This window comes from Ceratotherium simum, chromosome 8 (genome assembly GCF_057802395.1).
Source record: "Ceratotherium simum simum isolate JZ-2026a chromosome 8, ASM5780239v1, whole genome shotgun sequence".
NCBI classification, from domain to species: Eukaryota; Metazoa; Chordata; class Mammalia; order Perissodactyla; family Rhinocerotidae; genus Ceratotherium; species Ceratotherium simum.
The window spans coordinates 54,445,686-54,517,774 of NC_141907.1; the positions used below are offsets into that span (position 1 = coordinate 54,445,686).

The window sequence follows — 72,089 nt, forward strand, 5'->3', positions numbered from 1 at the left end:
CTAAATGAGATCATCAAGAAGAGTAACAAGGTCTTAGCCCTGGAATAACCCAACATTAGGAGGTCGAGGACAAGGTTAACAACAAGAAACTGACACTAGCCTGTGAGTAAAAAGCCTGAGAGTAGCAGGAAATCAGGAGTATGTTGTGCCCTGGAAGACAAAGAAGAAGGTTTATGAAGGCAGAGGGAGAAATCAACTGTGCCGATGCTATTGATAAGACATATAAGATGAGCATTCACCATTAGGATTAGCAACATGGAGACTATAAATGTCCTTGCAAAGACCAGTTTTAGTGAAATTATGGGGCCACAGTTTGATTGAAATATGCTTAAGGAATAATGGAAGAAGAGTTGTAGGAGACAGTAAATACAGATCAAGTTTTCAAGTTTTTCAAGAAGTTTTCCTGCAAAATCTTGGGGCAGCAACTGGTAGAGAAAGTGGGGTCAAGACAATTTTTTTGGCGTTTGTTCATTTGTTTTAAGATCGAGGAAATAAGAAAAAGAAAAGTTGAAGTTGACCATATAGGAGAGGGAGGGAAGAGTTGCTGGAGGGAATTCCTTAAGCAGGTGAGAAGATAGTATCTAGTGTGCACGTGGAGGGATTGGCTTTTGATGGGAGCACCTGGACAACAGGTAGGGAGGCCAAGTGTGCAGGGGCAGCTGCTGGTGAGTGAGTAGAGGTGGTGTGAGTTTTCTTCAGATGCTTCAATTTTCACTGAAGGATGTAAGAAGCAAGATCATCAGTGGAGAATGGGGTTGGATAAGGAGGTGCAGGGGAGTTGAGGAGAGGAATAGACGTGAAATATACATCTAGGAGAGTGAGAGAGTGAACAGAGAAGCATAATATGATGGTGTGGAAGTATCTGGAGGTTTGTGATCATGAATTTGAAGGTAGACCAGTCAGTATGGTTGCATATTTTTCTCCAAATATGTTGGTATAGGAAAAGAGTAGGTGGAGATTTGGATTTTATCAGCGTTGTGGTAAAAAGCAAGTGTCACAGAGTGATGAAGTAAGAAATAAGTGCAGGAGTCAGGATATATGCAAGACAGTGATTACAGTGACTGATTGTGGAATTTATTTATGCTGGATACAGCTCTGCAAAGCGGTATTGATTAATGGATCAACATTAACTAAAGCAGACCTTCTAACTGCATTTCACAGGCCTCTGTCTTTCACTCCACCTTGAGAACTGTATAATAAAAATTATATTAGGACAAACAAATTAGAGTCATGGTTGTAAAAATTATGACCAACAAATACTTATTGAGTATATCCCTATACTGGAATCCATTCCACAAGTACAGTGTAGAAACTGATACAGATGTGTCAGAAAACCGTTAAATATACTATGTATTGGGAAATAAATTCAGGCATGAAGACAGGATCATCACATAGACCATGTCTTTAGTGTGTGTTTGATTGTGTACCATGTGGGAAAGTGGAAACCAAGATTTTATATGAACCAACATGAGATAGTTGCAGGTACTGTGATAAAGTCCAAAACTATAGAAATGAGGACATAATACACTCTTGAAGGTAATATTCTTAATTTTTTTCTACCCAAAGTAATTTCTTTTTTTTCATTTTATATATATTGTTATGTTTGCTTGATTTTATTACTATCTTCACTCAGTATTTAATAAATCTTTATTGAGCATGTGCCATAAGTAATATATTTTCCTATGACCTCTGAAGGTTATAAAAATGAATCAGTCATGGTCCCTACTGCCATGAAGCTTATACTCTAGTTGTTGAAATCAGATCTATTCATACACGTCTAAAAAAACATGGGGAGAGAGTGTAAGTATAGAAAGGTTAAAAAATGGTAAGAAGCTATCTGAAAAGGGTATGGAATTTTCTTAAAAAACTAAATTTGTGCTTACCATACCATTAATACACTCTAGGCCGTTAATCCCAGAGAAACAAACACTTATGTTCACACAAAAACCTATGCACCTACACACAAATGTTATAGTGGCTTTATCCATAATAGCCAAAAACTGTAAACAACTCAAATGCCCTTCAATGAATGAATGGTTAAACAAACTGTGGTGCATCCGTACCATGGAATGCTATGCAGCAATGAAAAAAAAGAATGAACTATTGACACATACAACTTGGATTGATCACAATGAAATAAGCTGAGTGAAAAAGCCAACCTCTGAAGGTTACATACTGTGTGATTCCATTTATATACCATTCTTGAACTGACAAAATAATAGAGATATAGAACATATTAGTGGTTACCAGGGGTCAGAGACTGGAAACAGAGATTGGGAGGGAGCCAGGGCTGTGGGTAGCATGAGGGATGCTTGTAATCAATCTATTCCGTATCTTGACTGTATAGGTGGTCACACAAATCCACACATGATCAAATTACATGGAACTAAATACATACACACATAATTGCATGTTTTTAAACTGAAGAAATCTGAATAAGGTTGATGGATGGTCTCAATGTCAACTTCTTGGTAGCGATATTGTACCATAGTTAAGCAAGATGTTACCACTGCGGGAAACTAGATAAAGGATACATGGGACCTCTCTGTATTATATTTTACAACTGTATGTAAATCTATGATTATCTGAAAATAAAAAAGTTTTTTTTTAATTGTTAAGGAATTTCAGAAAAGAGGATGCTATGTCCCCTTAAGGGATTGAAGGAAGGCTTCATGGAGGAGGCATCATTTGAACTAGACTGTAGATCTTGATATAATCCAGCCACTTTATGGTTAAAAAAGTTTATCATTTTTAGAAGTTGAAATGAAAAAATAGAATAACAGAGAACAACTTGACAATATGTTTTAAAATGATCCCAATAAAACTTCTCGTGTAGAATCAGAATTAAACAAGGAACCAGCCCATTCTGTTGGTCTAATTATCTCTTTATTTCAAAAATATTTATTCAACCTCTTATGATGAAGTACCAATTGTTTCAAACAAGACCGTAGTTTAATTACAACAGTTATAAAAGCTACCATTTCTAGCACCTACTATGTTCTATGAACTGTGCTAAGTAAGCACTTTCAATCATTATCTCATTTTAATCCCTACAACAATCATTTGAGGTAAGTATTATTAGCCCTGTGTTATAAATGAGTATATTGAAGCTTAGAGTGTTTAAATAACTGGCTTAAGTCACACAGTTAGTGTAAATTCTGGGATTACTTCTTAAAATCAATATGTAAACAATAATAAAGCTATGTTTTCTGCATAATACAAAAATAAAAGAATAGTTCAACAACATTTATTGAAAGACTATTATATACAGAGCATTTTACTAGAGAGTCATAAAAGATATAGAAGAGGAAGTGCCTGTCCTCTTGTAAAATTAATAAATATTCTTTCAGTTATGACTTCTTAACTTTCTCCAATGAAATGGTTAAAACAGACATGTCCAAGAATGTTGAAACCTTTTAAACGTTATCTTTCAAAAGAAGTTGTCATTTAAAAAATATGATACTGTATGATCTGTTTCTCTGTGCACATCAAGTCTGAAATATTGCTTGTATTTTCACTGTGACCCAACCTCTATTTCTCAAATCTTTTGTCAAAGAAAATATAAAAAATACTCCTATGAGAAATGTATGCCATTGTGAAATTAAACTTCTAAAACTTCTCCTTCATTTAAATCTCTCCAAGTTTGTTTGCAGAGGAAATTCCTCTTATCATATGTTATAAATTTTATTTTAGTTTGGAAACTCACCTCTAGAAATCTGGAAAACACTAATAATGATGTCATTTTATATGTATTAATTATTAAATGCCTTCACAGAGATTAATTGTATTCTTTTGGTTTTACAAGACCCCAATAAAGAATTTCTACTATAGTTTTCATTATTACTTGAAGATCCAGACGTTTGTCTTCTCTATATCGTCCTACAGCTTGCGGGTGCCACCTAGAGGCCAACTGCAGAATATACTGAAACAGGGGAATCAATTTTTTGTTGAACACAGAGTAATTTAGTTTGAAAAGTACTTAAATCTCTGTTTAAAATTGATCACTTGCCTCAATTTTTTTCCAGAAGCTTTCATTAAATGGAACAAAAATAGTTTATGTAAACTATTTAACACTATCAATTCATGTCAGTTTTCATATCTCATTTTAGCCAAGCATCGAAATTTTATCAGTTCATATGGCAATATTATTTGGGTCAATAAAAGTCAAATTTTTCCCAATAATGTTGATTGTCAAGGTGGTTATGGTGCAATACAGAACTTGCATGAGTAGCTGTATACAATGAAGAAAGGGGAAGGGCAAGATTCAGTCAAATCTCGCCATTAACATGGCATATGTCGTGGCACCTGTCCTACCTTCATAATGGCCTGGATCACTTGCATGTTGTGTCTCTAACAAACAACTCAAAAGTAATTTACCAACACTAAAATTATGAAGGTGGCTGATATTAGGCTTTTACTCTTCAGTTTTATATCCAAGCGGTTAGCAATTCAGTGCCATACTAGACCTAGCAGGAAGGCAGCTTCCAGAATAAATTCCCTATAAAGCCTTCCCATCTGAGCCCAGAGGAGTCTAAGAGACCCAGGGGGTAGGGGTAGAGGGGGTGGGGAGGGATCTGCAATCATCTCAAAATGGAGGTCTGAGGTCTAGGTTCATTTGCGTGACTACAGCTACACACTAACACCTGGACCTTATTCCACCAAGGCTTTGCAGTTTGGGAAAGCTTAAAATACAAACATGCAAGCACTTAGTGATAATCCCATTTCATTCATAGTTTGGACTGATTCTCTCTTCATTCCCTCTCATTCAACCACACAAAAATCCTACCACGTAAGGTATGCTGGTTGTTCTTAAATGAATTGTCATTCTAGCCTCAGATTTTAAAAGAATTTGCAATAAATTAATTAGTGACATTTTCCCCATCTTCCCCTTCTTCATGGATTGTCATATTATAATGTCAAGCAAATAGGTGATTTATTCATTTTTTATTATTATATGTTGATATCCTCAACAGTGCAATGCTAAATAAATATTATTTGCCTTAATTTAGAACAAGTACATTATATAAAGTTCATATAACTATTGTAGGCCACAAGAAAACAGAATCTTCCCCACATTTATCTCTCTAGTTGTTCTCTGGAAGTGAAAATAAAGCTATTTCTTGGTTTCTCTGTATTTCCTTAACTTATTTCCCATTCTTTCTCCATCATGAAGTATTTGGTATTTTACTGTCTGTTTACTTGGCCTTTCATAATAAATATGATCATTTTCCTCATTCCATTAAAACAAAAAACACACCAAATACTTTCCTGTACATCAAAATGTAGTTCTTTCATTTTTAGATTTCCTTTCACTCTTTGTCCTGTACCTTGAAAATAGAAATCTACTGAGATGAGAGAAGCTGGGGAAACGAAGAAGGGGTCACTTCAAATTGTATTTATGCATGAGAAATTTACGTCAACAAGCCAAAATTTTGATGACAGAAAACTTCTATAAAACAAAGAAATGCAAATTGGGACAGAATCCATCTGGCAGCAGCAGGATACTCAGTGTGAAGCAGAGCTAGAAAGGAAGTATATGCATCAAGTAGACAGTTTAGTTAGATCGGTCAGATCCAGGTGACCTGCAAGGCTTCTGCTGTAATTCTATCTCTAAGAATGGCCTATGCACAAAAATGCATTCCATTCTACTGGATTTTTCTCTCTTAGACACCAGTTTTGGAAGCGATCCAGTCCCGGAAAGCAGTCACTCTGGTATAAACACCGGGCTTATTGGGTTGCCCGCATTCATCTCCCCAGCTCACTATTCCAGCAAGGTACCAGATATCTCTAGCATCTGGACTAACCAGTGGTCCTCCAGAGTCACCCTAAAGGAGAAGGGAGAGATTAGTAATTAATAATTCAGTTCATTACAGAGGAATTTGCTACTTTTCTAACTTGAGTTTAATGAAAGGGGGCGCTTCAAAAGTCTTCAGTGTGCTCAAATGCAGAAGTGATCCCTCTGTCTAAGTCAGTAATTCACATAAAGGAGGACCTCCACCACCCAGAAAATTGGCTTAGCTTCAGGGTTCAGTACATTGAGATTAAAGGCTCCATGTCTTTGGAGAAGAATACTCTTAACTTATCCAGTGCATCTGACAAAATAACTCCCCGTACTCTATGAGTGTGACATAGCTCCCCAAAGAAGGGTGAAGAGTCTATTACTGATAAAAAGCACAAACATTAGAGTCAGACACCGAGGTTTAAATCTCAAGTCTGTCCCTTCCAAGCTGGCTGAGACCTTTAATTTACTTATTTGTAATGTTCTTAATAATACCTACCTTTGATAATAATTTTGAAGATTATGGAAGACAGTGAATGTAAAGTGCTTAGCATAGAGCCTGGTGCAAAACAGAACTTATTAAATACATACATAAAACTACAAATTCCAATTCTTTATGACTTGTATACTCCAAATGTACTGGCTGATCTTTCCTCAAAATCTTGGGGTCCACCCATTAAGTGTTCAGCACTCTATGAAGCTCTTAATTAGTTAACATATTATCTCCTTAACTCTTGTAATTCTGGCAACAAAACATGGAGTTGGGTTTCATTTTTTCCATTTTAGCAATAAGGAAACCAAAACCCATAGAAATTAAATAATTTGCCTGATGTCACGTGCTATTCAGTGGCAGAATTGAATTTGAATCCAGAGTGATGAGACTCAGAAGCTCATGCTTTTTTCCCTTAATGTTATACTAACTTCCCTGTGAATTTTCTTTTGTCCCTATAAAAATATTAACTAATACTAATAATAACTGACTTTGAGATAATGTGTTTGTAATTTTTAAATCAATTAACTGATAAGTATTTACTTATACCTTCATATGTGATAGGAGATGTAAAAAGAGTGTAAACACACAGGCCTTGCCCTCAAGGAGCGTACAGTCTGCTTATAGACATAAGATGTACCATATGAAGCTATTTGAATGATTAAAGCATTTTGATAATTGAAACCCAAGCCTATATGAAGGCAGGGCAGATTAGGATGAAGAAATAGAAGATGCCAGAGACAACGAAGCTTAAATCTGTTTGAGAGACAGGAGTAAAAGAGTCGAAGAATAAAGCAATTAAAGCAAAAAGATAGCAGTGGATCTAACAGCATTACAAGCTGAAAAGTAAGGTGAGTCCAGTAAATATTAAATAGAGAAAGATCTAGACTGTTCTGCTAACACTAGTTAGCTCACATGCAATTGGTGAATAGGGAAACTATGTCAGTATCAAGTGGAAGTTACGATGGTTTATATGTGCTTTGTCTTAGGCAAGGGAGCCAGAGTAATGGGAATAGAATTATAATCTTCAGAAGAAAAGAGAAAAGCTCTCAACTTAGCTAATGCGCAGGCAGGAGCCTCTGGGGATCTATTTTAAGAAAATGTTAAAAGAGTGCTTGTGCCCAGGACGCCCCCACCAGAGAGGCACACTGCAGCCTCACTTAGTTCTGGGGTTCTGGCACGTTGTACTTCCTCCTCTGCTCATTGTCTCAGCCTTGGCAAGCCAGTATTTCCACTCTATTGTTTCTGTGCATTTTTAACATCCCCTAAATCAGCCACCAGCCCCCTGTGCATTCTGCCTGCCTACACTGTCCAAGTCATTTTTCAAGGTACAATTATTTTTTTTTGTTGGTTCTCTAGTTACAACATTGCATAGCCTTTGAGGGGTCTGTTGATCTGTTTCTACCCTATTTTTCCCATAAATCCTGTTATTTTTAGTGAGTGATTTGGTGAGAAACAGAATAGACATTTTATTCAGGAATGCATGTAACAGAATCTTTTAAAATTAGAAGAAACCAAACCAGAAAGCAATTGTAGTGATCAAGATATGAAGTAATGAAGGAATAGATTAAGATGTTAACAGAAGGAATAGAGACAAAAGAGATAAATCTGGAAGATATGGTAAAAGGGGAAGATATCTTAGAATTGAGTTGATTACATGTGAAGGAGATATAAGAGTAAAAGAAGACTCCAAGGCTAGTGAAACCCAATCACATAAATGAGAAATGTAAAAATGGAAAATTAGTTAACAATTCATGATGACTGTTGAGTTTGAGATGGCACATATACAACTTTTAGTCTTATACTAAGACCTTAAGACATGTGAATGGAAATGGTTTTAAAATAGGTAAAAATGTGAGACTAAATTTGGACAAGATGTTAATTTTGGAGAGGTAGATTTGGAAGTCATTCAAGTGACAGCTGAGTTCAGAGAAAAGACAGCTTCTCTGAATGAGTATATAGAGAGCAGAGAAAAATTTCATGTAAGACCTGAGTCTTGAGGGATAGTCAGGCTTAAGGAGAGGAAGAGAAAAAGGAGAAGGAAACAGAACTGAGTACTTGGAGAAGGAGAGGAGGAAATCATCATATTTCAGGACCATAGAATTCAAAGAAGGATCATATTTTAAGAAACAATAGGTGGCCAAATGCCATTGAGATGGGAAAGAGTAGGAGATCTAAGTGAAGATTTTTACATATGAGGTTATTGATGATTTCTGAGATATAAAAAAATATATGAAGCCAGTCAAGTGGCAAAAATTGTGGATGCTAGACATAAAAGAGAAAAAAAGAACAGGTTCTGGGTCCCTCCAGAGATGGGAAAGTAGGGTATTATAATGACAGGGCTAGATTTGATTCCTCTTCTTTATTTCTGCAAATTTGTAATGGCCATTCACCTCTAATACCCTCATCGAAACGGCATTGTAATAAGGGATATATTTTCAGATGAAATTGCATGACATCTGGGATTTATTTCAAAACAGATCTGCAATTTAGGGTGGGAAGGGGAGGGTAAAGGGGATTGTATTAGGGTATATAGGGATGAAATAAGATTGATCAGGAGTTGACAATTGTTTCAAGTTGAGTGATGAGTACATAGGGGTTCATTATACAGTGCTCTCTACTTTGGCATACATTGGAAATTTTCTATAATAAAAACTTAAAAGTAAAAGACTAAAGAGGCATACAGCTGTAGCTCTGAAACTTTTAGGAAAGAAATTACTATAAATAGAGGCCAAGATACGAGAATGAAAATCATAAAGGATGATCACAAATATGAAAGCACAAGATGTTTCCAATAGTTTTAGTAAAATTGGAGGCAAGTAGGATGAAAGAGTTTAACATGAGAGAAGATCTAGAACGATATCTAAACAATGATTCTATGACTGTCAAAGAAGATAAAATACAGTTGATTCTCATTATTCACGGTAGTTATATTCTAAGAAGTTGCTGCAAACGCTTAGAGAATACTGAATCATTGTGCCTAGGGGAAACAGGGGTAGATTTCCATGAGCCTCTGGTCAGATTTTCATCAACTGACCAACACATAACCATGTTTTATGTGTGTTTCTGTTTAAAGACACCTTATTTAATATGTATTATTGATTCATTAACATTAAACTCACTGTCAACAGCACTGTAACTCATGCCTGAATGAAGCTTATCTAACACACGTATTTTCTCCATAAGGCACATCACAGCCTTCTTGCACTTCGCTTCAACACTACACTTAGTGACTACTTGAAACAGCAAAATCACCACCAAAACCACAAAAATGTGAAAAATGTGGCATTAAATAGACCACAAAAAGGACACAAGTTTAGGGTATAAAAGCTGAAACAAGAAGGCACAGCATCACCTTTTTCAACCTCAGGTGACAGTGTATGCATTTGAGTGACTCATTTTTTTGCCATTCTGCTCATGTTCAAGGATGATCAGGAAAGTGTCTCGTGTATTGATTTTGGGTTTACAAGCAAATTTTAGCAAGTATGTAATTTTCCAAGTACAGAATCTGCAAATAACAAGGATCCAATGAAATCTTTTACTAAGTTGGTTTTGTTTTGGTAGATTTATTTACAGAATTGACTTGAATTTTCTGTAAAATTTTGTAATGGGACCAATCTATGTTGTTCCATATCTTCCTCCACAAACAATCAGGGCCTCAGAGCAGAAAAAGAAACACAGCAAAGTGAGTACAATCTTGAGCATTTGCCAGAAGTATGAAGAAAGGTCAATTGGGTGAAAGAGTTCAATGTAGCCTACAGAACAGTGCTCAAGTGACCAATCCAGAGATAAAAGTTGGGAAAGGACCTTGGTGAAGTCAGTCGCAGATTAAGGGTAGTGGACCCAATGAAAGCAAAAAAACAGGTGCAATGTATATGTGAGAGAAAAAACATGGAAAGTTCTAAAAACAATCTTAGAAATGAATGATATACCACTCTATGGATCCAGATTGGAAGCATACAGAGTAACATGAAATTTTAAAGACTAATATGGGGCTAACAGAGCACATTAAACAAAAAGTCTGTCAAATCACAAAATAAAAATTATAGGGGTGTTTAGCGAGATACCCAAGAAATCAGTTATTGGCCTCCTCCAAGATTTTATCAGCAATGTGGATGAAGACATAGAGGTCATAGTTGTCATATTTGGCAAAGGCACAAAGTTGACAGTGCTAGCCTACATACTGGAAAGCAAAATCAGGGCTCAAAAAGATGTCTATGCTCTGCCTGAGATGGAATAAACTTACTTATTCCTTTTGCTCAAGCCAAATACAGCTTTAAATAAAAGAGAGAAAAAGAAAAAGAAAAACCCTGGACATTAGAAATAAAATAAATATAAAAAGATTCTAAAAGGTACCCTGGACTTGGACCTGAAGAAACCAGCAACCTGGCAACCTGCCAACAGGTGCAGATGAAAAGCATCAAGAGTAGCCTTCTTGGGCCTGCCTGGTGGCATAGTGGTTAGGTCCGGTGTGTTCCGCTTCAGTGGCCTGGGTTTGCGGGTTCAGATCCCACGTGCAGACTTACATGGCTCATCAAGCCATGCTGTGACAACGACCCACATACAAAATAGAGGAAGCTTGGCACAGCTGCTGGCTCAGGGCCACTCTTCCTCAAGCAAAAAAAAGAGGAGGATTGACAACGGATGTTAGCTCAGGGCCAATCCTCCTCACCAAAAAAAGCCCCCAAAACAAAAAAAGAATAGCCTTTTCTTTCTAGCCAAAGAACCAGAAAGATGGCAACATAGGAAAACAGAAGACTTTTAGACAACATCTTCTCTACTCCAGCCAGACAGAAAAAACTGTGGCCCCACCCCAACTCCCACCAGCAAAGGGCAGGTGGGAAGCTTAGACTTCCACCATTACCAGGCTGTCTTGAGGCCCAATCCACCAGACTGGTGTCAGAGAAGGCTGAGTGGGAAGCCAAACCTTCGTCCCTGCCAGGTGATAATGAAGCTCTCCTCTTTCTCCCCTGTAGTGACCAACTGGGGAGCATGGACTACCACCCATTGGCAACAAGGCATAACTCTCTCTCCCACTAGGGTGATGTCAAAGGAGATCTAGTGGAGAGTCAGGACTTTCACCACTGCCAAGCAGTAATGAGGCCATTACCCCAAGATGTCAGTGGTGGCCACAAGGGGAGCAGTAATGTGTTCCCAGCAGTAACTCTAGTTCCCAGAGTGGTATCAGAGGAGGCCCAGTGGGGAACCTGAAATTCCACCTCTATCCAACCATAATGAGGCCCTACTCCTCTACCCAGCTGTCAAAAGAGGATGAGTGGGGAAGGAGACAGCACCTCCCTACCTTCTCCAGTGTCATGTCAGAGGAGGCCTGCTAAAGCAGAAGATTTAAATAAGATCCAGAGTCTCATAACATAATACTCAAAACGTCCAGGATACATCTGAAAATCACTCATCATACCAAGAACCAGGAAAATTTCGACTTGAATGAGAAAGGTAATCAACAGACACTGACACTGAGATGACACAGATGTTGGTGTTACCTGACAAAGATTTTAAAGCAGCCATCACAAAAATATCTTAATGAGCAATTACCACCATGCTTGAAACAAATGAAAAAAATAAGAAGTTTCAGCAGAGAAATAGCAGATATAAATAAGAATCAAAAGGAAATCTTAGAACTGAAAAATACAATGATAAAAAAAAAATTGAAAAAACTCACTGGATAGGCTTAACAGAAGAATGAAGATGACAGAATTAAAAATCAGTGAACTTGAAAATTGAATGATAGAAATTACCCAGTCTGAACAACAGAGAGAAAGGAATGGAAAAGAAAAAATGTTCAGAACCTCAGGGACCTCTGAAAATTTTTCTACAAAGAGATAGTCTAGTCAAAAACACTAACAGATAAATCAAAATGGAATTATAAAAAAAATGTTATCATATGATTCTATTTATATAACACTTTAGAAATTACAAAATTATAGAGATGGAGAACAGATTAGTGATTGCCAGGTGTTAGTGATGAGACAGTGATGGGAGAAGGAAGTGGGTGTTACTATAAAGGTACATCTTTGTGTTGATGAAATAGTTCTCAGCTGCAGTGATGGTGACATAAATCTGCACGTGTGAAAAAATGCCATAGAACCAGAAGCACACATTGTACCAATGTCAATTTCCTAGCTTTTATATTGTACTATAGTTATGTGAGATGTAACCACTGGGGAACATTGGGTGAAGGGTACATGAGACCCCTCTGTAATATCTTTGCAACTTTCTGCAAATCTATAATTATTTCAAAATAAAAGGTGAAAAAAAATTATGCAGCATACTAGTCAGTCAAATCACTTACCTGGCATGCATCTCTTTTTCCTTGCAAGGAGCCAGCACATAGCATTCTAGGAGTTATGGCATTATTGTAAGCTTGAGGTTTGTTACAGGTTTTAGTGTCTATAAGATCCACCTGTACTTGCTGAAGATGATTTTGAGTGTTACCTAGTGAAAAAATATTCTTTATATTTGTAGATATACATATATTCTATAAACCTGAAGATAAGATGGTGATAAAGAATCTTAGGATATATATTTTTTCAGATACAGTAATATCTGGGAAGAGAATTCTTTCCTATTTTAAATGAAAAATTAGGTGCCTCGGAAAGAACCTCAAGTTGTTTAAGTAATTTCCATTCCATTGTTAAGCTTAGAAGGTAATTTTAGTAGCAGAGAATGGTGGCTTTATAATTATCTAGTATTCACAGTTGAGTATATTAATAATCCCTAATCTCTTACGTGGGTAATTCCCTAGTAAAAATTTCAGACATATTTACTCTTTCAGACACCTTACCAAGCACCATTACTACAGTAGTAGTGATGCATTTGATAGTAACCTACAGCATGAAGGAATTTATGTGTCTTCTAAATGACTTGGTTCACAAGTAAGGCCTGACTTGGCCCAGGTCCATATGACCAACCCACCAACATATTCTGGCATAATGACATCCATTCTTTAAATGCCTTAGAATACCAAACTAGATCACTATGATTTGAGTTTTTCTTAAGATGCTTACCATCACTTTGCAGTGCTCCAAATCCTGTCACAAACATCTCATCACCTGGTTTGAACTCATGGGACGCATCAGGGAGACAAATTCTGTGTACTGCATTTGTGTAGGGAACAGGGCTAGAAAGCTCTGCAACTGCAATGTCATAGTCGTGTGATGGATATTTGTATTTTTCATGGACAATTATCCTCCGGAGGCCTCGTTGCATTTTTGGAGGCTTTATTGTAACTCCAAAGGAAGCAGTCCATCTGGCTGGGTCCTTATAGCTGGGGGGAAAGTGTGAAGAATAAATTCCACTTCACCGTGCTACCAATATAATGATTTATATTAAACAATTTAGTCTGCAGGTATCAATACAAGTTTTCTTTTCTAAGTTATAGTTTTTATGTATAGAAACAAACTTTCCAATCTGAGAATCAGGCTCAGGGGTCAGATGCGATGGAAATGACACAGTGGCATGTTTCTTAGGATATACATGCCATTCTGCATGCCAAGTCACTCACTCCAAATCCTAGGGCCTTTTGATATGTTAGGGCATCAGTAACTCCAAGGGATATATGGAAAGCATATCCTATACAGAATGAGAGAACTAAATGTATTATGTGCACCATGTCACCTACCCAAAAACATACACATTTCTCTGAAAACCAAAAAGGCTACACAATAATTTAACAAAGCATTTCTATCCTGTATGTTGTAGGCATTTTGCATAAGGTTAAAAAGTCTGCATTCCTTGGAATATAACTAGTCAATCTTTTCAGTTGTATACCAACTTTTCAGTTGTACTACCAAATTTCCTTGTATTTAATGCTTTCTTACGATGTGGAATTTCCCTGTTGGAGTCAAACCTACAATCCATCTAGCCTCTATCTCCGATAAAGATGCAGCAGAGAGATACGGGTCTTCTCTTTGATATCAAGCTCAAAATCCAAAGACGACTTTAAAATTCCTGCTTCCTTTGACAAATTATTGTGTGTCTATCAATGGATAACTTAGCTACATGTACATTGATGCCATTTCCAGACTATAAAACCTCTTATTAAGGTTTATGAGTTTCCCACTCTCTTTGTGTTGTATACGTTATCTTTAATTTATGCTAAACTCATCTCTCTCAAGGTTCATGAGGTATTTCCTTCCTGCCAAGCCCCAGTGCACTTTGCTTATCCCTAATCATTCTCAAGGTTCAGGACTTACGTTCTAAAGCAGTGAGCAGCACCCGTAAGCCATGTGTCATTAATTAAAGTTGCTCCACAGCGATGGATCCCATCCCATTGCAGGCTAGCTTGCCACGGCCATTCACCCTCTTCAACCTCTGTCCCACCAACGATCCTGAGACCCTGTCCTGTAGTTTTACTCCTTCGTGTCCCACAGCCTGCCAAAGAGAAGTGATGTATTAGCAGCTGTGTTTAAGTATAAAATTGTGTTACTATGTCCCAAATTTCTTGTATGTTGTGCTCCAATAGCATCAAACATTTTCTCCCGTTCTTACCTTAAACTGCTTTGTCTCATTTATTTAACTCCTACTCATCTTGTAAGATTTGAATCAGTCATTACCTCCTCTAGGATGCCTTCTCTAACAATTCTCCTACGCCCAAACTGGATTAGTTAGGACTTTCTTGATGTTTCCATGAAAAATAATAATAATATTAATATAAATAATAATAACAATATTTATCTATATATGTGCATGTATGTATATACATATGTATCTCTTTCTCTCTCTGTGTATGTGTGTGTGTGTGTGTGTATATATATATATATATATTCTTCAACATTGTTTATTACAGGGTTTCTCAACCTTGGCACTACTGACATGTTGGTATGGATAATTCTTTTTGTGGGGGGCTGTCCTGTGCATCATAGGATGTTTAGAAAGATCCCTGGCCTGTACATACCAGGTGCCAATAGCAGCCCCCTCCTCAACAATGATGATAACCAAAATGCCACAGTGGGGCATAATCCCTTGGGGGTCAAAATTGCTCGTGTTTGAGAACTGTTGTTTTAGAGTGATATGTTCATGCATTAGTCTCATACATCTAGTCCCATTTTAATATAAGCTGCTTTAGGCAGGGGTTACATCTCATCCGTTTTATATCCCTGTTGCCTAACACAGCACTAGCATATAGTAGGTTCCCAGTAAATATTGATGGCAAGAATATATGCCATTGAAATAATGGGATTATCCTTTGGTCTCATGTTTAGTTAAGTTTGTGAATTAACCAACATTCTGAGCTGGTCAGCTGCACATTTCCTTCCATCTTTTAAGAGAAATGTATTCTGTACTAATTCCATAACCATCAAATGTGTTCTCTAAATCATGGTGGGATACTCTGCTACAGGGGAAGGGAAATACTAGACTTTTAAAATATGGACACTTTTAAAATATGGGTGAAGATATTATTTGGCTCTTCAGTAATTTCATCAACATATACCCCAACTCCGTAATTGACTGCAATTTCCATAACGAGATTAATAACATCAAGAAGAGTTTATTTACTATAGAGTAACAAAAAGTCTCTGCCTCTAGCTAAAAAATACCAACAGACAGATTATTTTTATGTAACTTTTAGAAAACTTCTGTGAGAGTATACAACAGATATCTGCAATCAGAAGATTGAGAAGTGAGTGTTTTTTGCCTCTTTAACAACTGCACAACTCACTTCCACTCCACGTCTGCCACAGGCACCCATACATCCACTCCAAAGTTCTCCCAATGTTGTTACTCTTAAGCAATAAAGTGTGCCTCGGAGATAAGATAAGTCACCATAAGCTGTGTACAGGTCAATCAAACTTTACTCTGACCCTGTAATACCACACAAAGTAAGCCTAAATGACCTAGTGCTAACTTTTTACATTCAGGCGATGCGATTTTAATAAATATATTAAACTTACAATTGTTCAGAAAGTTGTCTGTTTCTGTCTTGTTGATTTCTGAAATACACAGAAAAGGTGAATAGAACAAGGTCAGCACATCAGAACTGCATCATGCCTCAAGTACTTCAAATACTAAAGGCTGCTGAATTCGGTTATAAGATAGTATCTTTAGGTTGTAAAGAAAGCAACACAGTTAGTTTATCATAGACATTGTGTGTTCGTTGCCTTGGGGAGAAGGGAGATCTGAACAATGTTTCTTAAACTTTAGTATGGATCAGAGTCACATAGGGAGTATCTTTGTATTGTAAATTCCTGTTTCTTTTCCCAGTAATTTTGATTTAGTAGTTTTGTGTTGAAGCCCAGTAATCTGAGCTCTATACCAAGAAATAAGATGCAAGTTGTCCACAGTCTCTTTTGGGGAAATACTGGTCTAAGCCGTAGTATTGATTCCCCAAATGCAATAATATTTTTATTGACCATTATTTCAGATTATTTTACTAAACTCATAGGCATATGTATATGCCATTTGTATAATATATCCAAATGGCATCTCCAGAAATTAGTCTTCACTCCCATTTAAAAACAATATTATCTCTTTCTAGGTTTTCTTGTTGCTGAAGTTTCAGCAAGACAATTTGCCCTCAACTTGTCATTCAACTCTAGCCAATGGCTCCTTGGCTTGTTGACTTCTCACCAATCGGTGCCTAACCCTATGCAAACACTAAGTCAACCAACAGATACGTAAAACTCCAAGCACTCAAATTTCCTGACTCAGTAGATTTCCAAAGACCAAAACTATTCTCTTTGAATATGGCAGGATGAGAGTTCTAAATGCAAAAATTTTATTGTTAATTTTTCTTTTAGTGTTTAATAGTAATGATTTACTAGAAATTTGTATTCTAGAAAGGCTTCTTTCTGACTTTCTCCATTCAGGCTATTTTTGGGGAAAATGGCATAAATAAGGAAGAAAGACCATTTATTCTCAGTAAATATTAAAAAGCACCAGCACTAATCTCTCTGTTTAAATAATTTGTTCTTTTCTATCTCAAGCTTTTCCTAGAGAAAGTTCTGGCTTCGCATATTGACAATACTGACAAGGCCCGCCTAAGAGATGTGTGACTTCTGTATCTACACTTGCTGCTACCCTCAGCATGACCTTGCATTTATTTTAGTGCTCACTGTCTTGAAATTCTTAATAATTTTAATCTCATAATTTGTGTTTTGAAAGTGAAGTCCTATAGGATAATAGAGCATGGCATGAGCAGAGGAGATACACACAATATATATTTCCATGAGTTCTTGCCGCCCCATTTGCATATATCCTTCACAATACCCCCTGAACCCAGAATTCCAGTGGACCCACAATGTTCACCAAACTCAAAGTGAGTACAAGATAAATGTGTGATGTCTACCACTAAGTAAGCAGAAGGCACTGACAGTCCCAGGAGGCCATGTTTTCTGTTTGAACCAGAGCTTGCTTAGAACACAGAATGAAAGCAATGACATTCTAATAGTCACAGACAACCAAGGGACCCTATCATATCCTTTCTTTCTCCCATTACTTCTTTATTAGCCAGTAGCTTCTGCTGAAAATAATGACATAGAAGAACCCTTCAGTCCTTCTTCACTTAAGCTGAACGTAGACGGTGTTCGTAAAATTTGCGCATGTCATCAAGGGAAATAAAAAAGGTTGAGCTAGCCTTGTGTAGTGTTTCCATTGATCTGGTAAGAACCAAAATACATACATGTATGAGCTTTGAAGTACAGCTGTATAATTTTCATGATTCCACATACATAGAAGTTAAATGCTCTTATATTTGCAATTGACATTTCACAGCATGAAGGTAAACAGTAAAACGCATGCTAGTAATTTAACTTTTAATTTTTTTATTTAGAATGACTTTAGTTAGTAAATAAAAATACCATAAAAATACCATAAGTTAGTAAATAAAATACCATATATTTTAGTACCTTTAACAGCCCTTTTTTACTGCTTTTTGAAGAGTGCAATATTTTCATTTTGCACTGGGCCCCACAAATTATGTAACTGGCCCTGACTAGTGAAACCTCCCTTTCTAAGCACGTAAGGTGGCTGACCATCAGGTTAGGTCTCTAGTTAGGTCTACTAGCTTTTGTGTTAGCACTTCGTATTCATTCTTTCTACTCATCCTCTATTCTCTAGTTTCTAGTGCTGCCATATCCAATACAGTATCCTCTAACCACATGTGCCTAGTGAGTTCTTGAGGTGTGGCTAGTCTAAACTGAAATGTGCTATAAAAATAAAATATACACTAGATTTCAAAGCCTTAGTACAAAAAAAAAATATAAAATATCTCATGAATAATTTTCATATTGACTACTTGTTGAAATAATATTACTTTAAATATATTGGGTTAAATATACTAACTATTTAAATGAATTTCCCATGTTTACTTTTACTTTTTTAATGTGGCTACTAGAAAATTTAAGATCGTACATGTGGTTTGCATAGTATTTCTATAGACTAGCATCATTTTATAGCACATGACTTAGCTCTTAACCAGACTTTTTTTTTTTTTTCACTGTTATAATAACTTTAATTTATCTTGCATTTTACAGAAGTCTATGAACGATTTTAAAAAAGCACCGCCTTACCCCATCATGTTTCTCTGACAGTTGTTAAAGTAGGCAATGAGCATGTCAACAGCTTGAGCATCGGCATCTTGCAAGGATTTCAGACCAACCAGCCACACGCCAAAGAACTTGGCAGCTTGTCTATCTTGATTTTAATACAATGGTATATCCACTCTGCTGGTAAACCTGTCCAGCCAGATCTCCACAACACACTTTGCAAAATCAGTGGTGATTAGCAAATTAGTTAGCTTTGGCACGGAGCTGTGCTCGCTTGCCCGTGACAGCCTGGAAGCCGCTAACCAGACTTTCATTACCACTGAGATCTCCTGTTTCTTACTTTCTAATAATGAGGACCTATCACTGTTTATTTCATCCCCCTGTCTCCCACACACACACAACAAAACCTTCAGACTTTTCAAATTCGTTGTAAAATATACCAAAAATAAGTATAAATAAATTATAAATTTTTCATTGGTTAATGTTCTAAGGGAAAAAGCTATATATATCAATATATATATATATATATCAAAATATATCAATGCCATTTGAAGGCAAACATATGGATGGCATGAACCTTTCCACACACTATACTGAATGTAAAATGTAGCAACAAGAAAAAGAAGAGGAACAAATATACAAAGCCACTTTCTCCATTTATCATTGGATTCTATAGCTAAGGTGCAAGGCCCAATATAAAAGAGGAATCCAGGCCCAGGAGTTAATGACAGGCTTGCATGGGAGGCATAAGTTTAGGGTAGTTTTAAAAATTAAAATACTTCATTAGGACCAATTTAGTCTCAAAGAAATACTCTGTTGGTGGCAAGACTCCATAATTAGAGACATCCAAAAAAATGTTTCTAAATCAGTGCCCAAGACCAAACTTAACATGGAGCTATTCTATGTAAGAGAATTAAACTAAATAAGAGAAATAAACTTACTTTTTATTTCAACTGATTCAGGGTGTAATTTAGGGGGTCCTACAGCATCTCGCAGCTTTTTGTGTAGAACACGTTGAATATTTTTATTTATGGTTTCAGGATCCTCAGTAGAGCGAAATCTAAAAATCAGCAGCATATGAGCCAACACTCCATGTTCCTCTTGACTTGGGATCAGAAAGAAAAATAGGATTTTAAAAGATATAGTTTTGAATAATATTCATGGTAATATCACAACATATTTTTCTTTATCATTCATTTGAAATATACACATACACAAAACCATAAATGTAATTTTAAAAGATCGAATTTGTTTCCTTCTATGTTCCTATGGTTTACCACATATAGAACTTCCAACTCAGCCTCCCTGATAGTGAGCTAGTGTGTTCACAATCTCACTTACCACCAAACAATCTAGTTAAGTACACGGTTATTAATAGAAAAAGATACTTCTCTTGTCATCCATTCAAAATTATCAAATATAATATATGGTGAATATAAAATCAACTCTGGCTTTGGCTTTCAGGCTTAATTCTCAGTGGCTTAAATCCAGTGATTTCTCCTAAGCAAACTTCAGGCTTTCCTAAACAACTGCTAATCCGAATAATATTCAAAAGCTTGACCAAATTGTATTGACTTCATGAGATTGTATTTTCAAGGTAGAGCGTTAATTAGCCTTAGTGTTATTTGAATGAGTTACTACCTTGGAATCATCCTTGACTGCCCTTTCTCATGCTCTGTCAGCTACTCTACCCTCTCTTTTTCACATACAACCAGTTCCCAAGGAATCTTACTCCTCACTATACGTTGCATCGACCCCTACTCACATAAACTGTAAATGGGAATATAAATTAGAATCTTATTTTTAGAGAGCAGTTTTATTTATCTATTATAAATTTTGATTATCTCTCCTCTCTGATACAGTATTTCTACTTTTAGAAATTTAATCTTCAAATACACTCTTGTGTGTGCAAAGAGATATGTATACATATATTAATGGTAACTTTGTTTTTAAATCAGAAAAATATGTAACAACCCAAGCTTGCATCAAAAAGGCATTGGCTAAATCAACCCTGACACATAGTTGTAATGAAACACTATACAAGCAGCTAAAGAATGAAATATATCTATATGCAGTCACTGGAAAGAAGTGCAAAATAAATTGTTAAGAAGATGTGTTATTTCTGGGAGTGGAATTATTGGAGTTTTCACTTTCTATTTTATGTAATATTATGTTATTTGAATTTTATGTATTTTTTATTGCTCTTGTAATCTGAAGAAACAGGGCTTTAAAGAGATTATTTTTATGTATCTCATTCACTTTCACTGCCTTGCAACTCTGTACATCAATTTACTCTTTCTTCTATCTCTTAAACAATCCCCATACTGGCTGTCTAATAGAAACAAAAACAAACAAAACCCTTTCTCTTCCCCAGCTATTCAATTTATCTCTCACCTTCTTATCACAGCAAACCTTCTTGAAAGGATAAATTATATTCTGCCTCATATTTACTTCATTGCAGTCTGCTTCCTCCTCTTCCGTTCCACGGAGTCTTTTCTCGACACTAAGTGACTTCCTCGCTGACATAGCCAGTGGATTCTTTCTAGTAATATTACTTGGTCTCTTAGGAGTATTTGTCAATGCTGATCACTCTCTTCTTGAAACTTTCTGTCTTTATCATCACTGTTGCCTCTCTTGTGATTTTTCTTCTTTCCTGATCCCTCCCTATCTATTTCCTAGGATCTTATTTTTCTTTCATCTCCTTAAATATTGTTGTTCTTCAAGCTTTCTTCATCATCCTTTTTTTTCTTACATTACCCTTTTTCTGAGAAATTCCATTCACACCCAAACTTCCCAATACTTTGAGTAGATGATGAGCAAATGTGTATCTTCAGCTCAGTTCCCTTTTCCTTTCCCAAGTCAGACTCATATTTCAAGCTCATATGGTCCCCTAGTATCCCAACTCAACATGTCCAAGACTGACTTCATCTTTCCAACAAACTTACGCTTTTTCCTACTACAGTAATAGAAGAAAGAATAATCAGTACCAAGATTACTAAGATAAAGAGGTAAACCAAATGGAAAGTGATTTGGAAGATAGAATTGGTAGAATTTAGTTATTCGTAAAGTGTGAGGGTCCCAGGAAAGGGAGGAGTGTGTGATGAGTTCTAGGTTTACCATTGGTGTAATTGAGTTTTCCTCGAGTTAAAGAATTTTCTGTGGAAATCCCGTGTGGAGATGTGCATGAGCAGGCATATAATTCTAGAAATCAGGAAAATAGTTTAGACTGAAAATAGAAACTTGGATTTCAATAGTATATGAAGCCATGTGGGTGGATGAAGTCTTCCTGAGGGAGTGAAAATTTAAGGCTTGGAGAAGTGGAAATAGATCCAAGGAAGAACAATATTTCAAACACCAGAGAGTATAGAATTTTCAGGAGAAAGTAGTCAAAGGAACACCTCAGAGATATCAGCTAATTAATAGACTGAGAAATAACTCATGGGGTTTGTGTCACTGAAATAATATTGGAAACACTTCTTATTCTTTTTTTTTTTTTTTGGTGAGGAAGATTAGCCCTGAGCTAACATTTGTTGTCAATCCTTCGCTTTTTGCTGAGGAAGATTGGTTCTGGGCTAACATACTTGCCCATCTTCCTCTACTTTATATGTGGGACGACTGCCACAGCACAGCTTGATAAGCAGTGCGTATGTCCATGCTGAGGATCCAAACTGGCGAACCCTGGGCTGCCGAAGCGAAGGGTGCAAACTTAACCACTATGGCACTGGGCCAACCCCAGCTCTTATCCTACTTTTGAAAAATACAAATAATTTGTATTAAGACAATACATTATTTAAGATCCTCATATGGCATTTTGCTTAAAATGTTGTGCTCTGAACTCCTATTTATTGATGGTTGATGATCAGAGATCTGAAATATTCTTAAACTTTGGAGCAGAAAGAGAAATATTTGGAATGGAAGAAAGTGAGGAAAATTGATAAGAAGGAGAATCAGGAGGTAAAGACAAACCTCATCTACTACACTATTTTACATAGGGCACTATTTGCTCGTAAGCCAAGGGATGTGGCTTAGGTCCCTATTTGTGCTAATTAGAGTTTCCAAAAAACAATGCTATAACATAGCCACCAATAACACCTCTGTCCCTTGCAAACATCTTGCAAATGCTTTCTTTTGGGTTTAGAGAATGAGTAAGCACATTGTAACCGATGACTTACACAGAACAGGTGCCAAATGAATGTTTGTTGAATTGAATTACATCATATTATTAGCACTTCAAACAGTATTTATTACTGACGCGGTTAACAGCTTTAGCTTTAAATTATATTCAGAAGTCAGCATTTTAGATCTACATACCTGAACTTGATAATCTGACACTTGACAAAATCTCCCCTCAATGAAGATTTATGAAAGACATTTTTCACCTGTTCCAAAAATATTCAAAATATGTCATTAAGAACAATTTTCTGAAATTCTGAAAGTTAATTCAAAGCTTAAAAAATTTTTTAAAAATTTAAAAACAAAACACATGAACTGATATTTCACAATGTGCTGAACTTGAGGAATCTTGAATCTTTTTTGGTATTCTACTCAGTGATTTCAACTGAACTCTGCCTTAGGAATTATAGGATTACGGGAACCAAAGCAGAGGGACCAACAGTGACCTCTGCTGTGTTACACTGAGAAAGAGACAAAAGAGAATAAACATACAGTTTTTTGAAAAGAAAAGGTAAGCATTCACACCCTGAGACATAGATTTTTACTGTAGGTAGACAAAGGAAATGAAATAATTCTGCCAAGTGATAGCTGGGTCATGGAAATGAGTGCATGACAGTCACCTGGCTCCCAAACCTGGTGAAAAAGTCGCCAAATATCCTGGCATAATCTGCACCCACTTCAGCACTCAAAATGCTCTTAGGAAGGCCCATATGAACTGGGATACTTAGCCTAATATGTCCTATAAGGCTTACTCTAATAAGGTGGAAGAATGTATTTTGTGGAGATATTTTTTACTACTATAAATAAGAATTCTAGCTAACTTAAATTTTTAAATTAGGAATCTAGGTAAACACGTCAAGTGTTTCGTGTTTTCAGCGTGTGGATATTTGCCAAACACAGTTACTACAAGCTGGTAATTGACTGACAGAAACAATGAGCCTTTTTATTCTTTCTTTAAATTTCATTGACTCTTGAGTCTTTGCACCCAAGGACAGTTACTTCAATTCTGAGACAAATCAGCACAATACAAATGAGTTCTCTAATGACAGCATTCGCCTGTAAATTTTTATTTAAGGGTTTATTTTTTTATCAAATAATTTCAAAGTTATCATTAATTTTGAAGAGTATTAAAGAGTCCCATCTATATTCATTTATATTTAAGTCAGTCTGGATCTTATAAAATTTATTTTAGTGAATGGCACAAAGAACAAGGAAAATAGTTGCATCTTTTCTTGATCTTTTTAGTTCCATTTCCTTCTCTTTATTTTATACATATATTTAGCCTTAGAGAAGAGCTTACTCAGATTTGGTGTTTACAAGTACATATCAACCAGGATTTGACCTCTTCCTTAGCAAGGTATCAAAATTCTCAAGCTTCTAGTCTACCAGGAAATTTCCAGGTGGGTCACTGCCATTCTGTTCTTACACAGGATATTGGAACTAGAAGACAATTTGGAAATTATCTACTCTAGTGCTTTAACTTTCACAAAGGGAAATTTGTTCAGAATGATAAAGTGATTTGCCAAATGACACAACACTAGCTAGTAGGTGGTACTAGAATAAGGTGTCCCAACTCCGAGTGTAGGGTGCTTTCTATCACATCATACCACTAATTATCTCACAGACTATCAGGAAAAGTCCAAATTGTTCTCTAAGTAATCTGACAATGATGAGAAGTCATCACACAGGCCCTTGCTCTTTTGGCCTATACTGCTAATTTTTCTATTTTTTTGAAATATTTGATTTATCCCTCAGGATGAATGTCGACACCTTAAGGATAGAGATGAGTATCCATGGGTTTCCTATAGCCTTATGTGCCAAAAACTGGTCCAAGGTTAGATATTTTTTAATACTAAAAAATACTATTCAAATATGTGTCTGAATAGTTTCAATCCTGTGGTCTTTTGCTCAATGTCTCTTCTGTAGGAAGTCTAGGATACAACAACCCTTTTTTTGGGTCACCCTTACATTCCCAGAATTCTGGATTCTGTTGATCAAAAGTGTAGCTTTAGCTAAGGAAGAGTAAGAGGGACAATAAAAGAATGGCTGAAGGTCACTTGGTTCATCCCTGCCAGACATACTCTCCAAGTCATCTATTGTCAGTTTTGTTCTCTCTCTCTCAGGTAGGGCCTCTTCCCATTTTGCAAAGATTGCAAGATCAGTGGAATGGATATTTTACAAACTAAGATACTAAAAATTATGGTAAAAAGTAATAGCATGTGCCCTAGAAATGGAGAAAAAATACTTACCATTAATTCAATTTTCTGGCTCATTTCTGTGAAATTTTTAGAAGCCTCTTTTCCAAAGTTATCATATAGTTTGTTACTTGTAAATGGCAATGTGCTATAGTAATTGTAGGTCTTCCTGTGATCTATAAGGAAAGAGGCAAAAGCCCATCATACTTTTCATGAGATGTGTGTAAAGCATTATCATTTCCCCATTTGATGGTTGCTACAAAGACTGAGACAGTAAAGAATGTCACTACCCAGGTCATCGTCTCATCATCCTGCCCTGAGCTTCATGGTTATCGCAGAATGAGAGACAACAACATTCATCATCAAAAGATTTAGAGTGTAAAAGCAGTAAGAAATGCTTGGTGTTCTTGTGGGTTAATTAGTCATATATTATCCATTCCTGAATAAGCCACAGGAAGCAGCAAGTCATGACATCCGAGCATACACAAAGGGATGGATTTGGAAGCTTCCCAAGAGTAAATGCATTTTTATATTCCAAAAGTAGATTTTTTCCCAATTCAGTAAACTACACATCAATTTGGGCTACAGGACTCTAGTGTAAGAAAATTTATTTTGGCTAAAGAAGATGAGTATAGGGATTAAAATGCTAGGGGTTCAATATATAGAAGTTTAGGGAGCTAGAGCTGCAACCTGACATAACCTTCCAGGAAAGCTATTTAGTTTTACCTGGTTCCCTTGTCACTCCATTTATTTTCTCCCTCCAGCCACAGGGATTATCTTATCTGCTTCCTTGGCCATTGTATCCACTTTCTGCATCCAATTTAAGCAGCCCTCGTTTCTGGCCTGCTGAATAATTAATGCTGCATAGATTTTCCTCTAACCTCCTGTACATGAAGCAAGCACAGAGCCCTCCAAAGATTCATTCAACAAATATTAACACTGGATACCTTTTCCATGAGAGAATCCTATGTTGAGAATCAGGAATACAATGGTGATCAAGACTGTTCTATATGGTTACTATAGAAAAACAGAACATGCCTCACCCAATCTCAATTTCTCACCTCTTCTCTCCTGCTTCTCATTCTTTCTATCTTCACTTAAACCCCGGAGGAAAAAGAAACTAACATAACCCCATGGAAGGCAGTATTATCCACATTTAACAGATAAGGTCTACAGTCTCAGAAATGTAAATAAATTTTCCAACCTCAACATGACATAGCTAGAAAAGATCAAACTGGGTTTCAAGCCAAAGTCTAACTTCCAAAGCACAAACTTTTTTTAAACACCACTTCTTGGGGTGGGAAAAAACCAAACCCACTCATTGAGGCTATAGGATAAATTTCTCATTATGTAAGACTTATGCAAAAAAATATACTGGTAAATTTCAAAAGAACATCCTGGCTGTCCAGAGTATTTGGTGGGACAGAGAGGGAAGCCACCAGTCAGACTCTGACAAGGCCCGGGGTGTCACATAAAGGAGATAGAGGACAGGCCAGAGACACTGAAAGGTCAGGGTCTCCTGAGCATTAGTCACATAAGTGAGGGCCTAGCAAGGTTTTGCCTTCCTCACCTCCCTTCCACTGAATGGTCTTGCCCTGAATGGCCAGTGTGACCTGAAATGCAGGCAGGTCCCTGGCAATATACCAATTTCAAGCAAAGTTTTTAATTTATTGAAATATTGACCAATAGTTTACATTAGGTCTAAAGTTGGACCCAAGATTCTGCATTTCTAACAAGCTCGCAGGTGATGCTGATGCTGCTGGTACCTAATCACACATTGAATAGTAAGTTCTAAAGAGGAAGAGAACATTCTTCTACATCCTTAGATCTGGTTTTTTTTCAATTATTAGATTGAATAATTTGAAATTGTCATTTGTATAGGTCAAAAATAGTCAAATACAGGCAATTTCACATGCCTCAACCAGATGAACAATTTATCTACAGTCGATATTTTACTTTTCTCAATAGACTCAAATAGGTCACTAAATGTTAAAACATATTGCCAGTTGCCAGAATTAGATGGCATGTGTAGTTGTTGAAAGATGTTATTGGGAATATTAATAAAAAGTAAGAAAAATAAAGATGAACATGAGTTTGCTAATAATTTTCCAACAGATTTGTGATTCTATAACCTACAATGATGTTGCTCATAATAGATCTACCTTCTGTTATTCAAATCACAGAGGGGACATAAATGTAGCCCCAAAAGCCACTGAACACAAACAGCACATCCAATTCTATGCTGTCCTGGGTTTTACGCTAAATTGATGTTTTTCCAAGTCTGATCACCTCCATCTTTGTCTGTCTGTTTCTGTAACAGTTTTGCTTGCTTTAGTTTGGTTATCTAGGCGTTCCAGCTCCCAAATGCTCATGTACTATAACCACTCTGTTTTTAGTTTACGTTCTCACATGGAGGGCAGGTCACAAACATGACAGTAACGCATATCACAACAATTGTTGTTTATTCAGGTGTGCTGTGTGGGCAGTGGAAGTTGTGTGGTTCATATTACTCAGCTGATCATCTAACCAATAGGACCCAGGAACAGGTTAATGGAGAAATCTTGCCAGGTTTTCATTGTATGCATATGAGTAAGATGTATAAGCCGTATAGCACTTGGCTTGGGAAGATGCAAAGGAGAAGTAGTAAGGAATATTTTCTCTCACCAAGTAATGAGACCCTCTAGCATTACAAGGAAATCCTTGTGAAGTCAGAAAAACCACAGTATGCCCCAAGAAAATATCATAGGTATGATTCATTCGATTTTATTACTCATTATTCAATAAACATTAACTAAGTATCTAATACGTGCCAGGATCCTGCTAAGTTCTGGAAATACAAAAGTGAATAAAACATAGCCCTAGTCATCCATGGACAGGAATAATGAAGCTTACAACATAATGGGACTCAATATATTCAGAATGGAACTGTAGAACTGTAAAGTTATTTTAGCTATTCTTTTTATTAAAAACATGCCCCAGATAAAATATCAAGATGCAGATACTCCAAATTCAAAGACCTACATGTGGACAAATTCCATCAAAAAAAAATCTTTACTTTAAATATTTTTTCTTTAAACTGCCCCGAAATGATCCATCTTATTTGGGAAATTAAGATTGGACTTGTGTTTGCTAGTAGAAGATCACCAATTTATAGATCATCATTTCTCTTTACAGGAAAGCAAATTCCCAATAAAATTAGAATCAAGTGATTAGCTTCTTTGGTTACAGGGTCTTGAATATCAAAGCATCATCTAGTCACTAAGGGAGATATTAAACCGATAGGTCATAATGGAGTCAACTAATGAAAACCTGAGGCAAAGTAGACAGAAACTTCAGAAGGGTAGTTATACCTTGGAAGAACTCTTCTGAAGTACCCTAGGGACCTTTACAATAACATAGCAGTGTTCATAGTTCATCTAGCGTGAGGTACCTGAATAGCACAGAGTGAATCTCTTTCTGGTTAAGCTTCTCAGCATATCCTGTCCTCTCTAATCACTTGCAGTATACCCCAAGATGAGATTTAAAATAACAGAAATAGGCACTTATTCAACAATATATCACTATGAGCATTTTTCCAGCTGACTAGTACAGAATAGAGCCTACTTCTTCTCTATGATCCCTGATTGTATAATTAATTTATTGGACCGTCAGGATTTCAAAGAGTTGGAATTATTTTAAATCAAGGTGATTGCCCTATGACCTCAAACAACTCAAGACATTGGACTCTAGCTCTCCTACAGTCTTCCCTAATTAATACTGATTATTGCTTAGTAATGAATATGAAAACTAGCATGTTATTTTCAGCAGGAAGCATTGCTACATCAAAGATAGAAGAAAGAATCTTTCTTGGTTTGTGAGGATTAAATGAGAGACAAGGCAAGAAAAGAGTTCTTTGTACCAGCTATGCAAATGAATTGTAGTAATGAATGAATAAGCCTGAGGCAAATCAAAACAGGAATGTACATGAGGAAATATTTGGGGTAAATCATGATGCCAGGGCAGTCCATACTTACTGTATCTCACATAATGAACAATGAGTCCAATGCACACTGCCAGCACAATCAGAGATATAAAGGTGATGAGGCCAATAACCCAGGGCTCCAAACAAGCTCTCTTCCTTGCCCTCACCACAGCTGGCCTGAGAAGAAAGCAAGTAGATGGATTATATCACAGTGCACACTGTGCCCACTCTTAGGTAAAGCAGATATATCTGGGGAATTCAGGGCACTCAGTTTCATGGAGGAGTATATACTATTTTGGTTTAGAATACACCCTACTTCCAATCCTGACTCTGGTTGTCTGATCTTAGGCAAATAATTTGACTTCTCTGTGCCTCAGTTTCCTCACCTATAAAAATGAAAATGATAATGATAGTATCTGGGATTGTTGTAAGGAAGTGTATGTATTCCTTTCATATTACTATATGTAAAGTGCCTACAACAGTGCCTGGCATGTAGAAAGTGCTATGATAAATGTTAGCTTATGATGTATTGAGCTGGCTGTGTGCAAGATCCTGAGTTAGGCACTGTAGGAGCTACGAAACATTTAAAGCCTATTTCTACCACTCTAGAATCTTAAACTGCCTATGAAATGTGTTACGGCTTGAAGCATACCAGCTTCCAGATAGAGTTTCTAATTCTGTTCTCTTTCTGTTTTTCTGATTTATTTCCAATCAAACTTTGAGGATACACATAAGAGGTAACCAGAGGTCCGTTCTAAAGAACCTGAATATTTGAGCTAATATTTACCTCTAAACTTCAGTGATGCTGCAGGAAATCCCTTCTGCGTGAGACTCCCTCAATCTCTCCCATGTGTCCTGTCTTCAAAAACACATGTTACTGAAAAATGTTGGTCAACCTGGTTTTGGTTTGATTAGTAAAGTTGCTGTTCTCTTGTGTTATAATGGTTGCTAAGCAAACTTAAAAGCTAGAGAAAATGAAATCATAAGTCAGAATTGGCTAAAGAGTTTGAATATGATGCTGTTATTTTAAATTTTTTGAGATATTTATCATGCTGGTAGAATCAATGGCACGTATTCTTATCTCCAGAGCTCTGTCTGGTGCATGAGGACTACAGGGAAAGTGTGGTGTTATTCTGGAGGAGCACGGGGGGTTGAACCAGAATAAAGAGAATTTTGAGTCCAGCTCTTTCCTTACCAGCTTGGACAAATCATTTAGACTCTGAGCTAAGTTCCTCCATCTGACAGTAAGGGACAGGGTACCCATTCTGCCTAAAGCACATGGTTGACTGTGGGACCCAGAATGAGATCATGAATGTGAAAACTTACTACAAACTGTGAAGCATTTCACAGCAAATAATTTTTGCTTACGGAACCTAAAGGGACTCTGTTTCCTGGTAATATAGGACCAGGAAGTGATATTATCATTTTGGCCCATGCCACATCATCATCACATCCTGGCTCTGCCTTGATGTTCTGTTCTGTGGGAACATTGTCACAAAAATCAATAGTGCCGTCATCGCTACGGGGATCTGCCCCTGCTGAAGGCACTGGGATGTAGTGGAAGGCTCCAGGGACTCTATTTGGTCTCCTCCCTCCTTCTTGTGATTTTTCCCACAGGGCCGTAGTCAAGGAAACTTCATCTTCCTCTCCCCAATCTCTTTCATCTCCAGTTTCTCCCTTGAGTGGGATTCCAAGCACCTGTTCCTAGAATGGCAATTACTGCAATAATAAGACTTCTCCACAAGGAGGTTATTTTTTTATGTGCAGATGTGCCTAAGAAGCCTAAAAACTGATTCCTGTTCCTTCGTCCCTGAATGCTTGCTATTCACCTGTTGCAGAAGAAAGGAGATGCATATAGCAGATGTAAGCCAAACTTTGGGGGGAATATGAGGAGGTAAGGGCTTCTCAACTAATGTCAAAACATGCCAGATGAAGAATATAAATTTGTGATTATAGGAAGCATGATATAATTATCACAAGCATATGATTACTATGTAAAATTGTGAAATATAAGACAGAAGTTCTATTTGTTCTATACCAACTTTTAATCAAAACAGAAAAGTAAAACAATGCAGCCTTTAAATTGATGAAGTAAAGCTAGACGTATGCAAAAGGCCAATAATATATTTTAATGAAAAAATGTTGCAGAACAATATGCATTCTATGTTCCAGTTTTTGTCAAGAATAAAACTATATATGTGTGTGCATAGCAAAATATATAGAGAGACACAAAATTATTAACAGTAAGAAGTGAAATAGAAATACAAACTTTAGTTCTAATTTATGTACTTTTTCGTGTTTTGGTGGATTTTTTTTTAACAAGAAACATCATGGCTTGTGAATTAAACAAAAGAGAGACAGAGAAAAAGAGAGGGAGGGAGAAATTTTGTAATAACAAAAAAATAATAAGGAAGATTATACATGTCTTTTCTTGGAGTTCCTATCACGTATCCTGTCCTGTCAGTATCCTGTGCTTTCCTGACTCCTACCTTTCACAACTATTTTAGTGATGCTGTCTTTGGTGGCTTTGAAGAAGAGGGAAAGCATGGGACAAATAGAAAAGAGAATCCATCAAAAACACTTTGAATAAACAATTAAGAAAGTATGTTTCTGAGTCTTGCCACTAGCTTATTTATTCTATAGTCTTGTACCAGCAGATTTAATTCTCTCTCTTATTTTCTCCATACAAGTAACAGGGATAATAATTCCAGACCTCCCCACAACCTGATGAGCTATGTAGAGATAAAAATGATAAAGTATTTTATTATTTTGAGGTCCTGTTGTACAAATAGCAAGGACTATTATTGTTATCATTATTTTAATGATTAATAATAATGGTAATGACCATGTTACTGGGATGTTTTTCCCTTGTAACATTACCTCTTCCCTTCCTAGTCTGTATGGCATTGCTTTTCAAACTGATTCACTCTGTTTCTTAATTACTTTTTTTGTTGCTCTCTCAGCAAGCAAGTCAATACTGAATTGCTCCAAATTAGAAGTGGTAGAAGTGTGCTCAAAAAAATTAGCAAAATGGAGGAATAAATCCATTTTACATATTAACAGACACTTATGTAATTAACCCTCTCCTGCACATAAACCCTTGTCCAATCATTATTGTGGCCTGTTGAAAATTATCTGAACTGTCTCATGGAAAATCACTTTCAGACACACTGGTCGAATTCTAACAGCTTCAGTGGTATGAAGTTGCTTTCCTTCAATGATTTTTCTTTTCAATTTGGAGGCATGTATGATTAGACAGTGAATATAGCAGATGAATATAGCAGTTAAAACACAAATTTTTATAAGCCCCAAATTGCCAGAAGGAAGACAAGTTGTATGTCCAGAGTTGCATTATCATTATCACTTCTTAATGTGTCATTTTTAGAAGAGTACTAAAAAAGAAAAGCAGCAACATCAAAAAGGCAAGGGAAAAAAGTACAAACACGAAGGAACCTCATGGCAAGCACTGGAAAATGAGAAGTCGAGACTCATAGTGCTTCAAAGCAAAGTTTACCAGAACAGAGCCCTTCATAACACCACCACCATGGACTGATTAACAGTGGATCTCCAACTCTTTGCCCATTCTCTGAAATGGTAAGTGGCACTGATATTCTTAGTTCACAGTTTTCACCAGCTCAGTCCGGCTGAGCAGTTTTGAATGAACGTGTTCACAATATCTATAAAGCTGGTGGTACCAAAGCATTACTATCAACGACTTAAGCCAGAGGTCAGCAAACATTTCTGTAAAGATCCAGGTAGTGACTTTTAGGCTTTCTGGGCCACACGTTCTCTGTTGCATCAACTCAGCTCTGCCATTATAGCACAACAGCAGCCATAGACAATACATAAACAAATGAGCATAGCTGTGCTCCAATAAAACTTTATTTCTGTACACTGAAATTTGAGTTTCATATAATTTTCACTTGTCATAAAATATTTTTCTTCTTTTTATTTGTTTTCAATCATTTAAAAGCATAAAAATCATTCTTATCTCAAACACTGTACAAAAACAGGTGGTGGGCCAGATTTGGCCTTTGGGCCGTAGCTTACTGATGGCTGATTTAAGCGATAGCCTACAATTCAATACTAATTGTGTTGGGAAACTATAATGATATTTTCATTTTCTAATCTCTCTTGCATGGCAAATCTAATGTAGTCTGTCTTCAATCCCACTGCCACTGACTGACCTTGTTCTGGCAATTCTCACTAAAACTTGTCCTATAGCTTAACCACACGTTTCTTTTCTGTCTCCCCAGTCTCTGAATCATTTTCCATTACAATAAGCTGTCTTTCTAGAAGTGATATAGCTGATGGCTGAGACTACTTGAAACCCAAGTGGGCCTCCATTAGGCTGGCATTCCCCTTCTTCCCCACAAGCTTTCAAGCTCTTTGACTTTGCTCCTGCTGCCTCCTATGTGGAGCAACTTAGAGTCTATTCTTTGCTTGCATCATAAAAGCCTGTGTGTATTTGAGGGCCAGTTCAAAAAGTCCCCTCAGTCAGGTTTATTTACCCCTGAGTATCACATCAAAGTATGCATTTTGAGCTCCTTGAAGATAGGGTTTGAGCCTTACCTATCCCTATATTCTCTGAACACATGCTCAAGAAATGTTCACAGAAGGAATAGAACTGAAGTTGACTAAGCCTAATTGAAACGACCATTTGTCAATACCACAATATGGCTTTTGATTTCTCAAAGCACTTCTGGTCTGCCTCAGTCTTAAAAAAAACTTGAACTATGACACATAAGGAAAGGCAGGTCAGACTGTGAAAAATAATTACTATTCAAGTAAAGCTTGATTTCCATAAAACACTTTATATGATGATCAAGCTTTGTGGCTAATATTTCTATTTCACCTGTGTTTAAAATATATGATTTTCCAACTGTGATTTGGTCTGTCCACTGTAAAGTGTTACCATAGTACAGAAAGTGACAGATGCAAATAAGGGCACATTAATTCCAAGAGAAACATATTATTTGGGATTATTGAATGTATGTTACAATATACAAACAAAAGTATAAAGAAAGATACCACAATGAAGTAACAGCATAGTACCTTATGACGTTGCTAATTCTCTAAGTTGGTGCTTAAGATTTTAAATATCAATTAATAAACATTTATTCAATTTTTATTATGTGTTTGGCACTAGCTTATCTCTTTAGCTCCTAAGATTGTGCCTACTTGTCCTATCCACACAAGTATTTCAGATAATTTTTCTGTTGTGGAAGACTTACACCAGCAGGCATTGGTGAAATATTCACTCTTTCTTATACTTTCTAGGAAAAGACTAAAAAATATCCAGAGTAGAACTAAAATTTTGTGTATGTGTGCATGGATCATATGTTTTCATTGTTTTGTTTTGTTTTTTTTTAGAAAAAGAAGAAATACAAATTACTCCTTATAAAGTTGTAAATAACATATTTCTGCCCTGTCCACTGATACACAAACAGATCAATAAAGTATCTAATAGCATCAGCCAGGGCCTTGGGCTGATTTATGTGTGTATTCCCTACAATGCTAGTTATGAGTAGTTCTCACGGAGAAGTTACAATTATAACAAGGTGGTAGTCCAATAGTCAGACAACTGTTTCCATTTTCTTTTTTCTTCTTGCACCAAGACAAATGGCAGGAAATTCAATGTTTTTATTATAAATGTTTTTATTTCTATTCCATCTTGTTCCAGACTGGTTTAAGGTGGTTTATAAGGATATATATATATATATATATATATATATATATATATATAATATATATGGCATTAAATTAAATTTAGAGATGCAAGAAGAAAGCAAAATGCAAGTGAAAACATAAAATGGGAATAGTACTAAAGCTATATATTATAATTCCCATGTAGACATTTCCTTAAGTCAGGCCACAAAATTTATAGCTTTCTAGCAGCCAACTCAAAACCAAAACTAAACAAAACAAAGCAAACAAGCAAACCCTGCTCAAGTACATTCTTCATGGCACACATAAGACAAAAGCTGAGCAATCGTTCAGCAGCAGTACAATTCTTTTAGGTCCCCATAAAAAGAATACTATGTAGCATAATGAACTATATTTTCCACAATATTCTTAACATAGAAACAAAAATTACTTTTAAAATACTCAGTATGTCCCTCAATACTGGCAAATGGCATCAATTACTATTTAGTAAAATCAATTTGTTGGGAGCAGGGGAGTAGTGTGAAATCATTCATATCAAGCTCTATGTTAATTTTTTTGATAATATCTGACATTTCCCTAATTATTATTTAAATGGCTCCATATGGCATTTTCACATTATAAAATATCTAAAGATTATTGAAATCGTAAACTTAAAAACATAGTATTGCTTAGTACAGTGGTAAGTTTTTAATAAACATAGTATTATTTAGGACAGTAGTAAGTTTTTAATAAATATTGGGAATGACAGAAAACCCTACCACTCATTCACTGTTAACTTAGGCAAAACTCATAGCTTAACTATTCCTATATTTTTTTAATTTTTTTTTGGTGAGGAAGATCAGCTCTGACCTAACATCCATGCCAATCCTCCTCTTTTTGCTGAGGAAGACTGGCCCTGGGCTAACATCTGTGCCCATCTTCCTCCACTTTATGTGGGATGCCGCCACAGCATGGCCTGACAGGTGGTGCATCAGTGCACACCCAGAATCCGAACCCAGGCCACCAGCAGCAGAGCACATGCACTTAACCACTATGCCACAGGGCCGGCCCCCTAATCATTCCTATATTTAACCAACCATATAACTGAACTGATAATATCTTTCCTCCCACTTACTTTAAAAGGAAGTTGTGAAGATTGCATATGATATCTTCAGACTTTGTTAGATATATGTATTATACAGGTATTAATGGCAACTCAACAGTAAGGAATGTCTCTGGTCTCCACTGTGTTATCATCGAGATCTTTATTAAAGTCCCCAACAAGATACGATGCAGCATAGGAAACTACAAACTGAGATTTAGGTTGACACTTTGCCTGACCTCTAGAAATTTACAGTCACAGATAGATGAGGTGCAAAAACTTTAAAGATATTATTAATTAGATATGGGTTTATAGATCCATAAATTGAACTATTTTAACCTTTAATTCCACTAATATATTTGTTTTCTTTTCCTCTCACACTTTCCAGTTCGAGATAATAAATTGGCATGATCTGAGTAAGCAACTTTATAAGCAGCGGTTTTCCCACAGAAATGTTGACAAGGAATGCCACTGCAGCCAGTCATAGGGAATTGTGCACACTTAAAAATGTGGAAGAAAAATAAGAATTAACAAGCAGTGTGTAAGTATGTCATGGCAGGTCTATCAGAAGAAAAATGGTTGAGAAACCTGAGGTAGCTACGCTCTTGAGGCTGCTAATAAATAGCACAGACTTTCAGAAACGTTTTGCGAGTTGTGTGTCTTCCTACCAAATCTTTCGCATGACTTTGTCTAGACACCTCCTATGAGAGTTGGCATGAAATTGTGGAAATAACTGTGAACTGGAAGACCAGTGACCTGTGTCTTAGCCCTAAGGGTTTTCATTTAAGGACTAAGTCCTTTCATCTAAGTCCTAAATTTCTCAGATGAGAAATCTGAGAGCATATTCAACAGCACACAAGCTCCAGCATCCCCTAACCCTCAACTTGTGTGATATTGACTGTGCTCTCATTTTCTTCAGTTGTTAAAAAGTAGTGGGGATTTTAATTGATCTACATGCTCTTTAATTTCCACCAAAGCTAGTGTTCCATGCTTCAAACAACCTAGGAATGCTTAATATTATTATACTTAAAATTCAGCATTTATTAAACAATCAGCTTTAACATAATTTCTCAAATACATCATTTTTCTGGTAGCTATATGCCAGATAATTTGGAACGGTCAAACTAAGGGACTGCAAGTCATTTGAAATATTCCAAATATCAGACCTGTGAGGAAGTCATAAGATTTCTTGATTACTAGCATCCTAAGCCCGTTTTAAAATCCCTAGACCCATAAAACTGCATTTTATGTAAGCAACTAATGGCCTTTAAAACTGGAATGTGCAGTTGCAGTTTGAACACATGCTAAGACCCTGCAATGTGCTCCAGGTTGCTATTCCCCTGGCAGGCACCATAAGCCACATACCAAGAATCTCTCAGATAACCTAAAAATTCTGGTATATAATAAAATCCTATCTGAGTTAATACAGCAATGAAGGATAACTGAAAAATGTATGGATTCTGTAAAAATTTATATTATTCTTCCAGAAGTGAAATTTCCTGGTTAAACTTCCTGCCCCAATTGTTGACCTGTAATACATGGAAGTATTGAGTCTTAACTTTCGAGTGGAACACAAGATTTGTGAAATTGATCATTATATATTCACTTTAACTTAATTATACTCTAATATATTGGCATTTTAATAATAACATATAGTGAAATGTGCTCAGATTCATACTAGAATAAGGTAGAATTTGCTATGCAAATTAATACCATAAAATTATAAGAAATGTACTATTTTATCAAAAAAACTCCAAATATTTTCAATTCCCAATGTCCATGGCTATAATTCTTGTCTGTATGCTGATGGCTACCAAATCTATAACTGCAGCTTACATCATTTGTCTAAACTTCAGACCCATATATCCACCTGCCTCCTGTTTGTCACAACAGGATATACCTCTCATCATCCAACTTAACATGTCTGTGGTAGAGACTCATAGGTGCCTAGCCCAAATATTTGTACTTTTTCCCTAATAATAGAATCTTTGATTTTTGGTTGGGCACATGGCCAGCTGGAAAATAGAATAATGTCTTGTCCACAGGAGTCTCCACATGAATAAGTTCTGACCACTGGAGTCTCTATTCCAGTGGGTAGAATCCTGATGTGCATTCCATAGCTAGAATAGATATGTGCTGGTTGGAGCTCAGGCAACCATATTGAACCATGATTTGGAGGACATAGGTTCACGTTGGTGGGACAGCAAAACAGGAGGGGTCTAGATTCCTAATTACTTTGTGAACCTCCCTATCAGCCCTTACCTGCCTGCCTGCCTTGTTTTACATTAAATTAAAATAAAATTACATTTTAGGTAAGCCACTTTACACTAGGATTCCTGTCACTCGTAGCCAGATCTGACACTATTATAATATGCAAAACAGATTAGCTGGAATCAAGGTAAATTTATATTTTTATGTAATTATCTTTGAGAACAGAGGACATCAAGAAACATGTTTTCCAATTCTCTTATAGTTTCTGTATATGAGAAAGATGATAAAAATATTATTATTTAATATTCTCTAGCAGCATAATTTTGAGATACAAGTAATAAATGTAATACTAATAAATCAAGAGATCAAGGTTCCATTGAGGATCTCATTGTAACTGTGTGACTTTAAGCAAATAACTTCCGTTTTCTTGCTTAGTGAACAAAGGTCTGCGCTCTGGTGTCAAACTGCTTGGCTTTAGCCTGGCTCAGCCTCTCATTAGCTAGGTGGTTCTGAGCAAGTTACTCACCTTCTCTAAGTCTACATTTCCCCACCTATAAACGGAGATAATGATAGGGACTAACTATAGGGTTCTTCTAAGGGTTAAATAAAATAACACTTATGGAGCAATTGACATCATGTCAGGCAAAGAGTAAATGCTCAACAAATGTGGCTTTGTCATTTTTTCTCCTTCATAATGAGAAATTAATTTGTTTTTAAAGCAGGTTGAAAAATCTCTCAAGTTGCCTCACGTGTGCCTGATCAGATAAGTAGATAGAGCAGGCGAGGTTCCCAAGTCTTAGTCCCAATCCACCCATAGCAACTCTGCTCCACATAGCAGGCCTTATGTGCAAAAGGGATTCAACTGACAAAGAAAATATGGAAAACCACTTATCTTTGGACTCATCTAGCTCTAAGAATCTATGAGTCGGGCCAGTGGTCAGCCATGTAGTATACAGTTTAGTGCGAGGATTTAGAACTCTACGTGTGAAGCCCAAATCTAGCTTTTCTGTTGAATCCAGTAATATATGTCCAAATGCTTAATTATGGCTTGAACATACTGTATAACTTGAAAGCTTGGTTTGAAATATTTTAGATGTATTGTTTATTCTCTTTGGTATTTTCTTGATTAGGAAAGTTGAGACATGAGATTAAGCTAGTTGTTTGAAGAGCAAGGAAAGTTAGCTCTGCTTAACCAGGGAGCACTTGTGATTCCAGGGATCATGACATGGTGGAGGCAGGAGGGAGTACTAGACAGTACAAGACTGGAGTTAGAACCTGTGTGTTCAAATTCCAGCTCTACCGGTCACTTACTCAGAGATAAGGAAGTCTCATCTTCCTAATCTTTCCCTACCTGTAAGGTCCTGGTAATATTAAAAGAGTCTGCCTCTCAGGGTTGTTGATAAGTACCAAATATATGTATTATATATATGCATGTTGGAATCACGTGTATATACTATATAATACATATTCCTACTATATGTACCCTCTCTGAATTTTGCTAAATGTGGCCTGACAATATTTTAATGTACAAGAACTAATTTTAAAAAGGGCATATATTTCTGTACAAATTCATACGGTAATGGTAATAACAATACAATAATAATATTTTCTAGGTCATGTAGTCACCTGTGTTAATTTAACTCTTCTGCTTGACAATATTGGACTCAGTATACAAGTGAACTGGGAGGACAGATTCTATCTCTAGTATTAACTGACTCATTCATTCCTGTAACTACATGCAAATTACCTAATCTTTGAATGTTGTATCCCTTATTTTATAGAACACAGACAGCAATGCTTCCTGTATAGCAGCCTCAGAGGTCTATTTAGAAGACTATCTATTCAATAATAACATTGTTCCTTGTAAACATAACTTTTATATCTTTTAAAACAATAGAACAGTTAAATCAACATAGCAATAGAACCACCTAGGTAGATAAAGGAAACATTGTGAGGATGGTATAGCATTGTGATTAAGAGCATAGGTTTGGAGTCAGATAGACCTGGGTTAATTCCCAGTTCTGCCCTTTATTACCCCAAGGCAAGTAATGTTACCTGTCTGAGCCTCAGTTTCCTCATCTATAAAATGGGTATAATAATATAACCATAGGTTGTTGTAAAGATTAAGTGTGCCTGATATTTTAAGACAGTAGTTGGCACGTAGTATGTATGAAACAAACGACAGCAATTATTTTTTGTTCTGCGCTGACTCACATTTGACTTTAAATGAAGTGTTAAAACCTGTATCTGCTTTTGCAGCTTCAAAAAAAGAGATATCATCTGACATCTTCCTATGAAAGATTACAAGATAGAATTTAATGATGACTCTATGCCACTTTGGATTCCCCTAAGATTAGTTCTATCACCTCAGAATTACTATTCTAAAAATCTCAGGAATTCCCCAATCATGCAGGCCATGTATGTACCTGGGAAAAGGTTGGGCTTGTAGGTTCTGGCATGACTTGGTGTTGCTGCAGCCCATTTATCTTTCTCAACCTCTTAAAACTTTCCTACTCTCTTTTCCCCTCATTTCAAACCTATTAAAGTATGCATGAAACTGTGAGAGCATTCTTCACAATTCTCATCCACCATCTTCACTGAGAATATGTCCAAAGGAGGGTGGTTTGAGAAGTTCTTAGTGCAATTCCTCTGAACCCTAACCCTGACAAAGCCATGAAACACAGCCACAGCACCCAATTCACCACCTACCATCTTAGAAGACCTGATCCACAACTGCCCAGCTCACCCCATTCTCAAGCACTAAAGCCATCAAGCATACTTATAAATCTCTGTGCTGATATTGAAGCACATGGTGTTGCTTTTTTTTGAATGTTTCTATTTATCTCCTCTTTATATTGAAGCAATGACATATTCTTGGAGGAAAGCAGACAACAATGAAAGAATAACAAAGGTCCATTAGACAGTTATAGTTACTACAGACTGATGAATTCCTTCCATTAAATGCTGCATTAAGATGAGCTTGGTTTCCACACAGTAGCAAATGTTGTAATCCTTTTTCGAAAACAGTGATAATGTAATTGAAGTTATTCATCACCTTTGAGATAGTGCGGAAAAGTTAGGTTGCATTCTTACCTTGTTTAAATACAAAGACAGTTTTAAGAAAATTAAATATGAGTAGTCTGTGCTTTTTTTAAAATGTTTTTAAAAACCTACAAATTAAAGTAAAATTATACCACCACCTTCAGCATATTTGTGCATTATTTCATATTAATCTGTATGTGATCTGTTTCTTTGCCTATACTCTCACATTTTCTCTGTGTGTATGTGCACATGTGCATGTCTTCCATTTCTCTGAGTGCAAATTTCCCAAAGATCCTTCTTTTAGCTCCCCACACATGATAGAAAATGTGTTACAGTAGAGACAGTGTAGACTTTAGAGCCAGAAAGACCATGGTCTGATTCTAGTCCAGCAGGTACTAACCCTGGACAGTCTGAGCTACAGTTATTTCATCTTTTAAAGGAGTGATAACAATAACTGCTTCTCAAGGCCCTGCCAAAATTAAATGAGATAGCATTTTACAAAATATGCAATACATAACAGGTGCTCAACAGATAGTTTCTTCCACACAGAACTTAGTACACAATGAGAACTCACTAAGAGTTTTTTCGTGGACCAGGGCTAATCTTAGTTGACGGAGAAGTGAGACCCTGTGTTCGACAGTTGGAGCACAATCACATAGCAACTCTGGACCTAAATCTCAATAGAATGGCCTCCCTATAACTATCTATTGACTAATTTCAAGGGGTGATATTGCTAGATTAGTTTTACCTTAACGTTTTCCCTGTAAAACAGATTTTTAAGTTCCAAATAAGACCAGCCTCCTTGTTTGACACAAACTACCAAAATCAAGTCTATATCCTCCCTTCAGTTTCCCATAGTTTCTGAAATTATCCTCCCCTCCTTAATCATCACTACGTTGCATAAATGAATACTCTCCTCCCTTGGAGGGAAAGGTGACTAGGGAGAGAGCATCTCCCATTAAGATATAATTATACCAATTTAAGTAAAACAATGGGCTACCTCTTTTAAAAGCTGTCCTATTTCATTTCTGCCTAAATTTCTTTCCGTCTTGCAAGTTCCTTTCTTTTTTATGGCTTTACACTGTATCAGTTCTTCCCAAATTTTAATGCAAATAAGAATTATCTTGTGTAACTTTTAAAAGTATGATTCCCAGGGCCGGCCTGGTGGCGCAAGTGGTTAACCGCGCGCGCTCCACTGTGGGGGCCCGGGGTTCGCCGGTTCGGATCCTGGGCACGCACCGCCGCACCGCTTGTCAAGCCATGCGGCATCCCATATAAAGTAGAGGAGGATGGGCATGGATGTTAGTCCAGGGGCAGTCTTTCTTAGCAAAAAGAGGAGGATTGGCAGATGTTAGCTCTGGGCCAATCTTCCTCATTAAAAAAAAAAAATACGATTCCCATGCCTCAACCAGAGATTCATTAGAATTTCTGGAAGGACAACTGGACTTTTCTATTTTTAATAGGCACCCAGTGAATCTAATGCAGGGAGTCCATGAGCCATACATTGAGAGATAGTTCTTACCCTACTGAGTAAAAAATAAAGTTGTCCATTTTGTGTCATTTAAATATTACTCATTTAATCTTCATCTATCTAAATGTGTGTGGATACCAATGTCTGTAAATTTGGTCTGCTTACCTTTAATTCTTGTCAGTGGTTGGTGGTGAATACGGTTAGCATACATCACCATCACCAATAAATATAGTCTTCTCTTCTCAAATCTTTTCCCTATAAACTTATATCTGATAAAGTTTTCTTTAACCTTCTGCTATGTGCATGTTTATAAAATTCATATGTTGATCTCTTCATGCTCAAAGAGTAGTCTAAAATAAGAGCTTGGGGGAAAAGGCAGCATAAGAAGAATATGTTTACCTGGTCAAATCTCTTCTTATCCTTAAATTCTAAAATAGTGGTTCTTACTTAGAACAGGTGAAGTACAGGAGAGGGCTAACAGAAATTTGGCTAAAGGGGAAGGAGCATGACACTTGATGAAACTCTCTACCTGTTTCTTATGTATATGCCTTCCCAGTTATGAGCCAATGTCCTTAAAAAGAAATTGTCTACATGTATCCCACCATTACAAATATACCTCTTTCATCAAAGCAGTCCCGTAGGTGTACTTATTCCAGCAAATGTGCATAGTAAATTTAACCCCTTTCCGCTCTAGTCCATTCTCTTAACATCTCCTAGGCCCACTCAAACATAGATGTGCTCCACTTTTTATGCAATTTTCAGAGCAGAAAGTTGTTTTCTGTTTGTTTATTTATTTTCCTAGAGAAGTACCTTCCATCTACTCCGAAGCAGGACTAAAAAATAGGTACATCTTTTGCTTTAAATTAGAGACTATACTCAGAAAAAGTCACTCCAATACCCTCACATGATAGCTCCTCTACACAGATTTCAGACTCCCTCAGATCTAACATAGACAAAGCCTGGAATCTATTTAGTATCTTGAGTCTGACAGAGATTATACATTTAAATAAAAACACTGTTTTCTATAGTAATATTCTTAAAGATAATAGGACGCAAAACCATCGTGGATTGTAGAGAAGTATTTGCAAAAGGCAGGGAACCCTAAGAAGTCTGACTAAATTTGTAATATCTATAGCTCTTACTTGCTTCATTGATATGTATAGAAAAGTATTAAACTTCCCATAAGTAACATAGAACTTTCTTTCTATCAATGATAGAGCCTGAGTGTTTTTCCCTATTTAGATTTTATTGGAAGTTTGATATTTTTCAAACTGTTATTTTTCAAAGTAGAAATTAATAAAAAATTATATGCCAATATGTCAATCAGAAAAAATAAAAATTTTAATCTGAAGACAAAATTATTTTCAGAGTCTAAACTAATTCACTAAAGCCTTGTTACTGTTTAGTTTCTAACTTTGAAAGAAAACTGCCTCAAAATAATTATGACTGACATATTGGAGATGTTGACTGTGGTCAGGTACATCATTGGATTTATTTCAAAAATCCATCTATAATAATTTAATTGTATTGTCTGCTTAAACTATTTCTTATTCTTTCAAAACATCTACAATTTTTTAAATTTAAACTAATTATAGAAAAAAATGTATGATTTTAGATTTTTTCTCATGTATACCTTCGCAAATAAGAGTATTTTCTTAACAAGACAAATAATGCCCAAACTAAAAACACATTCTATTATGCTTGAAAACAAACAAAGAAACAAACTGAAAGACAGCTATCAAACACCATGTACCTTTATCTTTTGTTTAACTCTTCCAAAAGTACATAGAAAAACATTTTTGGATGAGACATAAGAGGACAGGGAACACTCATACAGAAAGAATAGAAATCTATTTCTTGACATAATTTCATGTAAAATACCAAAAGTAATTTTTGGTATTAAATAATAAATTGGAGATCTACACATTTTTTGGTGTGGTTTATGCCATTTCAAACTACAAGTTAACTTAAGAAAAGGAAAAGGGAACTCACTGATACATTGCTGACCAGCAAGGAAGAGTCCTGTGGAGACCGAGATCTGTAATACAGGTGTGCGCATCCAGACTCTATCAACAGCTTCATGGGTTGGATTAAGGTGAAGAAAGAAGTCACTGATGATCTAAACAAAACCAGTCTGACAGGTCTTGGCTAGCGTGGCGGGGACTGTTTGTGTAACTAGTAGAAAAATGTCAAATTTTATAAGGAGCAAGGGAACATAATTCACAAGCACTTTCTAGGAGTGGGAACTTAAAAGCCTTTGTCTTAAGATAGTAATTTAAAAGTGTTAACATAAACCAGAATTTTTATAAAAGTCAGATTTTAAATCTAGAAAAAAAAAATTTGTATCATCTTGCTCATTCTCCTCATGTTTCCTTCCAGGGAAGAAACTGAGGCGGGTATTGTGTGTTTGTTTGTTTTCATTACTTCCTTCTTCTATAGGGAAAGAGGATAGGAAGAAAGAGACAGAAGAAGCAAGGAAAATCAGGAGATAATATCATTATATATTCCATACAGCATGCATTCTGATTTTTATCTTTATAATTTGAAATTTTTGTCTTAGTGATGAATGTAGAAAGCACTGAATAATTTAACTGTTGATCTTTTTAAGCCAGCATTCAGATTATACCCTTTATTTTTCAGTCACAAATAGCAGAAAGCATACTCCAGCTGTTTGAAATACAGACACAAAATTGAAAAGTCTAGAGAGAGAATTTTAAATTTCAGGAATGGTCTGATCAGGTCCTACCTCTAATTTTTTTCTTTTTTTTTTCTCCTGCCTTTTTACTTGTCAGTTTAGGCATCTAGCTGATTCCCTCTTGGTTGCAAATCAGTGCACTCCCTTCCTGTTCTTCCCTCAGGTCTGGAGACTTTGCATAGAACCAACGTAAGCCATTCTCACTGACCAGAGAAATCCCATGTGCTAATTGGCTTAGTCCTGGGTTAACACCTCTTCCTGAGTCAATCTTTAGTTGAAGAGGATGGGATTAAACCACAGTAATTGCCAAACGCCAACCAGGCACTGAAGAAAGTATAGATAATCATGTTCATTAAGCACTTAGTATGTGTAAGTACTGCTGGGAAACTGAGGTTTAATTAACTTAAATGACTTGGTCAAAATCTCATAATTTATGAACCATCAAACCAGGACTAACACCTATATTTTTTTAAACTAATCTAACATGCTGTCCACTCTACCATGCATACAATGAAAGTTTTCCTTTGGTAGTGACTGTTATAAGTGAGCTGTTGAAAATACAGTAGAGATTAGAAAAGCATTAATATCTTAAAATTTTGGTGGCATTATTCTTCTAGAAAAGTCAAGTCATTTACAAATATTAACACCCAACTGATACAGTATATTTCTTTCATTATACTGAAGAGAGGCATATCAGCCAACATTGAGTTATTACCATTTTGGAAAAGTAAATAATGTATTTTTAAAAATGTGTGTTCACACATGTGTATGCAAATATCTGTGTATTTGTGTCAGGTATAATCTTTAAATTGCCTTCCCTAATCCCCATAAACTAGGTTAGGTGTTTTTCCTCTGTGCTCTCATAGTATCATAACACTTACTGTATTGTACTAGAATTTTTGTTTACTTATATCTCAACTCCACTAGACTGTGAATTCTTAACAGACAGTAACCCTACTCCTAACACATATGGGTTCTCAAAAATACTCGTGGAAAAAGGGAAGGAAGGAAGGAGGAAGGAGGTGTGTGACCAGACCTAAAAATCATCATGTAGAGAGAAAATAAATACTGTTGATTATTACTACACAACTGTTTAGCCAATGGCTCATCTGAACTGATGTAGAAGTTGGGATCCATAATGAAGTGCGAGGTTAGGCTTCCAAGAATTGGAATCACTCTCTAGAAGTAACCCAAGAAACCTCTATGCTGGGGCACACTGTACTCGGGACTAGGGAGACCATCTCATCTGCTCTTTGTATTCTGGCCAATAGATCACTTAACACTGAAGGATAGCATGTATATTTACTTGAAGTTATTCAATATGTAGTATCAGGTTTCTGTCTACTCACTTGAAAGCATTTTATTTAGCCAAAAATAAAGAGGCAATAATAGTGAAGTAAAAATTTCCAGATTATGAAATTAAAGTGTTCTTATTGTATAGTCCATAAAAGTAAAATCCTCACTAATGAAATGTTAATACTGGCTTAATAATACTATATTTTATACTCATGTTCTGTGAAAATACTGATTATACTCTTGCTTTAAAAGGAAAACAGATTTCTCTTCAGTGTAACTGTGGGCCAGGACTTGTTAGACTCATTTTAAAGGAATCTCATGATTTTTTTTCCTTCCCAAAATGCAGATTCCAAACTGAAATAAATCCTTGTGTATGGTCCCATGGTCCTGTATACTCAGGTTTATGTAAACCTAAAGACATAGATGCAGAAAATAAGAGGGTTTCCGTGAATTTTTTTAAAACCCTATGAATATAAGCTAGAATTTATAGAAAACCAGAGATAAAGATATGTAAATAGAGGATAAGTGTATGTCAGCCTAAAGATATCAAAAGATAGTCATGAATACATCCTTCCTATATTAATGGGCTTCATTCGGCTACTCCAAGAGCATCAACAATGTGTGCCATCAAATTTCATATTACTTGCACTTTAGTAGAAATTTGAAGAATGACAGAGAAAGAAGGAGGAATGAAACATTAGACTATAAATTATCCATCGAATGAAGCATTTCATATATTTAGGTTTTTCTTGGATAGTTATTCTGGAGTTGTAGGATACAAAAGCAAAGTCAATCATTTTAAAATTAATTGACCTCTAAGAGAAAAAAAGGCTCTTAGAGGAAAAGTTTACCTTTCATTCAAATATTTATTTTCTTCATTGCTATTTTTCTGAAACTGTAAATTTTATTCTGCAATCCTTTTAATCCTAAATTATGGTGTGAAGAAAACGTATTCAAAGAATTATCCTCCTTCTTGTGTCTGAGATTAGAGCAGTCTGTCTTCCCTGTGGCCTTCTTTGCAATGTGGAAACAGAGTCAGGAGGAACATATTTGTGAACTTGAGTCTCTGGGAAACCCACAGTAGATATGTTACATTGCATAACTAGTAAAACGGCAAATTGACCACAGGCATTTTTACCAGCCAACAAATTATTCCATAGTCTTTCCTACACTTATCAGTGTCGTAGCAGTGAGGCATCTGCCTAAGTATAGCGCCAGTGTGACAATCATGGATGATTTTTGTCATTGTTTAAATATCCCCTAGCTTGAACCAAGTTCTTTTATGCTTGATAATACATGGATACTTATGCATAATAATCTGATTATTTATGTAAGCTCTCAAAGTTATACCTGGGTTATGTCTCTATAATGCTAAAGCAATCCTTTATTGGTCGATTTATTGGGTTCACATTACAAACTCACTAATGTCATTAAACTAGTGAACAAGCTAGTTATCAGAGTAAACACAGCCATTGTCATTTATGGATCCATTTCCTCCTGTCATGTATTGTTTTGAAGATATCCATGCACCTTAATTTGTTTAAGCTGAGAAAACAAAGAGATCAATATAATTAATTAACCTTTGCTTGTATCTCAGCAAGAAGAGATCATGTAACGGTGCAGCTGGAGAACAAGCTATTACTGCTTTGTCACTCACTGTCTTTTTCTTTTTCTTATTTTCTTAGCCAAAATGTGATTTATTATCTCTATTCCTCTATAAGATGTTCTGCACCTGCTATAACTGTCTTCGTGACGCTGGGGATAATTTTTCTGGGCATTGACGTGAGCCTCTGCTAAGCTTTACAATACATGACGCATATAGTAAAAGCCCGAGGTAAGTTCTTTACAATTAACAGACAATAACAATGTTAAAACAATATTTTTATTGTTGCGTTTATTGGGGTATGCAATACAGACTGGTTAATATTGTTAAACTAGTGAGTGAATGAAGATGACATTTGGACCCATTTTAATTTTAAAACTGTTTTTTTGCAATTAGTCTTTGTAAAACATTTTTAAGTTTAATCAATTTCATGTTGGGGGATCAACTTTCAGTCTTCTCAACAGACTCTTCCTGGAGTATGAACTAAATTTATTTATCTATACTCCGTCTCTTTACAAGTAGACATTCCCAAAATATACAATAAATTGATAAAATAGGGATCAAATTCAAGAAAAAGTACAAATGCAAATATATTCTGCATATTGTTTAACATACTTGCTCTGGTAGAACTGCAAACTTGGCTTTGAACTTATGGCAGTAAGGATACCAAAGGAAACTTAGAAAGTTATACAGTTTTCATTACTGAAAAGAAAGAAACACATCAACAGAGAACGTTTCCTGCCACTAAGTTGAAGAAATTTCTCACGTGGGGGTTACACTGAGCAATGCACTGAATAATATCAGCAATATTTTTATCAAAAAATAGAAGAGAATTTTATATAACTATTTCTTATAATAAATCTAAAGAAGTCTAAGAAGATAATTTAGTTGAAGTTGGTGACAGATTTTTACAGGAGATACTTTTACATGGTCATGAATGTATACTTCTACTGGTCTAGCTTGATCCGAAGGTAGAACTCAAAGTACCCAAACTAGAGGTACCATGTCCCTTAGACGAACTTTCTTAAATATCGCTTCTCTCAGAAGACCTTTATAAGAACAGAATAGAAGATAGCTGAGTTCATATCCTGGACAAAGGCCTGGAGAGTTAATGTAATATTTTGCTGATTAAGGGAAGATCAGTTTAGTTTGCTAAACCAAAGAGACAAGTTGGCAGAATCGATACTTTATCAAAACTGAGGAGCTGGATGAAATTTTACTTTTGTGTGTGTGTGTGTGTGTGAGGAAGATCAGCCCTGAGCTAACATCCATGCCAATCCTCCTTTTTTTTTTGCTGAGGAAGACTGGCCCTGGGCTAAGATCTGTGCCTATCTTCCTCCACTTTATATGGGACGCTGCCACAGCATGGCCTGACAAGCGGTGCCTCTGTGCCCACCCGGGATCCGAACCCGGGCCATCAGCAGCGGAGCGTGGGCACTTAACCGCTATGCCACAGGGCCAGCCCCAAAATTTTACTTTTAAATAAAATAAAATCCTACGAGATTATGATTTTAAATTAGTGCGCTTTGACTTCTTGGTAGATCCAGTGTGGTTTGTATTATTCCATTTCGTTGCTTGGTTACTTGTGTAATGAATCTCAGCAGGGGCATAAAAGCAAAACAGTGTTATTTTTATTCCAATCAAGGCTTCCAACTATGATGTGTCGAATCTCTTTTTCATATCCTTGATGAAATCTTGACACATGCCATCATTTTCTACTAATTTTAGTTATGAGAACTTTTGTTTAGTTTAAAACTTCAATTGTGAATCTGATATAAATAATATCACCTTTTTTTCCCCTCAACACACACTTAAACTGTGATGCTGGCTGCTTGGAATAGAGAAGTTGGAAGGAGGTCTGGCTCCTCTCTCATTACCGTTTAGCTCCTCTAGTTTTGGGGTCAGAGAGGGGAGACAAGGGTAGTAAAAATCTTACATAATCAGCCATGTGTTGGCTTGGGAAATTGTCCCAGGTCTTTCCCTGATTCCATCCAGTTTTGTCTACTGCTAATACATTCTGCTATTGAGAGCTCTGCACTGGTGATGTGCTTGGCTTTCTTTGGATGGTGTTTAGCTTTACCCTAGCCCCCTCCATCATTGAAGAATCCCTCAAAGAAAAGCAGCCATGTTCACTCTGGGCTCTGACACCAGTTCTGCCCCTAACTTCCTCTCCAGCTGGAGTTCTCCTTCACTTAGCAGCTATCCTGTCCTTTTCCTTACTTCCATGCTGCTTTACATATAGCCATGGTAACCAATGAGATCATCTTTTTTTTTTTCCATTGAGGTAACATTGGTTTATACCACTGTATAAATTTCAGGTGTACATCATTATATTTCAATTTCTGTGTAGACTACATCGTGTTCACCAACCAAAGACTAATTACCATCCATCACCGTACACGTATGCCCAGTCACCCCTTTTGCCCTCTGCTCTCCTCCCTTCCCCTCTAGTAACCACCAATGTAATCTCTGTATCTATGTATTTGTTTGTTGTTGTTGTTGTTGTTTTTATCTTCCACTTATGAGTGAAATCATATGGTATTTGACTTTCTCTGTCTGACTTATTTCGCTTAGGATAATACCTTCAAGGTCCACCCATGTTGTCAAAAATGGCATGATTTCATCTTTTTTATGGCTGAGTAGTATTCCATTGTGTACATATACCACTTCTTCTTTATTCATTCATCCACTGATGGGCACTTAGATTGTTTCCTAGTCTTGGCTATTGTGAATAATGCTGCAATGAACATAGGGGTGCAAATATCTTTTTCCATTCGTATTTTCATGTGCTTTGGACAAATATCCAGAAGTGGAGTAGCTGGATCATATTGTAGTTCTATTTTTAATTTTTTGAGGAATCTCCATACTGTTTTCCATAGTGGCTGCACTAGTTTACATTCCCACCAGCAGTGTATGAGGGTTCTCTTTTCTCCACATCCTCTTCAACACATGTTATTGCTTGTCTTGTTAATTATAGCCATTATGACAGGCGTTGTAGTTTTGATTTGCATTTCCCTAGCAATTAGTGATGTTGAACATCTTTTCATGTGCCTGTTGGCTATTTGTATATCTTCTTTGGGAAAATGTGTCTTCAGATCCTTTGCCCATTTATTAGTTGGGTTGTTTGTTTTTCTGTTGTTGAGTTGTATGAGTTTTTTTATATATTTTGAGATCATCGTCTGAACTCTCCAAGAGCCACAGAATACCAGGATGGGGTGGAGAGGGCCATTTATTCCCTCTCAAGGACAAACTCTAGACTACAGTCCCTTGCTACCCTGTAAGTGGGAGCTACACCAGCAACTTCCTCTTCTTTAAAAATTTGAAGACTAGAAGTGAGCAACTGTTTTTGGTTCACAGGTGGATACCAAATTTCAGCAGGCAAGTGCTTAACTTCTCCAAGAAGACTCTCACCACACTGGTGTGCCAGAGCAACTCTAGATGGACCTGTGTGTTCAGTAGGTTATCATCCAACCAGCTGAAAAAGGAGGGGCCAATCTCCCTTCTTGCAGACACACACACACACAATCTTTACACATGATTCTCCCAAAGGGTTTCTATCATTTGACTTCACGAGGAGAAAAGAATAATCTGTCTTTTTTTCCTTGGAAAGAGGAGTAATCTTTTTCAGTGAACACTCTGCTCTCCAGGAGTTTGCTGACTTTCACCACTCTCCTCCACAGTTTTCTCCTTATACATGTTGTGAGCTGGATGCTGGTTGCTGTTGGGTGAGTAAGTTATTTCACTTTACAGTGTGCCTATCTTTGGAGGAGGACAGTGTCTGGCCTCAATTTTTGGCATCTCTTTGGAGTTTCTCATAGGAAGGGGGTTTCTTATCTCTTCTTTTCAATTATGAGCAACAGAAAAAGTCTTATTCAATATCTTAAAATCTTGGTTACAAACGTACCTTGTTATGTCCCCTAATTTCCATAAGATTTTATAATCCTTAGGTATTTTTTATCATGATGTTCCATCACTTCTGTTGATTTATTGAATGTATCTATTATTATTATTATTATTATTGATTTAGTGAGGAATTGATTTAGTGAGGAAGATCGTCCCTGAGCTAATATCTATTGCCAATCTTCCTCTTTTTGCTTGAGGAAGATTGTCCCTGAGCTAACATCTGTACCAATCTTCCTCTACTTTGCATGTGGGACGCTGCCACAGCTTGGCTTGATGAGCGGTGTGCAGGTTCGCGACTGGGATCTGAATCCACAAATGCTGGGCCGCCGAAGCAGAGCGCTTGAACTTAACCACTATGTCACCAAGCCAGCCCTGAACATATCTATTATTAATCCAAAATTATTTGGCTATTCCTGCCTCATCTCCAAATACTAGATGTCACTCCACTGCACCACATGGGCCTTCTGTTTGCTCTTGAACCCCTGAATTCAGTTCTGCCTCATGGCCTTTATACTTCCTGTTTCCACTTCCTAGTATTCTCTTCCCATTAATTTTCCCAACACTTACTCTCTCACTTCAGTCATGACTATGATCCAACATCATGGCCTCAAGAGAGTCTTGACCATTCCATATAAAACAAGTCTGTCCCACTAATAGCCCCCATTATTCTTTATCCTGTTAACCTGCCTTCTTTTTCTTCAAAGTACTTATCAGTACTTAAAATTATTTATATTTATGTTTGTTTCTTTTTTTATTGTCAGTTTCCTCCATTAGAATGAAGGACTTTAAGACTGAGAACTTTGTTTTGTTCTCTTTGGCTCTACCCCCAGGACCTAGACAGTACCCGAAACATAGGCATTCAAAAACACTTGTTGAATGAATTAATTATTTATTGAGCATTTTTTGTACCCAATCTCTTTGTGTCACAGCAGGAGACTACCAGTATAAATAGATATCAGGTTCCTACACTCAAGAAAAAATAGTAAGAGGTAACACCTACCTCTTACTATGAAGTATTTACCTATATCATACCCTCTTCTAAGCACTTTACATATATTTGATTTATTTTCACAACAACCCTATAAAGTAGGCATTATTATTATCTCCCTTTTGCAGACAAGAGAACTAAGATACCAGGATTTATATAATTCTTAAAAAATTTTATTTTATTGTGGTAAGAACACTTAACATGTGATCTACCCTTTTAACAAATTCTTAAATATATAATACGTTATTGTTGACTATAGATACAACGTTGTACAGCAGATTTCTAGAGACCATTCATTTTGCTTAACTGAAACTTTATGCCCATTGATTAGTAACTCCTTCTTTCCCCCTCCCTCCAGACTCTGGAAACCAACATTCTCTTTGATTCTATGAATTTGACTATTTTAGATACCTCATGTAATTGGAATCACATAGTATCTGTCTTTCTGTGACTGGCTTAATTTCTCTTAGCATAATGTCTTCAGGGTCCACCCATGCTGTCACATATTGCAGAATTCCCTTCTTTTTTAAGGCTGAATAGTATTCCACTGTATTTATATTCCACATTTTCTTTTCCATTCATCTGTCGATGGACATTTAGACTATTTCCATGTCTGGGCTATTATGAATTGTGCTGCAATGAATATGGGAGTGCTAATATCTCTTCAAGATCCTGATTTCAATTCTTGTGGATAAATACCCAGAAATGGGATTGCTGGATTATGTGGTAGTTCTATGTTTAATTTTTTGAGGAACCTCTATGGCAGCTGCACCATTTTGCATTTCCACCAACAGAGTGCAAGAGTTCCAATTTCTCCATATTCTCATCAATGTCTCTTTTTTTAATAACCATCCTGACAGGTGTGAGGTGATATCTCATTGTGGTTTTGATTTGCATTTCTCTGATGATCAGTGACATTGAGTATTTTTTCATATACCTGTTTTTTGTATGTCTTCTTTGGACAAATGTCTGTTCAAATCCTTAGCCCGTTTTAAAAATCAGGTTTTTAGTGTTTCTGCTTTTGAGTTGTAGGAGTTTCTTATATATTTTGAACATTACCCTTGTATCAGATAAATGGTTTGTAAATATTTTCTCCCATTCCACAGGTTGCCTTTTAACTCTACTGATTGTTTCATTTGCTGTGCAGAAGCTTTTTAGTTTGATGTAGTCCCACTTGTTTATTTTTGGTTTTGTTGACAGAACTTATGTTAACTTGACCTAGGTGACACACTGGTAAGGGTCTAAGCTAGGATTTGAGCCCAATCTGTCTAGTTGTCATTTATAAACTGGGTTGTTAACCACCATACTTTAATAGTGCATTTTTAACTTCTAGATTGGTGGTTTTCCAGGCTTAAATTATTTTTGATAGGTCATTAAACTCAAGACCTAAAAGATCACCATTTTTAAATGTCTAAAGCTAAGCAAAAGGAGAATATATGTAAATTGCCTAAATTGCCTGAGGGGAGGCATTCACTATTCAACATCCAGCCAAAGATACAAAGTCTTAGTTGGTTTCTTTTTTAAATTTATTTATCTATAATTTTATGTAACACATCATTCTAAAAAAAGAGACGGGAGTGGATATTTAACAACATTAATGATTAAATGGATGATAGTATAAAAGATATTTTCTAATACTAGAAGTGTCCAAATTAAATGAGGTTAAGTGGTGCTAAGTTAATTGAACTTGAACTGTAGAACCTAGCAATGGCTATTTAAATAAGTTCTAGGAAGATGTATTTGGCACATATATCTCTGTTTGGAAGTTATAAAATGATTTTTATTATAATCAAGGGAAGGGCTAACTGATATTGCAGTCTCTTTTAAGGAGATAACTTTATTCTTTTTTTTTTTTTTTGTGAGGAAGATCAGCCCTGAGCTAACATCCATGCTAATCCTCCTCTTTTTGCTGAGGAAGACCGGCTGTGAGCTAACATCTATTGCCAATCCTCCTCCTTTTTTTCCCCAAAGCCCCAGTAGATAGTTGTATGTCATAGCTGCACATCCTTCTAGTTGCTGTATGTAGGATGGGGCCTCAGCATGGCCGACAAGCAGTGCATCGGTGCGCTCCCAGGATCCGAACCCGGGCTGCCAGTAGCGGAGCACGTGCGCTTAACTGCTAAGCCACGGGGCCCGCCGCCATTAAGGAGATAACTTTATTCTTATTCATCTTTTATTACTCATAGCATCTAGCACAATGCCTAGTACAGCAAAATCACTCAAAAACATTTACAGAATTACCAAAAATAATGTTGTAAAATATATTGTTCTTCTTGTTTAAAACTGGACCTAAGTGAACAACTTTTTTGGTTTTCTTCTAAGATCACAAGCAAGCTATTTTGATCTCTAGAAGCCACAACTTCCTGTCACCAGTCTAATTTCTAGTTCACTATAGTAATATGTTTTCCCACCTATTAGTGACTCTTACTTTGTTTGAGCCTAATAAAGTTATATCAAAGTACACAAGTGATCATGAGACCTGCTCTATGTGTGGAATATCTGGAAGTATAAGAAAGAAATTATTAAAATAGAACCCCTAATCAAGCTGTTAGAATGGATGTGCCATTTCTTAATGGCCTCAATAGATTTCATGGAGAATATCCAGTATCAAGAGTCACCTTATATAGCATTTTTATGTCTAATATACAGCTGAAAGGGAAGAGAAGGAAGACTAAAGTTGGAAACGAAAACGTCCAGACATAAAACTGTCTATTGGTTAAATAACTTGAGGAGTAGGACTACACGTCTGCAGGAGGGCGTGGAAAGGATAGGTAAAGTCCTCTCTTCACCCATTTTCTAATTCAATTCCATTACTCAGCCAAATTAACTGTGTGTGGATAAGGTCTTTCCCTCCATCTCCACCTTAGAGCAGTTCACCAATGATTGGGTATGTTCGTTTCTGAATTACTCAATGAGAAATGAGTCTCACATCATATTCACGTAATCAAGATGCTTTCAGAAGAGGTGCCAATGTCACCACCACTACCCCATTCTTTTACTGACAAACAGGAAAGAAAAAATAAACCTAAAGTTTCTGAATATTGATATAGTATAGTCTTTTAATGATAAAGTAATCAAAGGAATCTGTTGACTGTGAAAATAAAATTAAATTTGAATCAGCTTAATCCATATATATTTTTTTAAATATCTGTTATATTTAAGTACTATACAGAGTTCTGAGGTTGGAAGGTAGAATGATTAATTGCTCTCTGCGAGCAAGAAGGCATAGCAGGAGAGGCAGATACAGATGCTTGGTATGTGGTATAGAAACAAAGGGCTAAGGAAAAAGAGAGGATGGAGCAATTGGTTCTGCTTGGCAGAAATTTCACAGAAGGCTGAGAACTCACAAATGATTAAGATTTCACCAAGATAACAAAGAAAGTTCATTCCAAGAAGCAGCAGCAGCATGACCAAAAGTACTGAGACTTGAATAAAATACCTAATATGTTTGTAATATGTTCACAAAAAAAGTTCAACCTGAAATATAGTATTTTTTTCTAATCCATACTCCTAAGTAATCAAACTCTTCATGCTAGTTCCTCCTTGATGAATCAATGTAATAAGCAAACCTGGAAACAAGTTCCCATACTGAATACCATTTTTGACAGTCCCTTTACTTCTAAGAAACCATTCTGCGTGATTGAACAAGAGTAAGTTTTCATTCAAATATAGAAAATTACCACCAAGGCACCCCTTCCTTGCCTCTCCTCTCATTATACTACATTATAGTGTTGGAACATGTCCCTGAACCAATTAAGGGACCCTGCTCTGTACTTCATAGGACATAGTACTTCACCTAACCTAGCACTTATTAGCCCACCGTGTAACTGTCTGTACATTTGTGCCCCTCATGACAGTGTAGACTCCTTAAAGTCAGGGATCACGTCCTTCTGTTTAACCACAGTATTCCCGATTCCTAGCAAAGTGCCAGGTACATAGGTCGCACTCAATAAAGATTTATTAAATGAACGAGGATCTTCATGCTTACGGTTTGTGCGTCCAAGATCCTCCTGCAGGGTACTGGGCCAGGCCTGGCAACTGAAGATTAGTTCCTAGGGTAGGGCACACTAGCTGAGAAGGTTTGTGGTGGAAAAATCAAGAGGACTGCATTCAAGCCAAAGTCCTTAAAGAGACTGGAGTTTCAAAGTCAAGGAAACAAAGTCAAAGGGCAGAAGCAGGGCCTTAAATGGGAAGAAAAGCCCAGGCTGTGCCTCTCAATCTGGGGACTTTGTGTTCACAGGGGTATTTGTCAGGGTGTCTCGGAGGACAGGGAGCCACAAGACCAACAGGGACCATCTCCCTACTGTGTCAAATTTATTCAACAGTGAGTAATTTAAAATTCTATTTCTATGAAACATAGAGAGAGTAAAATGCAAATTTTCACAGGTCTTAAAAATAAAAATGAAATGCCAAAATAACTCTTTGCTTTCAGTGAGCGACTTCCTCTTGTATGCCCAAGTTCCCAGAGTCAGGTGCTTTTCCCTCTGATATTGGGTATCCTGCAGTCAAATTTTTAAGAAGAACAGGTAGGGTGAGAAGCTGAGCAAAACCAAACTTTCAAAGAAATACATTGAGCACAATTTGAGAGGGATCTTGGGCAACTGACAAGAACAATATTGGGCTATCCTTAGCTTAGATTTGCACAAAGGTGAATTCTACGGATTAGAGAAAATGTGAAGTAGATCTTAACTTCTTTTTAACTAAACGTTTTTCTTATTACAAAACAATGCATAAAACAAGATTTGTCACAAGTTGGTAATTGTTGAAGCTAGGTGATGGGTACTCGAGGGTTCATTATACTATTCCCTTTATTTTTGGATTTATTTGAAATTTTCCACACTAAAAGTTTAAAGAGACAAAAACAATGCATGGTTATTTACAGAACAAGATTACATACAGGTAAGAAAAGGAAGAAAATTTAAAAGTAACATAACTCCACTGCCCAGATACCACCACTGTGTAGTATTAATTTTATTGGCTATTCATAGATACAGTTAGATAGATAATTTTTAAAAATCTATAAGAAATGTAATTCCATTGCCCAGATACTATCATATTGTAAGATTAAAATTTTCTAGTCTACTCATAGATAGAGATCAGATTAGATAGATAGATAGGTAGATAGATAGGTAGATAGATAGATAATTTTAAAAATTACATTTGATTTTCTCAATGCATCCCATCTTATTCTCCTTTAAATAGCAACTCTGATTTGGGAAATTGACCTTGGCTCAAGGAGTGAGCTTGACTGGTCTAAAGAGCATCACATTCCCTTTGCCAACTATGAGTTTAGAAATCAGCATATGATGCCATAATAGCCAATGACAAATGAGGAGATGGTTGCTAGAGACTTCTAGAAAAGTTCCTCTTCAGTCTTTACAGCAAGTGATAGTCAGCTATTCTCTCCTTCTCCATCTGAATGTGAATGAGAAAGCAAGTGGGCACCCAACTGCACCTGGAATCTATCTTACAATTATTTTGGGAACCAGCCATAGGGTGAAGTAGATATTTTGGGTACAAAGCAAAGAGACAGAAAGAACCCGGTTCCTTGATGACATTATTGGGTCACTGAATCAACCAACCTTGAAGACTGCCCTACCTCTGGAGTAGATCAACTGGATTAATAAATCTAATAATTATAACTATAAAAGTAAATACATCATTTTTTAATGCATTTTGAGTTGGATGCTCTGTTACTTGCTGCCAAAACTATCTTAACTGACACCATAGAGTTTAGTCTTTTTGTCTCTGTAGAATACATCGTGAACATCTGTTCATGTTAATAAATTCAATTCTAAAGCATCATTTTGAATGCCTATATAGTGTTCCATTGTGTACCTGTACTTTTCAACATGTAAGTTTATTGTGCAATCTTCTTGTACTATCAAATGCATGAAGTTCTTCAGTAGTGAATCCATTAAGGATATGGTCCCAATATTGGTACTCTTTCTGAAGACAGAACTGCCCCTCCTTTGAATGACCACTATAATAAGACAGCAACTATCTGTTTAAACCATTTTTTCTAAGTTCAAGATTTGACACCAAGATAGCAGTTCATTCTGGGGAATCCACATTTGATCTTAGCCAAAAGTCAAGAAGCGATCATTCTTGTGAATCCATAGAAAGTTTTACATGGTATTGTCTTCTTTTCCACATTTAATTTGGGAGAAGGTTACTATAACCTGATACTAGAACAATTTTACCACCTCATATAGGATGCTACACAAAGTTCCTCCTCACTGAGCTTCAGGCAGAGGTGGGACTCAGTGACAAGAGATTTGTTATGACTGTTGTCCCAGCATACTCATGCATCATTCAGAAGGGTCCAAAAATAATGACCCCCAAAGAAACTCTGGCTATTGTAGGGAAAGGCAGGTTTTAAGGCGGCCCCATTTAGGGGGTTTTAAGCTTGGTATGTCATGTTAACCAATTATCCTTTGATTGATTGCAATCTTCTCAAAAAGGATATTGTATTACAGATTAAGACTAGGATTATCTAAAGAGAACAGACAAAAATTTCTCTTTTAGACATAACATTCATATCTCTTATTGAGGACTCCAATATAGGTAGAGAAAACGTGAAAAGTTGCATTAGTTCATATGTGAAAGTCACTTCAATAAATAGTCATATCAAATACCGTATCATGATTTAAAAACCATGGTTAAACCATAAATATTGCAAATACCAATGTTCTGCTGAATTTGACCTCATCTGTACCACTTCCCTGGTTATTTGCCTTTATTTAACGTGAATGTTTGGTTAAAATATCAAATACTCATATAATTTTTGATTTTGTGCACCGATGGGCCATTTTATCTCCCATTTTACTCCTCTTTTTCTAATAAATTCATAAAGTGAATTGGCAAGGGTCCTAATCAGTTCATTTTAAGAATAGAAAATTAAAAGAAAAATTATTGGCATAAAATAGAACCACAGTGGATATCCACTACAATTTACTCTTCAATTGCTTAGCACACATTCAAAGACATACCTACAACTCCAAAAATATCCCCGCCAAGAGTAATCCATGTGCCACCAAAAACACTCACTTCCTACCCAATGAGAAATTACACAAAGTCATGTCTACTATACCTTCATAGACAATGTCCTGAGGTCAGTGTTTTTCAAGTCCAAGCTTTCTGTACAATCTCTTTCAGTACAGTGGAGTCAGACTCTGATGTGAAGTTTCAAAATACCAGTCTTGGGTTAGACAATGAGTTTCACAGTTCTATCAATCAGGGTCCCAAGAAGAAATAGGTAGCACAACTAAATAGGATATTTTCAAGGAGGAATTGTCCACAAAGGGTCTACTTACTAAGGTATGCATGTGGGGGAATTACAAAGTATTATGCAGGAAACCTGGGGTTTTGTAGCAGCTGAGCTATTGCCCCACCCCAGGCCAGAAATTACCAAAGGAGGGAGAGTCACTTAGAATGATTTGACTTAAGATGAGCAGTGACCTTCAGTTGAGGGACACAGAAGGCACCCTTGCAGGGAGGGAGTCAGGAGATAAGTACCCTGACCTTATCCTCTTCCCTCCCTCTGATCTACTGCTGTGCCTCCCCATTGGCTGAACCCAACTAGAGGCCAGATGACATAAGAATCCATTGACATTGTCTACACAGGTCAGCCTCCCAGGACAGAGAGTAGGGTAAAGAAGGGTAGAGGGTGAACACTGGATTCAGAGAAGCAGAAAAAGGCACAAGCAAGGCAGAGTAACTATAATAAAATATCTCATTTACAGAGAAGAAAGGGGGAAAAGTGATCCCTTATTAAGAGCACGTACTATAAAATGTTGTTTTTGACTTGCTTTCTTGGAAGTAGAGGAAATGTCCTTGATGACCCAATCTGCACGTTAAGTTCTGCTCCCTGGAAAAATTTCCTTTGTCCTGTAACTTTCAAGCCTCCCCCTAAAAGGGATATTGGAGAGATTCTCCCCAGACAGCTGTATTACCGTTGTAGATCCAAATAATTCCTGATAGGTGTAGATACTTATGCCTGAAGATTGCATTACAAATTGACCACTATCTGTTCTTAAGGGTAGGGCTTTCCCCTACCCCCAAAATTCAGTTAGTTTAAACTCTCTGCTGGCTTCAAATCAATTAGAATTCAAGAGAATCTATTTGCTAATTACTAAACCAGAAATCTTGTGGGGTCATGCCACTGAAGCCTTTGGTTTGCTAAAGAAAGAGACAGAGATGGGCCATCTCTGCATCATACCTGGGAGCTCTGCTTTTCTCTGTAACTCTCAGATTAATGGCCTTTGTGTAGATGTGGATGAGAAGCAATAGCAAAAGTATTGAGAGTGGGAGTGAGGGCAGCCTTCTTCTATTAAGCTGAATTCCAAGGAAATGTGCTTTACAATGGGATACAGTATTCCTTTAGTCTCAGCAAGGCAGGAGATTTCAGGGGTAAATAAAAAGCGTCCCCAACTCTTCCGGCTCCACCTAGCTGTGCCCATTTCAATGATAAGGATCCATAGCTATTTCAATAGCTTTAAAGTGTGTCACAGAGCTAACAAAACTGGATTATTTCCTAATCTTCAAAGATTTCAAATCTGGCTGTAGAAATAAATTGCTTAAATTAACAAAGTTAAATGCTTACCTTATGTTTCTATGTCTACTTTCTGGTGGGCCAATTTAGATGGAAATTAATCTCTCTCCTGTATTACATTCCTAAAGACAGAAATTAGTATGTCTCATGAATTACATTCCTAAAAGCCTAACGAAGTACCCACATTTGAATATCCTGATATTTTTCTACTATATCCACAAGATTTTGGCCTCAGTATAAGGAATGATCTACTCAACAAATATTTCTTGCATGGCTCCCATGTGTCTCTCACTCTCGGTGTTGCTGGAGAAAATTAATAGCACAGTCAAGGAGTCAAGGTTCCTACTCAACAGAGCTCTCACTTTAGGTGAGAGGATCAAGAGTCTGAGAACTAAGAGGCAAGAGGTAATGGTTTAAACTTGCTTCTTCACTGCATACCAAGGTCAGCCACCTTCTCAGGCAGGGATTAAAGGATTCTCGCTTCTCTCCTCCATCATCTCAGCTTAGCTTCTTATACATTTTAGGTTCTGTCACTTATAAATCCCTCAATCTCTATATTTTTTAGTTCTTATTTGGTTGAGATTATGACAGAATTGCCTTGGTAAGGAGTTCAAATTTTTTTTAATAATTCAGAAATGTATAACACAGATAGAATAGTTTTGCTTTATACCTTTCTTTTTCCTAGAACGTTGGACTTGTTACCCCCCAGAGTTGGGTCAGTTAATCCCCAAAGTGACTCTCTCAGTCTAAAATCAATCAGGATGGTCCCTATGCATCTCAACATTCTCCAATTACTATTTACCATTTTCAGAATAAACTATGAATTTATTAGCATAATGTCTAAATACCCTTCTCCTGCCTACTCCTTCAGCCACATCATTAGTCATGGCATACTTTGCATGCTGAACCATCTTCTCTTTGGTCAACATATCTTTATAAATGCTCTACCTTTGATTCAGAATATCTATTCTCCTTTTCTTGGTCTGCCTGAACTATCCATCCATCAGCACTTAACTCATCTTTCATCTTCTCTAGATAGCTGTTCCTCTTTAGTTTAGGTCAGATATCCTTACTAGTGGGTACTTTCCATAGCTATAATACCTATTATATTGTATTAGAATTTTTAATATGTTTGACAGATTTTCATTATTAAAAATGATATTGGTCCATTGTGAAAATCTCAGAAAATATAAAAAGGAAGTCTAAAGAGAATAAAGTTAACCAATCTGCCACTGTCCCAAGCTATTCATTTTGTGCCCACAAGTGAACACGTTTTGGTGTACATCCTCCTTCCTATGTGTATTTGTGCCTCTTCTTATTCTCCACAATTCAGGCAGTGATCTGTCTTAAACTTTGGATTATACAAGCCTTTCCTCTCCTTAATATTCTTTCAAAATTTCCTATTGGCTTTAGGAAAAGATGTCATATTCTTACTATAACCTGTAAAGCCGGGAAAGATCTGGTCCCTACCTACCTTTCCTCCTTACTATATGCCTCTCTCTCCATCACTTCTTCTCCATGCCACATTGGAGTTCTCACCTCTTTGTACATACCATGCTTTTTCTACCTTAGAATTTTGTCATCCTATTTTCTCTGCTACGAACACTTTTACTCCAGCTTTTCATGGAATTAACTTGTGTTTATCATTGGAATCTCAGTTTAAACATCATATTTTCAGAGAAGTAATCTTCTAATGTAGTTTATCTCTGGAAAAGCTGCTATAGCATTTCCTACATCTACTTGATAGCGTGCACCCTATTTGGAATTACATGTTCAGTAGCAGTTTTCCCACTAACAAATTTGTGAACTCAGTGCGTATGCCTATCTTATTCACCTCTATATTCCCCGTACCTACCATGTAGCTGAGGTACTGGAAAAATACTGGAAAAATAATAGAATGTGTAATAAAAATAGGTTTATGTCTATTTTTTATTTAAGACTATTTTATGGATATCTTTCCATATCAGTAAATCTAGGCCAAATTTCAGTTTTGGTGGCTGCATAATAGTTTAATGTAGGAATTTATCATCTCACATTATTGATATTTTCTCTTTCCTTGTATATTTTCCTGACTAGATTATGATCTTCTTTAACACAGGAACTAGACCTTTTTCTCTACAACTCCAGTGCTTAGCATGTAGTGGAAGTTCAATAAACGTTATTGAACAAACGAATGAGAAAAGTTTACAACTGCAGCAGCAATGGTTGCCATTTACTGAGGACTTGCTGTGTGCTGAGCACTATTCTAAATTCTTTATATGTATTACCTCATTTGGTCCTCACAACAAGCTTATTAACCACATTTTATAGATGAAGAAATTGAGGCCTAGAGAAGAGAAGTAATGTACCCCAAGTATCCCAGTGAGTAAATAGTGGAGCTGGATTAGGACACAGGCAGCCTGGCTATAGACCTGAGTCCATAAAGAGAATCAAGAAGAGATTGCTGGATCAGGCAAAGGGGACTTTACTAGTGACTTTAAAGACAGAAGATCCGTGAGGCAGAAGTTTGTTTGGGGGTATGCTGAGAACAAAAGTAGGAGGTTTGAACAATGTGTTGAAAATTTAGAACCTCTCTATCAGGTAAGAGTATAGGGAACAAATGACAAATTAGTTAAAGGAGTGGAGAAAGGCCTGAGGATGCAGCAGGGCAGCATTCCTGAGAACCACAGGGGATCAGGCTAAGAGGTTTAAGTAAAAGAGAAGCATGATTGAACTTGGATTTGTGTGTAAGAAAAAGGTGTAAGTCTCACCAAACAAGACTTTCTATGAATGCTCATGGAGCCACAATGACAGTGAGTGGTCTTTTCCATAAATCAGTATGAGAATTGAGAACCTTTCCTTAGGCTTTTTATCAAAATATTTAAAGCACAAGAAACAAAATCCTTAAGAATTTTTCCTTGGAACTCCTTATGTGTGTTCTCCATTATTCCATATTGTTTGTCAGTTCTTGATATCATACCTATAAAAAGCTCATTCTTCTTATCAATAATATGCATTTTGTCTAAGGTGTAATATAGTTAATGATTTAAGGCAGTTAATCAAATGACAAAAGTTTTCATTCTTCATTACTTTGAGAAGTCAAAGGATAGGAGCTATAACAAGGTACTTACTAGGATGTAGAATAATAGCTATGAGGATAGGTACAATACAAATACTATTTATTTTTTAAACAGAAGCCTCTTCCAGTCAAACACAGATTCAGTTATTAAAAACTCAGAATACATGAAAATACAGAGTCTATTTCTGATTTGCTTTTGATACTTAAGAACTGAAGGGAACTTAGAAATAAAATTTCACAAATGCGGGAGCAAGTAGACAGGGTTGAACACAGCTAAACTCTCCATATCAGACACTTACAGTTAAAAAGAAGTGCTTTAACTATGGGTCCATTCTGTTAATAACTTTAAAAATAATATTTTTGAAAACTAGAAAAACTTTGCCTCTCAGGACTATTATTTTGCCTGAAAAAAATAATTCCTTCCCTAAACCCTAACATTTAGGCATCTGGAAAAATTAAAAGAAAGAGTATTATCAGGCTGTAAATAAGTAACTTAAAATTTAAGTGAATGCTTCACCCATCTCTATTCCATAGTCATGACTAATAAGGTTAAACGTCAACTGTTTTAATTCTATCAACCATAACCCGCTGGTTTGCTTTCACTGCTTCTCCATCATCATTTAATGAAGTGTTATGTCTTTAAACTACAGTTAAATCTACCTATAATATATGTATATGTTTATGCTAAGTGTATGATGTGTATGTGTATGTTTTGGGGGAAAATGGACAGAGCTGGGAGATGAGGACTGAGGTACGTTTGTCAGGAATAAATATGGAATACAAGGGAATAATCAAATTTTTTTGTTTGTTTTTTTTAGATAATTCCATGGATAATTATCTGACCATATTATTAAGTACAAAACACATGTATTAATGAAAAAAGGGTGGAGGACAGGCTTCTAGTTTCAAAATGGTAAACATTTGATGTAATCTCCCCTCTTCCACTAAATTCATAGAAATTAAGGAAAATATATTTTAAAAATAAATAAAAATAGCCATAGTAAAAACAAACAAAAAAGAACTTACAGAACTACAGAATAGTGACTGACCTTTGAAAAATACAAACAGACAAGACAGAGTTCACAGGCCAGGATTCTCTCCAGAAAGTTCTAACCTGGGAGATGAGACCAGCAACACAAATGCTCTATGCCCGGAGATGATGAAATCCAGAAGAAGCTAGACCCAGGAGCAACTGACAGGAGTTGGAGTATCACAAAGAGGGGAGCCAGGCAGGCTGACCTTTGCATATCACTCTCCTCCCCCTCCTGCAAGACAAATAGCAGTATCTACCGCCAGACAGGAAAGATGAATATGGGAACGTATTGCAGAGAAATAGGGCAGTATTTTAGGGGGCTGGTGACACTAAGAGGAATTGGGAGCACTCACAACCCAGAAGACTAGTTATCAAGTTTACTCCACCAGGCATAATATCCTCTAGTCAATTTAGAGAAAATGTGGTAGAAGAAATATTTCAGGAGGTAATTGCCTAGAATTTTCTAGAACTGTGCAAAGAGTTGAAACCTCACAAAGGGCCAGCAAATGCCACACAAAATTAAAAACACAGAGACAAGATGGTGAAATCTTAGAATATCAAGTTAAAGAGGGAAAACTTTATGCTACTAGAAAGAAAAAATAGATTCCTTACAAGATAATAAAAACAGACTTTTCATTAGAATACTGCTTGCAATGCAACAACTGGGCGAAATATTGAGTGAAAAAACTTTGTACCTGAAATTCTATACCTAGTCAAATTATCAAGTAAACAAAGCCATTTTCAGAGAAAACAATGACTGAGAATTATATGGTCTCATTTTCTGGTTCTGTATGATTTTAGTTTAATATCAAGTACTTTAATAAGTTTTAGCATATTTCAGATATATGGCTGATCCTATCCTTAGGCCTCCTGTAATTATCTACTATGTATGAATGTATTCATCGGTTTCTCGGCCACTAAATCAATTCTTTGGAAGCTATAATCATCTTGTTCCTTTGACTAATATGCTTATTTTCTACCCATTCCCCTGTGCCTTCCACTACCTAGATGTAGAATGATCATGATTAAAAATACCTGAAGCCTCATGTCTCTGGCTTGACCCATATCTCAAAAGCCCATCCTTCTATAACCCCAGATGTCTGCCAGACTTGAATCATGGCTTCTCCCAATCTGGCTCATTCAAATACCACTTAAACCTCAGTTAGGGCCTATTAAAACTTTTAGTAACACACAAGATTATACGTTCTTCTAGAGTTTTAGGCTCCAATGTGCCAATAATAAATCAGAAGAAATAACAATCATCTAGCCTCTTTAAATTTAAATCTCAGGCCTGCAATTTAGTAGTTGTATGACCCAAGGCAAGTTTTGCTAAACATGCTTAAGCTTCTTTTTATAAAACGAGGAGAAATACCTTTTTTACCCCAGGGTTATTGTGCAAAACAAATGATATATTTAAGAGGTCAAACAATAGTAGGCTGTCAATAAATGTGAATTTTCTTCACTTCCCTCCCTCTTAACAGCAGTGCAAATTCTACGGGTAAAGAAATGTGAATTTATTTAACCTCGAAAAATAATATGAGAAATAAAAATAGAAATTTATTTTTCCAGTCCATTAATAAAGAAAAGTTAAAAATGAATTGAATGCGCAAGGTGATATTTTAATTTACCCATATTGCCATCTGTGAATGCCTACTTAAAATCAAATTATCAGGGGCTGGCCCGGTGGCATAGTGGTTAAGTTCGCATGCTCGGCTTCGGGGGCCCGGGGTTCACAGGTTCAGATCCCCGGTGTGGACCTATGCACCACTCATCAAGCCATGCTGTAGCAGCATCCCACATACTAAAAATAGAGGAAGATTGGCACAGATGTTAGCTCAGGAACAATCTCCCTCAAGCAAAAAGAGAGGATTGGCATCAGATGTTAGCTCAGGGCCAATCTTCCTCAACAACAACAACAACAACAACAACAACAACAACAAAAATCAAATTATCAAATGTTTGAGAATGTAAAATACATAAAGGACTCCAAAGATATTTATACCAGGTAGTTATAAAATATATTTGTGTAAGTAAAGTATATAACCAGAAAATTTTTTGTTAGTCTACAGTGAGAAATGCTGTCAATCTAGTTAAGTGGGCTGTATTTTTCAGTTTGGCCTGACCAGCACATTCACTTCTGGTAGGCAAATCTGCTGGGAAAATCAAATTATCGGAATATTCTCTAGTAAGCATGAAATCAGAACAATAGACATTAGTTTTGTAATTCCAATATACCTGACACACCTTCCCTACAATGGATATCTACCTGCTGGGTTATCCAAAAACTACAGGTGGCCTCTCACCTTCTCCCCAGCATGAGTTATTTCTTACTACTGGTGGTAGACTTTGGGATTCTGCTTATTTCTGCTTCTGTGGCTGAATTGTTCTTTCTTTAAATTTGCTTTGCCTTCAATCAAGTTTCCTGGACTATTTGGTGGAGAGTGAACTGTAAATTTTGAAGCAGGATAAGCTTCAATGAGAGAGTGATATACAGTTTTTCTGCATTCTGATGTGGAAATTTGGTGGGCCCTTTTACACTTGTACACAAGTAGCTCTCCATTATTCTTGAGGAGAGTCCTGAATGTAGGGAAGTAGCCCCCAAGCAGAGGCCTGACATTGGGCTTAAGTGCTTTGAATTTGGTTTACTAGCAAGACTGCCTCCCTAGAGCTGAAGACAGTTTCTCTTAAATCTGGATTCAATCTATTTTCTACCTGAAAATTACTATTTCATTCTTGGAAGTTGTGTTTATAGTTCTTTTTCAAGAATTTGCTCCTAGGAGGGTAAGAGATGTGATAATATTATATGTGCAGCTGCAACTTTTCTTTGCCTCATCCTGAAGGCAAGACTGAAAGCAAATTGTATTGAATTTGGTGCATTGACATCTGGACTATAATGTAACCCTTTCACATAAAATGTTATTTGAGGTGGAAGTGGGCAAACCACTGGGACTATTTTGAGTAGTTGGTGGAGCCAGACCCCATTAGCTAAAAGGATACAGGTTTTCCCCTGCTAAGAATGAAATTCTCACTTACATGCACTGTATGTGTGTGTGTGGGTGCGCGCGCGTGTGTTGCCACATGCAAGTCTGATGGTTGCTACGCAGGGACTTGAAAGTGTAGTTGGGATATGGGTTCTAAGAGTAGCTACCTATAACAGCAGCTGTTAGTCAAAGATTATTAATTAGTGCCTGACAGTCCCATTAAGAGCACAGAAATGTTTGGTTTGGCCTTGGAGGTGTCATCTAAAAAAAAAAAAAAAGAATCAGGTGCCCATGTTGAAAAATAAGGTTTCACTTAAAAATATGAGTTTCAGACTTCTCTTGCAAAATCAGATATGGCAAAACTAAGTCTTCATTCCCACAGATCAACAATCAGTTTGGAGCGTGTGTTAGCCAGTTCACCACCACCCTCACATTGCCTCTAATTTCCTGACATTAAAGGCAATGTCATGGCCACTTTTCTCACACCATACAGCCTTCACACATTTCCATTACCAGCCAGACTTCTATTAACATATGAGTTTGCAACTCCTCTGCCTCCCAAGCCTTGCCAAGGTCCTTGCAGTGTCTCAACCATCTTATGGAGAATTACAAGAATGGTGTCGCCCTCCGGATGCTGGGCAGGCAATGTCAATGGTAGTTAGAGGCAGAGTGGCAGCCTGATAAACATCAGTAGCAGCAAAGGTAACAAACATCCTGTCAGCCAGCAGGATGGGAAGGCTGTAGGGAGGGACCTGACTGCAGAAAAGCTCTTAGCCACATTAGAGGCAGTATCCTGGAAACTCTCCAAACAGTGTAGTAGACAAACAGGTGCTAAAATCTGGTAAATGGATAGACAGGGTCTTTTTCCATAATTATCTAGACACAAAAATGAAATGTAACCTCACTTTTTAGTAACAGGCTGATGACACTGGAGACGTATGTGTTGCACAGTTCTGGAGGGATCATCTCACGGTCACCTCTTCACATTTATCTACAACCAGTTTCTCACTTGTTTTTCACTCAGTCTTACCCCGCATGTGAAGGCATGTTGCCAGGCTTTGGTTGTAAATAGAGTAGGAATCAAGCAAATTTCCTTTGGAAGCAGTAAAAAGGAAAAAAAATAAAAACAGTGACATGTTTTTTATGGCTACGGAGTATCATTGATTTAGATGTGGGTCACACCTTCTCATAGAAAGCATACCTTAAACCTTATACTTTCCTCTGTTGTCACAAATGTTTAATACATATGAATATTTTGCACATATATATAATAGAATTGCACAGAAGAGAATTCTGTATTTCCAAAAATTGACAATACAGATCTTTCTCAACTTACGATGGGGTTACATCCTGATAAAGCCACCATAAGTTGAAAATATCCTAAGTCCAAATTGCATTTAATACACCTACCCTACCAAACATCATAGCTTAGCCTAGCCTACCTTAAACTTACTCAGAGCACTTACCTTAGCCTACAATTGGACAAAATCATCTAACACAAAGCCTATTTATAATAAAGTGTTGAATATTTCATGTAATTTATTGAATGCCTTACTGAAAGAGAAAAACAGAATGGTTATATGGGTACAGAATGGTTACAAGCGTATCAGTTGTTTACCCTCGTGATCACGTTGCTGACTAGTAGCTGCAGCTAGCTGCCACTGCCCAGCATCACGAGAGGGTATCTACCCGCCTATCGCTAGCACAGAAAAAGATCAGAATTCAAAATTAAAGTACAGTATCTACCGAATGTATATTGCCTTCACACCACTGTGAAGTCAAAAAATCATTAAGTCAAACCATCTTAAGTCAGGGACCGCCTGTATATAAGTTGTGCTGTTGTATTTGCATTTGGAAGAATCTGGTGTGCTGCAGTTCAAGACTGAGAATTTTGACAGGAGTTGAAATACCTGGGATTGGATGTAATGTGGAAGTGGGGTGGATATCTTCTGTTTGGAAAGAACCATGTAAACACAAGAGGTGGACCTACAGCTGACATCATTATCCAAGGAGATGTGTTATTTTAGTTTTGCTGGAGAGTCACTAGAGAGTCATTTGTGACCCAAGCTGTGCAATGTCTTAAAGGCTACAAAGACTGTCAGACAAGAACAAGGGAAGAATATCGAGGCTTCTATATGTTGGGTTATTTTTAACAAATCCATTCTATTTATGTGAATAATTTCTTAATTCACTTTACAATTATGAAAAGTACCTATTACACAATGTCCACCGATTACAAATTTTGTATAATTTATATAGTATTCTGTAAATGAAAGAGAAGCAAGGGAAGCAAATGCAGACAAACAAGAGTTTTTATAAGTACAAACTGAGAAAGGAAATAGCTGGGTAATAGGGAGTATCCATGTGCAACTTTACAAAATATTGCCAAATTACTCCCCAACATAGTTTACCAATTTACACTCCTACCAGCAGTATATGAGAGTTTCTGTTTCCATCACGATTATTTCTATCATTATATCTCAAGTACCTAGCACAATGCTTAACACATAGTAGGAGTATAAATGATGTTTGATTAATGAAAGAATAAATGCATGAGAACCAGGATTCATTTGCCATTGGTACAGTCCAGAATACAGGTCTGGCACCAGCTCCAACTAAAGGCATGTAGGGGCAGACCCAGTGTTACACAAGGGTAGGCTCATAGAAGCAAAGTAGAATATATGACATGAAAAGAATGGTGGTAAGGAAGCAATCAAATCCCAGGTGAGATAAATGTAGCAAAAGATGGATAGGGCATGGCAGGAAGGCAGTCTGTCAGTAAGCAATATGCAGAGATCCAGGCAGCAGTCTGACTATCTCAGTGAATTCTCAGACAGTGGGAACCCTGACTCTGAAGGCAAGACCCTGGTTTCTGGGAGGCAGTGTTAGAAAAACTATTGGGTTTTATGGAGAGAAAGATAGTGAAAGGTATAAAGGACTTTATGGAGGATGGGACACTGAGTGGAAACTAGAGAAAATCTCAGAGCTAGAAATCGGAGTGGGTCTGTCAGACTGCATCTACACCTTTAATCTCAGCCCTAGACCCAGTGTTCATAGATGTCAATATATTTCTGGCTGTAGTTCAGGGCCCATGGTATCAGTCCTAAAACAGATTTCTTTCCTATTCATAATTCATTTCACCTTGACCATCTCCTCCCTGCTGGCCATCATCTGTATTTCATTCCTTTCTCTGCCTAGTCTTTCCTGCTTTATTACTCAGTCATTCACTCCTGGTTGCTATCCTTTAATACCAAATCATGGTTTCCCAATTTTAGCTCAGTCCATTGATGTGATTATTTCTGGTTAATCTGCTAGTATTGACTGTTCTTCTTACATATTTTATTGTCTATTGGATTTCTCTATACCATCTTCCTCACTTCAGGAAGGACTATCTTCCAAAACAAT

General features: G+C 36.6%; 1 protein-coding gene across 1 annotated transcript; it reads right to left on the minus strand.

Moving 5' to 3' along the window:
- Positions 1–4,571: 4,571 nt before the first annotated feature.
- LOC101401002 (transmembrane protease serine 11E) lies at positions 4,572–29,280 on the minus strand (the record flags this gene model as incomplete). Its single annotated transcript, XM_004419112.3, has 9 exons — positions 4,572–5,825; positions 12,580–12,722; positions 13,295–13,554; positions 14,483–14,660; positions 16,181–16,219; positions 19,714–19,877; positions 23,084–23,151; positions 25,195–25,316; positions 29,154–29,280. Coding segments are annotated over 9 exons (1,263 nt in total), but the record flags the coding sequence as incomplete, so codon positions are not given.
- Between the last annotated feature and the right edge of the window lie 42,809 nt (positions 29,281–72,089).